Consider the following 72,089-nt stretch of genomic DNA (forward strand, 5'->3'; position numbering starts at 1 on the left):
CAAAGCGGATTACGTCCAGATCGATAAGCACCAATTCCACCACCGAAGCAGGCGACGCAGTCATCGCGCTTGCTCTCATCTGTACACCTGCCACAAAAATTATATCTGATTCCAAACCTGTCATTCTAAATTATGCCAGTGGCTATATATCCAACATCTGTGCTCCCTTATTACGCTTCTTGCAGCCTCGGTGTCCCATAAGCCTCAGCCGGATGCTAGTGCATGTAAGCCTTCCTGAAAATAGAAGGTTAATTCGCTATCCCGAGCTCTTACATTCCGGGCTAGAAGAATGGAGCCCATCTACAGACCGGGAAGCTCCAGATAGAGTCTGCCCTGGTCCATAGAGCTCGGGCAGCGGTGGCGGTCAATGGCGTCCCGAAATGGGGTCTGCCATTCAGCTCCACAACATACGCACCTCCCTTTCCCGAGTTATTTCATTGTAAATAATGTTTTCTCCTCCTGCTCCTACCACCACCACCACTTGACGAAACTTTCTTCCCACTCCTCTGGTGTCTCGATTGCTTTTTTCGCCCTCTCGCGTTCACTAAAATTTCACAGACTCTTGGCGAAATGCTCATCACACTAAGCGCCGGCTGTTTATCGTGCGCTGACACACTTTTTCAGCGCCGAACTCGATGGCTCTAGTTGTTGCGACTGCAGGAGGAAGGAAAAGTAAACGCACTGGCCTACTACTGGATCTGTAGCTAAGACACCTCCGCTGCTTTGAGTGGACAGAGGAGAAAATAGAGAAATAAGAAGAAAAAAAGGGAAAGACGCGACTCCCAACAGCTTTGGTCAGCCAGCGAAGAGGTGGTTGCCAACCCTCCCCCTATTCCTGTGACAACTAGACATCTCTACATCTGTTTTCACGTTCGCCTGAACACGTGAAATGACAACCTAGCACGAGAACACCACTTGTGGGCTTCGTGTCAGGGGCACCAGAGCTACTTCTGTTATGTGATTTAACACACTAAACTGTGGGGCCAGTCGGTCAGGCAGTTAAGCGAAAAACGTTGCGTTAAGCTATGTCGTGTACTTCGTTTTCCAGCCCTGTCTTAGCGCTACGTTTTCTGTTATGTACTTGGTTTAGAGTACCATGATGCCACAGCAGGCACGTGAATCTGCGTGTTGGCCTATTTCTAGGCGCTCCTTCATTTAGTACTCGGTCGTTGTTATGAACTTTCCCACCGATGTAGGAGGCCCCCTACTCCCTCCCCCCCGCCCCGGCACGCAGGCCGATGGGACGGAGGCCGGGGCCTCAGCAACTAAAGACAGGCAAAACGACATTGTTACTCCGCGGCTTCAGCCGCCAGGCGGATAGTTTGATGCTGGTTGGCGGGGGACTCGCTCCATAGTAGAGGATCCCAGGTTTCTCTATTTTTTATGTTTTCCTTGGCGTCATCATGCACCCCTGGCGCCAAGGAAAACATAAATAGTAGAGAAACCTGGGAACTGCTACTACGGAGCGAAACTACTCCCTCAAGACAAGACTCTATATGGGAAACAGATGACGGCATGGAGGCGCCTGCAAGCAGATGTTTGTCTAAATCCGGTATTAAATAAATATTTAGTCTCATCTTTTGAAGATGGAGGCTACAGAATTTGCTTGCAGAGGAAAACCCTCAACCTTATAATATGGGAGTGCTTGCATTCCGCAGGCAGGGCAAACAAAATTGATAATAGAGAAGACTGGGAGGTTTTGCTAGAAAGCCCAATCCCGGAACACTAGCTACCAGTGGTTCGACTGGCTAAGAAGCCGCCGAGAACCATGGGATTTTGGCCAGCATCTGAAGCGGATTCTCACCTACCTCAAGTCGCCTCTCCCTTTAGGGCAGGACGTGGGGTAAAAAATTGCCTTTTCGGTCGGATATTAAAGCTGGTCCGCTCACTCACTCTGCGTTAGGGGAATTAAGGCATTGCCAGATTATATGATCCAATGTACCCCTTTCTCCGCAGGTTTCGCATTTATCCCTTGTGAAAAATGCCGTATCGCGCCAAACGGGTTTGAATCGGTCCTGATTATCCCGTATAAATTTCATACCGGTGTGACCAGTAATGAATGAAGCTTAAACGGGTTTACACGGACAGGTCATGTCGGGTATGAATCTCAATCCAGACGGTCCGGTCCGGTATAGAGTTAATTTAGGGTGAACCATTTCCAGTATGCATCTCATACAGGACATCCCAGAACTGTATGGATATGAAACAGGGCGGACCAGTCTTGTATTGAGCTCCTATCCAGGACCGATCATATCCGGTAAACTGAAACCGGACAAACCCAACATGAATGAAACTGATACGGGACAAATTAATTCCGCTTCTCAACACAATTCGGGCGGTTCCTGAAGCTCAACCAGGATAACCACATTGGAACATGCTTTCGCGCTAAGTAAGCATGAAAGCATACATATTATACGTTAAACGTTTTGTGTATATGTGGAGTACGCGTTGTTTCGCAAATACCTAGAAGATATGAAGCCGTAGATGTGTGCTCTACCAAGTACAGAAACGCATCTCATTTTGCTTTTGCGTGTGCAACAGTCGCTGCAGCTTGTACGATCTTGCGGTGCATCTTCATATCTGCGACTAAAGATCTGCCACCTTCAACGCAAAAGTGCAAGCAAGAACGTAGCGTTTCGTTTGCGAGGATAAAATACGCTCTAGAATAAATGAAACACATCGGTGACAATCGAGATATGCACAGATCAGCCGGACATCGGGAGTCGTTTCCTGGAGATGTTTACGTATGCAAAACATTTGGTCGGAAGTAAATTCATTGACGTCGCTACTCCGCTGGCAGCAGGTGAAGCTAAAACAAGCAGTATTACAAATGTTGGTTCACCGCATATATCTATATTTAGGAAAAATTGGATGCGTTCGAAGACGATGACAAAACACATCAGCACTAGTAAATTGTGACATTTCTAGGTTCGTGTGCAAGAAAGCGATACATTGTAAAGATGCAGGACACGGATAACCCTTCGTAATGGCCAGGAAAAAGATTCAGAGTGTTTAAAGGGGCGATCGTTAAATTACGACCACAAATTCTACACCCTACAAAATACACAAAGTACGAAAAAGCAATGTTGACTGCATGAACAGAAATTTAGCCACCGCCACTGTACCGCGCCGTGGTGTAGTGTTTTTTTGCTCCTGGCGTCACTGTTTAATATGCAGGAAGCCAGGCACCATAGGCCATGTTTATTTACACTGTTCGGAAGGAGTATATTTTTGGGACGTATTGCAAAGAACGCTAATGAAAGATTTCCCGCTAGACTCGCATGGCATTCTGTACTTATGCGTTGAAAGTGAGAATAGGGTACTATTGGATTTAATTATGCCCATGGGCTTCCACTGTATATTGCGCTCAAGAATGGCCGGTTACCATGGCGAAAAAGATTTATTTTCCTGCCAGAATTTATTTTCGGGAAAGCGTGGACAAGTATTTGGCAATCCAGAAAGCTACAGTAGAACCTCCCGAGTGGCTCTCAAGGCTAGAACATTTGTTGTGTATGCGTGAATTTTATCGTGTCATATGTAAATAGCGTCTGTAATAGCATCTGAGTGATTTTTGTATATTTGGTTCTCGTGTCAAGACCAGTCAATAAAGAAAAAAAACGTGGTGTAGTGATTAAAGTGTGTGCTTGCTAGACAAGAATACCGAGGTTTGAATCACAACACATTTTTTTTTCTTTTTCAAATGCAGTCATGTTATATTATAGCTCTGCATGCTTTTTCCATCCTGGCCTCCATAGACGCGCTCGACATGGAAGCCAAGGCGAATTTAACTACTGGCGAATGGAGCAGAAGACGAGAAATTAACTGCTAGGGGTGAGGCCGCTGGAAATGTGCTGTGTGCCTACATCCCCCCAACATTAATGCTCAAAAACAAAATTCTTGTGTTCATTTACAATGTGTGTACATTAGCTTTAGTGGATACGCGTGCGACTTTGTCTGTAATGAGTAATCAGTTTAGGCGCTTGTTGAGACTAAATTGATGTTTGAATATGACCATGCTTCAACATTTTGTAGTGTGAGTAGACAGGCGTTGCTGCCTCTGGGTGTGTGTAGTGTGCAAGTGTCTGTGGGTGGTGCAAGTTTTCAAGCCGAATTGGTCGTCTTACCCCACTCTACGCATGACATCATTTTATGAATTGTCTTTTTGACGTTTTGTGGCGCTACCGTGTAGTGCCGAAGCCAATATATTCATTTTGACGTCTCACATCTTCCGACTCTTTTTGAAAGCCGCAGTGATGAAGAAACAGCTTTTAGTATTACAGAAGACACAGTAGTTCCACTCTTGCCTGCCGCGTCGTCCCCGTGTCCGCTCAACTTCTTGACCAGGTTTCAATTCAGGCCGTGGTGCACCCCATTCACTCAGCATATCCTTGAGGAAAAATGTTATTATTCCTCATTGTATGATCTGCGTGCCTCACGGTAGTGCCTCGTTATGGACAATCAATCCATCATCCAAGCCTGCAGTTTTACCAACCACATTGAAGCTTGCCTCATGTGAACCCAAAGCGCCCCACGTCGTTACTTTAGTCACAGATGATACGAATGCCACTGTACCTCCGGCCGCTCATGAAACTGCCATCTTCCACATGATCAGCGCCGATCTCAGCTAACCTCAACGCCGCACTTTTGTGGATATTTTTCTACCCTTCCCGCCTATGTTTCACTTTTCTCAAGCAGATAAACTAACCTCTCGCCCTGAACCTCGGAGCCATCATACCATCCACACTGGTTCGGCTCGTCCCATCCGTCAAAAGCCATACCGCACGTCTCTATCTCAGCAAAAAGTCATTCATGAGCAAGTGGAGGACATCCTGCGGCATAAGGTGATACAGGAGTAATCTAGCCCTTAGGCAGCCACTGTTATTCTCGCACGCAAGAAAGACGGTTCGTGGCGATTCTGCGTCGCTTACCGGCGTCTAAACTCTGCTACGAAAAAAAGTCGTCTATCCTCATCCTCGCATAGACGACGCCTTTGATTGCCTCTCTGGTGCGTCCTATTTTTCTTGTCTTGATCTCAGATCTGGCTACTAGCAAATTCCAATGGACCCTGCGGATAACAAAATAGTCTTTCTAATGTCCGGTGGCGTTTATGAGTTTAATATTTTGCAATTTGGGCTGGGTGCAATGCGCCTGAAAATGTTGAAAGATTTATGGACACAGTTTTGTGTGGCTTAGAACGGCACATTTGCCTTTGCTACCTGGATGACGTCGTCATATTCTGGAAGTCGTTCGAAGAACACAATGACCGTCCGGTACGCGTCTTGAATTGTCTGCAGAACGCCGCCCTAATTGTAAACTCGAAAAAGTGCCACTTTGGAGGGCTCCAAGCGCTGGTTCTAGGACAACTTGCCATTGGGGATGGTGTTACGCCGGATCCCCAGAAAACTGCCGCTGTTGAGTCTTTTAAACCCCCGCAGACCGTGAAGGAGTTGAGCAGCTTTCTAGGGTTGTGTTCGTATTTTAAACGCTTTATACATCGCTTTGCTGACGCTGCTTATCCATTGACTTGCCTTCTCAACAAAAACTCCACTTTGACTGGAACCAGACTGTGACACGTCATTCCGTGAATGGAAGTTTTTTTTAGTATCGAAATCCATCCTACGTCACTTCGATTCTGTTGCAGTGACAGACGTGCACACGGGACGCTAGTGGAATCGGGCTCGGAGCAGTCCAGTTCTGCGGTCTTGTAACATGGCACCTCTCGCTGTAGATTCCTGTATGTTTTTATTCGAAAATAAGCTCTCAAGTTAACGGCATGACGAACGAGAGCATGTTATCGCTTACGCAAACCAGAGCGAAACTACAGAGTCATCGAACAGGAATGCCTGGTTGTCGTTTTCGCTGTGCAGCGTTTCCACTCATATTTGTACGGACGGTCGTTTATAATCGTAACTGATCATCATTCACTCTGTTGGCAGCGGAACCTTCGCGACTCACGTGGTCGCCTCGCACGCTGAGCCCTCCGGTTATAGGAATACGACTTTGCCGCGGTGTACAAAAGCGGGAGGCGTCATGCAGATGCAGATTGTCTTTCTAGTTTACCAATGGCAACGGTCGGATCTGACAGCGACGACTTCGACAATTATATATCGACCCTCGAGTCGCGTTCACTGACATGAACGTTTTAAAAACGAACAAGAAAAAAGATAGCAGCCTGCAGCCTCTCTTCGCCGCCGCCCAAGTAAGCGCAGCTACATGCCATTGTTGTGTGCGTGATGACCTCCTATGGAAAAAGATTTATTCGCCTGTCGGCCAGCGACACTTACTCATAGTTTCCAAGGCGCTTTGCGCGGACGTATGATCCAACTTCTGGGCATTTGGGATCGGTTCGAACACTCCACCGTGCTCAAGAAAGTTTTTACTGGCCCAGAATGCGCTTGATGGTTGAACAATGCGTTGCCAGTTGCACGCAAGGACAACGTCACAAACGTCCCACTGCAACTCCATCTAGCTTGCTGCACCTTGTAAAGACCCCGAGAGCTCCGTTTTATCAAGTAGGCATCGCCCTTGACGGCGCATCAAGTGTCGCTTTTCTTGCTGCACTCAGTCATCTTACGACACGGGCCGACACGAATTGCCATCACTGATCGGGGACTACAATTCACCGCTTATGTTGTTGAAGAGCTCATGCATTTATGCGCTGTAACTTCAGGACACTCGATGTCATACCATCCCCAGAGTAATGAACGCGTCAACAGAACACTTATAATTATGCTTGCCATGTATGGGGATGCAGGGCATAAGAACTGGGAGACCATACAACCTTTTATCACGTATGTATTTATTACCGCCACGCATGAGTCGACAGGGTAAAGCCCATTCTTTCTGCTCTATGCCAGACCATGCTACTCCCTGGATGCCATCCTGCCCTTCTCAAGCAGTGAAGGTTCCTGCCTGGCTGAGACCCTCTGTCTCACCGAAGAAGCTCGGAGAATAGCCCGCTTGTGGTCTGGTGCTTGACAAGAACGTTCCAAAGTACGATACGATGCCAGTCACCGGCGTGGCACGTACGCTATGGGCGATTTACTCGGGCTGTGGCGTCCAATTCGGCGCCGCGGCCTACATCAAAAACTTTTGGCCCACTAAGACGGCCCATATGTGGTTGTCAAACGCATCAAATATTTAATTTAAGCAATCGCCCGCCTGACAACATCGGGTCGTCAGTCTGCCAAACCCGAACTATGCCATGTTGCCCACTTGAAGCCGTGTCAGCCTTGAACGACTCACGAACACGCCCAAAGGGCTTGAGCTGAGTAGCGGGGAAATGTCACGCTACTCACGACGATGAAGGATTGTGATGGTGTGGCATAAGAGGAGGAAGAGGCAATGTTTTTCTGATGGCTAGTAGGCTTCACCTTGTCGCACTGTCACAGCACTGTAAATAAACCACCCCCTTTCTTATTTCACCGCAACAATATAGTGGACCCTTATATATATATATATATATATATATATATATATATATATATATATATATATATATATATATATATATATATATATATATATATATATATATATATATTGTCACCAACACACGTAGCAAGCAGCACAACAAACGAGCTGGCCCTTTTTAATCAAGCGAAAACTCGAGAGAGACGAAGATGACGCTTAGCCACGTGCCAAGACATTCGGCCACTTGGTGGCGCCAGAAGATGGTCAGCGGTGTGGCAATGCCCCCCTTCCGAGGGGCGTCGACCCGATGCCGCAAGCGTAGGGGAATAGTAGAAAAGCGGGGCAAGTTATACGGGAAAGTCTCTGGCTCGGGTTTGGACCCTGAAATGGTTTAACGATTGTAATATGGCTTCATTCTGGCAACGTGAACTATTTCAGATTTCGGCTGCCGAGAGGAGCGTACAGTGCCTTGTGGTAGCACATCGTAGTTCACCGCGCTAAGGAGGCGGAGTACCTCATAAGGTCCAAAGTATCGCCGCAGAAGCTTTTCAGAGCGCCCTCGCAACCGTACTGGGCTCCATACCCAGACTTGGTCGCCGGGCGTGTAAGTCACCTCTTGGTGTCGCAGATTGTAGTGCTGGGCATCGTGTACTTGTTGGTGCCGAGTTCGCTGTCGGACAAGCTGGCGTGCAGCTTCTGCGTCACGAATAAATTGGTCAGCCCCCACGACAGTGGAGGGAGCAGAATCTGGAAGAAGCATGGCATCCAGCATAGTCAAGGGTTCGCGTCCATGAACCAAATGAAATGGAGTGAAGCGTGTTGTTTCCTGGAGTGCAGTGTTGTATGCGAACGTGATGTACGGCAAAATTCTGTCCCAGTTCCCATGATCGTCATCTACATACATAGACATCATATCGGCAATTTTCTTGTTAAGCCGCTCAGTCATTATATTAGTTTGAGGATGATAGGCTGTTGTCTTGCGGTGGGTGGTGCCACTGAGTCGAAGTACCTCACTCATCAGTGCCGACGTAAACGAGGTTCCTCTGTCAGTTAAGACGACTGTTGGCGCACCATGACGGAGTACAATGTTGTGAATGAAGAAATGCGCAACTTCATCTGCGGTACCACGGGGAATGGCCTTGGTCTCACAGTAGCGGCTAAGGTAGTCAGTGGCAACCGCTATATACCTGTTACCCATGGAGGACTTCGGAAATGGGCCCAGTAAGTCCATGCCGACCTGTTGAAATGGGAATTTCGGGGGATCGATAGGCTATAAGAGCCCAGCTGGTTTAATGGGTGGTGTTTTCCTCCGCTGACACTCACGGCAGGTACGGACGTAGCGGTGCATAACAGCAGCTAGCCTGGGCCAGTAGTACTTTCGGCGTATCCGTGCCAATGTGCGAGAAAACCCGAGATGGCCGGAAGAAAAGTCATCTTGGCACGCGCGAAGAACTTCGTCATGTAGCGTTGTGGGTACTACAAGCAGATAAGCAGTTTCTGTTGGACCGTAGTTCTTCTTGTAGAGCACACCATTGCGCAGGCAAAATGACGACAGTCCGCGCCTGAAGAGCTGAGGAGATGACACGGTTCCTTCGAGGTATTCAATGAGGGGCAAAAGTTCAGAGTCAGCCCGCTGCTTTCGGGATAAGGTGGACGTCGCGATAACACCAAGGAAAGCGGAATCATCGTCGGAGCCGTCCGCGTGGCAGGGAGTAGGGGCGCGGGACAGAGAGTCAGCATCACTGTGTTTCTTGCCGAACTTGTGCACGATTGTAACGTCAAATTCTTGCAACCGAAGGCTCCATCGAGCAAGCCGACCCGATGGAACTTTCAGGTTTGCCAGCCAACACAGAGAGTGATAGTCGCTCACGACACGAAACGGACGACCGTACAAGTACGGACGAAATTTCATGACTGCCCACACAACAGCGCACTCCTTTTTCGGTAGTTGAATAGTTAACTTCGGAACGGCACAAAGTGCGACTGGCGTAAGCAATGACACGTTCTGCACCGTCCTTCCACTGAACAAGGACCGCACCGAGGCCAACGTTACTGGCATCCGTGTGCAGTTCCGTGTCGGCCTCTTCGTCGAAGTGGCCAAGTATTGGCGTACATTGGAGACGGGACTTGAGTTCTTTGAAAGCGTTTCCCTGGTAGGGGCCCCAAAAGAACGGCTCGGCGTCTTTTGTCAGGCGGATCAGAGGCTCAGCGATCTTGGAGAAATTGTTAACAAAGCGACGATAGTACGCGCAGAGGCCGAGAGATCGACGCAAGCTTTTTTTATCCGCTGGTTTGAGGAATGAAAAGACAGCGGCCGTCTTCACTGGGTCTGGGCTAACACATCGAGCGCTGACAATGTGGCAGTGAAATTTCAGCTCGTTAAAAGCAAAGTGGCATTTTTCGGGTTTTAGAGAGAGACCGGCAGATCACATGGCCTCGAAGACAGCGCGCAAACGTTTCAGATGCTCGTCGAACGTGTCCGAGAAACTCACAACGTCGTCGAGATGTACGAGGCATGACTGCCACTTCAGACCAGATAGTACAGTGTCCATCATTCATTGAAATGTGGCAGGGGCCGAACACAGGCCAAACGGGAGCACTTTTAACTCGTACAAGCTGTCCGGCGTAATAAAAGTGGTCTTCTCACGGCCTCGCTTGTCAACCGCTATTTGCCAATATCCACTGCGGAGGTCAAGTGATGAAAAGTAAGTGGCATGGCGAAGGCGATCGATGGAATCGTCAATGCGCGGCAGGGGGTACACATCCTTTTTCGTGATGTTGTTGAGGCGTCTGTAATCCGCGCAAAACCTCAAGGTTCCATCCTTCTTTGCGACGAGGACAACAGGCGAAGACCAGGGGCTCGTCGCCAGTTGGATAACGTCGTCCTGGAGCATTTCTGTTACTTGGCGGCGGATGGCATCACGTTCTTTTGAAGACACCCGGTAAGGACGCTGACATAGTGGACGTTGGTCATCGGTAACTATAATTCGGCGCTTCGTTAGTGGCGTTTGTCGGACCTTGAAGGTTGATGCAAAACAATCGCGGAACAAATTGACAAGATTATGCAGCGTTTCTTACTGGGCAAGAGGTGCGGGTTCACGTCAGTCTGAATTGCTGTAGGCATCGCATTGTCGAGGCCTGACGTGTTGGATAAAGCGTACTGGCCTGTACATTCTCCAAGTTCTTCAAAATAAGCGACCGTCGTGTTCGCCCTCAAATGTCGGGATTCACATGTGGAGTTTGTCACCAGCACTTTGGCTTGGCCACGGACAAGTTCGACAAGGCCCCGAGCTACACAAACTTGTCGAGTTAGAAGCAGTGACTTGTTAGCTTCAGCAGTGCCACGCGTGCCGGTGCTGTGATCACATTCGACTGTGACGAACTTGCTCGCACGCGGAGGGATCGTTATGTGGTCGTCACAGACGCGCAACATCGTTTTCCGGAAGTCCGTGTTGCTATCAACGGCTCGCTTGATTGAAAACGATACCATGAGCTGCTCCCGAACGTCTATAACAGCACCATACTCTTGAAGAAAATTCATGCCGAGAGCGTGATCTTCTCAGCACTCTTGTAATACGGCAAATGTGCCAGTGAAAGTAAAACCGCATATCTCTATGCGGCAAGTGCACATGCCAAACGGCGTCATTACATGACCACCGGAGGTACGCATCATTGGCCTAGACCAAGGCGTCAGAACCTTACGTAGTGCCGTGGCTAGCTGGCTGCTCATGACGGAGAAATCGGCGCCGGTATACACAAGTGCGGTCACATCACAACTGTCGGCGGTTACAAAAATTTCTCCGGAAACAATGCGTTCGCAGCACGTCGGTAAGTTCATCGGATCGGGTCGTCGCCGCTCGGGCTGTCGCGTCAAATCGTCGGGTGGAGGCTGTTTAATCTTAAACGTACCGTCGGCCCCACCCCCGGAGGTCTCCGTGTTTAGTTTTTCCGGTGAGGGGACGTGCCACTGAATTGCCCAGAGGAAGAGTACCGACTGGGCGAAGCAAAACGCTTCGGAGATGTCGATCGCGACCGCCTTTGTGGTGACGTTGGCTGCATCTCGTTAGCAGCCAGGTACTGATCAATCTCCTGCTGTCTTTCGCCATAGCGGGGTCGAGGCGCGTTTGGTGGAAATCCTCTCAAGCCTATTCTCCGGTATGGGCAATTGCGAAGAATGTGACCAGGTTCGCCGCAGTGATAACAGAGCGGCCGTCTGGTGGGCTTGCGCCACAAGTGCGCCTTGCTGATAGCGAGACGCTGGTATTGCTGCGGCTCGACGGGGCGCAGATCTTGTTGCTGCTCGACGGGGCGCATGTAGCGAGGCGGTGGTCCGACAACGGGACGGATTGGAAGACCCGGTCTTTCAATGTCTTGAGCACTTCCAGGTAAAATCATGGGTTGGCAGCTTTTCCTTGCGACATAAAATCAAAATGGACGATTCCTCGAACGTCAAGAAGATAATGAGCATGTTTGTTGTGAGGCTTGCTAGTTCGCTTTAACTTGGGGCGGGGGGATAATTTTGTGCGCTACTCGCTGCTCTGCTTTTTGATTCTGGGTCGTACTTGAACATCCAGGATTTGCCTCCGGTTACGACAAAGTTAAGAACATCCGTCTCCTTTTGAATCAAATCAAACAATTCTTGACAGCGCAAAGCTCGAAGTTCTTTCTGATACTTCGGCACAAACTTCGCACAGACCCTGAACATTTGCAGATCTTCGGTCACTATGACATTAACCGTAAATGTAGACATGTGTAGGGTATTGACAGGGTAGAACCCTCGCCACATTTCCCAACTGGTTTTGTCGCGCTGGTTTCGATAGTCGGGTGATCATAACAAAATCATGAGCATTATTTTGATATTGGAAACTGTAAACACACACACACCGACACACATCTCTCTCTATATATATAATTGTTTATATATATACATACATATATATATATATATATATATATATATATATATATATATATATATATATATATATATATATATATATGGGCGAAAAGGACAACTGGGATAAGAGTTTAAGCGAGTCAACCCAGTTCTTGTGACATCGCAAGCATATTGGTCAGTGATCGGTTTGCACTCCCAACGAGGCTATTTGCCTGGTGGTGATAGAATTGAAAGAGATGCAGTTTGCAAGTACAAAAGCGCAGCTGTTCCACAACATCTGCCGTAAACTGGCATGATCACTAATAATAACGCGGGGAGGCCCATGACGGGGGACGATAGAGTGAAGAAAGAAAGAGGCGTCAGTGGCGGTGGCGGGAGATGGCGGCAGTTTCACAATGACGTGTGAGATCGTCATCGCATACGATTACCCACCCATTGCGTTTGGACGAGAACGAAAACAGACCTATGAGGTCAATACCCACTTTCTCATATGGTGTGGTCGGTGGTGTCACTGGATATAAGCGGCCTGGAAGAGAAGTCATAGTGAGCTTGAACACCTTGCACTGCATACAGGTTGTCACGTAACCCTGAAACGATCAGCGCATATTTCGCCAGTAAAACGTTCCTTAAGGCAGGTGAGGGTCCTGGCAAGCACAAAGTGCCCAGCTGGGACGTCATCGTGCATTGCGTGCAGAAGAGAGGAGTAGGATAGGATAGAAAATATGGTATTTTCTCTAGGAAGGTCTTGTGTTAGTAGAAGAAGAGGTCCATATTTCTTCTCAGAGGGTCGGTTCCCCTATTCCAGGGCTCCGCTGAGCTTCCCTGCTCGCTGGGCGTGCTGGTCAGACCTGTCTTGGCAACCCAGATCGCCGCTGGAGGGCCAGCTCTTCCACTGTTCTGCACTCGGGTCTTCACGAAAGCTATCGTTATTTCTACATTCTCACGTGATGTGGCATAACGCTGGTTTGCTACCACACCATGGGCAGGTGTCCCGATAATGCGACGGGTAAATCTTGCTAAGGATAAGCATGTTTAGGAATCTTCCTGTCTGCAGTCTTCGCCAGTACACTGCCTCTTGCTGTTTTAGATCCCGGTGAGGCGGCGGATCCGTACCCCCTTATAGTAGTTCAGAATGTCTGAGTACGTAGGGCCGACTCGCTCGGGTAGATCGTCCGATTGGGAGGAAGCTCGGCTCGTGTACCCTCGAGCTCCTCGTCGGCGCGGTCGTTCGCGGCTATGTAGGTGTGTCCTGGCACCCAGTAGATGTGTGTGACTTTTGATGGGGTCGCGCTCTGGAGGAGCCTGAGCGCGGCGCGACCTATGCGGCCGTTCATGTAGTAACGGCACGCTTCTCTCCAATCTGTAAGAATGGTAAGGAGCGTGTTGCTTCCATACCCGGCTACCACTGCTAGAGCAACGGCCAGCTCCTTCCCTTCGGTTAACGTGCAATCCCTGACTGAGATGCTAGCTAATTCCTTTAGGTTCGAATCAATAGCTACCGCCACTGCTCTGTTATGTGAGCTTCCTGAATACGGAGCCGCGTCCGTGTATACCATTGTGAATTTTGCAGCTAGATTTTGTTGTACATACTTCGCCGGGGCTGCCCTACGGGCCATATACAAGTTGGGGTCCATGTTCCGGAGAAGGAAGCTAACCTTTAGTGTCTGGCGAATTGCGTCCGGCATGCTCGCAGTACAATTCTCGATTTCCGCGGTTCCATCTAGCCCCAGTCGCCTAAGAAGCGAGCGCCCCGTAGGAGTCTGCTGGAGCCTGGCTATCTGCGTGACTAGTTGGGCTTCTTTGATCTCTTCGAAGCTGTTGTGAATGCCATGAGCTAGTAGTTTTGCGTTGGAGGTGTTCATTGGTAGGTGCAGGGCTGCCTTGTAAGCTGTGCGGGTGATTATATCCGAAATTTCCACTTCTCCTTTGTTGAGGTTGAAATACGGGAGGGCGTAGCCCACGCGAATGAGCACCAGGCTCGGAACCAGGCGCAGGGTATCCCCCTCTCGCATACCGCTACGCTTCTGCGACACGCGCGTGATCATCCTGGCGACCTAAGTGGTTGTTAGCTTGAGAAGGCCGAGCGTATGGCCACATCGCTGGTTGTTCTGGAGCCGCACTCTCAAGACCAGTATCTTGTCTCGTTCGGGACGTCGCTGTCCTTCGAGACAGACATTGAGGGTCCCTTCCTTGTGTTTCCCTTTGTGAACTCGCAGGAGTTCAGATTTTTCTGTGGAACAGGTGAGGCCTCGTGCACGGACATATTCTTCCACGCAGGTAGCCACTGCTCGCAGTCGTTCTTCTTTCTGGCCGAGCGACTCGGAGGTAACCCCTACCGTGAAGTCGTCATCGTACATGGCGTTGTGTATGCCTTCGATCTTCTCGAGTTGTCTCGCGAGTCCGATCATAGCCACGTTGAAAAGTGGTGGTGAGATGACGGACCCTTGAGGTGTGCCTTTGTTGGGGGTCGAACATTTATCGCTGCGAAGGTCTCCGAGCCCAACTGTTGCAGTTCGGTAGGAGAGAAAGGCCTTCACATAGCTGTGAATCTTCTTGCAACACTAGAGGTTTTCTAGTTCTTCCATTACAGCCGCGTGGCTAACCTTGTCGAAGGCTCCTTTAATATCGAGGGCTATGACCGCGTTCTCACCACCACTCGGGACATTGGTAAGGACTTCCTATTTGAGTTGTATGAGGACGCCCTGAGTGGAGAGGTGGACGCGTAAGCAGAACATGCTGTGGGGGTACAGCTCTTCGTCCTCCATGTAATTTTCGAGCCTCCGAGTAACGACACGCTCGTAGAGCTTGCCTAAGCAGGAGGTGAGTGAGATAGGTCGGAGGTTTTTGATCTGGACTTTCTTACCCTGTTTTGCGATCATTACAATCTCTGCATGCTTCCACTCTTCAGGAACCGTTCCTGCGGCTCAGCGCCCGTTGAGGAAGGTGGCCAATTGGTCGACTGCCTTGTCGCTGAAGTTGCGTATAAATGCGTCCTGGATCTTGTCTGCACCCGCCGCAGTTTTGCGCGTGCATACCTTTATGGCAGCGAACACTTCTTCCCTGGTGATCAGGCTGTTCAGGTGGGTGTTCGGTCTCCCCATGTATGGTTTCGCGTATGCTGCAGGCAAGGGCCTGCCGTAGCATTTCCCTTTTATTTTATCTAGTAGTTCCTCCGCCGTACCCTCGAAGGTCTGGATGAGTCTGCGGATAGCTTTCCCGCTTTCGGCGCTGGTTTGGATAGGGTCGAGGAGGGTTTGAGTATACGCCACGTTTTGGCCGTGCTGAGAGCAGCCGTCTAGTGTGCTACTGAACTGCTGCCAGCTCTGCCTGGCCAGTTGGGCTGCGTACTCCTCCGCCGTCTTGGTGAATTCTGCCATCTTGAACTTGAGTTTCCTGTTAAAGCGCTGCTTCTTCCAGCGCTTGGTGAGCCCTCGGCTTGCCTCCCATAGCCTGAGGAGCCGAGGATCCACCTCTGGTGTTTGGTCGGTGCGATCCACTTCCTGTGTGTACTGCTCCTTGATGTCTTTGAGTTGTTGTCACCAATCATCTATGGTAGTAATCCCCCCATTCCAGGTCCGTGCACACCTTGCGAAAGGCCGGTCAGTTGGTGAACTTGGCCGTGCCGAGCTTGCGCTTGATGTTGGTGGCTGATATCGTGATCTTCAAGATGTAGTGGTCACTGCCTAGATTCTCCAGCAGATTCTCTCACGTTGCGTGTTTCGCCCCCCTGGCAAACGTTAGGTCCGGACACGTATCCTGGCAGACAGAATTGCCAAGGCGCTTCTGGAACAATCGCAGTTTGTTCCAGAAGCTGTTGTCGCACTACATTGGCCCACTTACTGTGCTCACATGCATAACTGACGAATTACTTGGTTTCTCGCCAATGTTCCCAAGTCTACCGTTCTCGAAAAGCACATGTTCTCGATGTAGCAACAATGAATACCTGTCACACTCTGGACTCTGACTGACAGCCCAGGGGGATTCGTCAGCGAAGGGCGAAAGGTCAGGAAGCGCTGAGGAGAGATAAAGGATGTCTGAGAAAGAAGCTCGCCATCTATTAGTGGATGTATCCGACCAAGGTCAATATACCTCTGTAAACAAACTTAGCAATATATAACTATATACGTAACAATTCCTTCTAGGCATGTTGTATTTGGTTTTGTTTGTGCATATACTGGAATACCTTGGCATCGTAGTTATGTTGTGGCTTTTCCTGGTATACATAGCGCAGACAGCTCTTGAAGCTTCGTGTCAAAGCTACAAATATAAGCACTGTGTTTTCAAAACGTATCTTTGCGAGAAACCGAAACCTGCAAATGTATCAAATTGCTTAATGAAAAAGTACTCAGCGCCACATTTCACTTCGGCTAGTTGCGGTGGAGGCCGACTTTTTTGTGAAAACAAGAAGCAAGAATTCCAGATTTCAAGATTTCGGGATCCCTCTTTTATTTCCCTATGATAGCATGAGCCTCTTTAATACCGTAAACCACATAAATAAAAAAAAATATTTTAACTCGACTTTGAACATAAATTGTGTTTATTCAGTTTTCATTCTATTTCACAAAGGGTGAGATATCTAACAACGCATTTCCTTTCAATTCTAATGTTGCTTGGCCAGTAATGGACAATAGTGAGCATCAGTTTCGTAAGCCTTGTACGCCTGATTATAACACAAGGCAAAAAAGGAAAATTTGCAACAACTTGGAAGAGTTTTGATAGCTGACTCCACGGCCCATAATGTGCATGAGTACCTTCCTGCAATGGAAAGTTGAAACGCACAAATAATTCAGTTGTAATGTATTGCTCCCACTTTTTTCAGTAACCAATAGTCAAGTAGTACTTTTAATGCTGACGTGCTTCACGTGTTTGTTTAAATAGACGTGAATGCGATTAATCATTCGGCAAAAAAGTTTGGTGGTCGCAATATTAGGATATAGAAAGAAAACTCGCTGGTGTGGAATGTATAATTTCGCCTTGAGGAAGATTGCTATTGTGCTATTGGGGTCGCAAGACTATGCTGCCCACGAGTGTACAAAATGATCCTGCCTTAGGAATTGAAGTCAGTTATATTGCGTCTATATTAATGAAGCCCTCGTTTGTAACAATAGAAGGTATTTTGAGGATTCGATTGTTTTGTAACTCAAACTCATTCAGATATCTGACCTGCGAATAGCTGTTATGCATTATATTTCTTTCAGCACGAATGAATAAATTTTCCCTGTTTCTAACAAAAATTGTACCACACTTTTTTATTTACATGCATACATAAAAACGAAATGAAACAAAAAAATTTGTATTTTTCGAAAGATTATAGCGATTTGGAGTTCATTGTAAAATATCCTTTCATTTAGGAAACAACATAGTTGCATATGCAAGGGTAAAAAGCACCGTCATCAAATGAAATAAAGATTGCTTTCGACGACAGCTGCATAAAAAACCGCTTAACAAAAATAAAGCTCCGCCTTGAGAGGATTGCGTGATGCTTTCCTTGGCTGCTTATTCAGTTTGGCATCCTTATTCTCGAATGCTTGCATGCAGTTCGCAACTCGCAGTATTGCCTTTACTACTCCTCACATGATTTTTCCTTCATTCGTAAGCTACCAAATTACCTCGGCGGCGAGCCATCATAAACATAACACCCCGCTTTAAGTAAGCAAAACAAACGTTAATATATGGCTTACGAGCTTTGTGTCTGCAGTGATCGGACGTCCAGAGGGCTGCAGTCTTATCTGACTCTCCTATATCAGAAAAACTACCGCATGAAATGCCTACTACTTGGATGTGTAATTCCATGCAGCGTGAACCATGGGGCCAATATCGGAGCATGTTGGTAATGTATTGGTCTTATGTAAGGCCGTACATTGCCAACACACTGCATTTATTGGCCGAATGGTTTGTGCTGCCTGGAATATCTCGTGGCACTGCACATTGCAGCGGCAAGTAAATACTAATAAAGTTAGATTGCAACTACTAAACGCCATAACTATGCCCGCATATTTTCGCTCGGAATGTGGACATCATAACACCCAGAGAAACAGGCATTTCACGAAGCACTTTACAAGTCATTACTCCTTTCTTTTTATTAAAAGTAAATCTGTAAAAAACGCTCCCAGTATTTTCAGCCTTTAGATTTTTGGTTGGCAGTGCATTCTTGATCACTAGTGCCTGCCAATAAAACAGCGAGCTCATCGCTAAAGTGTCAATGCCTGAGCATCGAGCATTGGCCATTTTGTGCAATATGTGGTCGGGTGGTTATCCAGGGTGAAAACTTAATTACCATCTATTGGGTGTGCAATGCTAAGATGAACATAATGAGTATTCATTATTGAGAAAAACAGCAAAGAGTTTGTTGGAAGCTCTTAGATAAGAAGTGTAATTAAGTCTTTCTCTTCTAGTGGACGTAGTGGGAAGGCAGAAAAGGAAAATGGTGTCAATTTTTCAAGCCAAACTCATCTACATTTAAAGAAGTGACAGAGATGCTAAATTGTGTGCGTGTTCTACCTCTCCAGGGTTGCTAAAAAGGTACTTTCTTTCTTCTGACTAAGCGATCAACAATGCCAAACGCCCTTATGCACACTGAGAGCGTTTTTTAGAATAGACGTGATAATCCAAGTAAACATAAAAAAAAGACAAACTACCTTCCCCAACGCTTTCCTTGGCCTCGCCGACAGTTGGCTTCTTTCCTTCATGTATTATACCGAGCACCCTCATATCCTCTAAATTGATCTGCTTGTAGATTACAGGGGTCTCGGTTCTGGCATTCTTGAAGCCATAGGTAGCGTAAGAGGATTCTAGCCCAGCTTTCGCCCTCGCTCTTGATCACGTTCTACGTGACGCTGGCGGTAACCAAGAACGGTCTACGTCCACCGCCATGGTTGAGGGTGGCGCTGGTGAACACTCTCAAGGTTCGTATACAGACAACATAAACACCCAAGCAAGTAGCAGGGGGGACAGCGGCCGATATAGCTCAGTTAGAAGAGCACCGGACGCGATATTCGGAGGTCGTGGGTTCGGTTCCCACCATCGGCACGTTGTTTTTTTCTTCTACTTTGTGTTTAATTATCTGTCCCCTAAACAGATTACATTATTAATTTCTATGATAATCCAAAGTAAACATAAAACAAAACACGAAGTACCGTCCCCAACGCTTTCCTTGGCCTCGCCGACTGTTGGTTTCTTTCCGTCATGTATTATAACGCGCACCCTCATTTCCCCTATATATATATATATATATATATATATATATATATATATATATATATATATATATATATATATATATATATATATGCTGCCACCTAGCATTGCCAGGTGGCGCATGACTGAGGTGTGAAAGGAGGCCGAAGTTGAAAGAACGACAAAGTGTCGCTTGCGCGTTTGCGTCTGTTCTGCTGTGTTGTGTCTGGGCTACCCCCTGCTATTATTGGTATCCCTAAACACCGTGTACGTGACATTCTGGTGTAGGTGCCGGTTAAAACGATCGCCTATGCAAGCGTCCCCATCTGCAAAACGTCGCGCAAGCCCAGTGCTATTGAACACTCCAGTGCATCGCGCCAGTCGGCGGCTCCAGGGACTGTTTCCGACTGTTTCAGCCATTAGCAGCCGCCATGACATCCAGTGCTTCTGCTCAGCACGTCACGGGCGTCGCACCAACGTGGAACTACACCTTGCAGGCCCCTCGGGTACCGAAGTCTTTCCATGGAGACCTCTTTGAGGATGTGGAGGACTGGTTCCTTTAGTTTGAACGTGTCGCTGCTTTCAACCAGTGGGACGATGCTGCCAAACCAAGGAACGTCTACTTCAGCCTTGAGGACGGCGCCCGTATCTGGTTTTGATAACCGAGAGCAAGTGTTAACATCGTGGCGGGAATTCCGTCGTCAACTACTCGAGCTTACACTAGCGCGGATCGTCGCGAGCATGCAGAACGTGCCATTCACTCTCGCATCCGAATGCCCAACGAGATTGTCCAAGCGTACGTCCAGGACATGATGCGCCTCTTCAGGCGAGCCAATCCCGCCATGTCCGAGGACAAAAAGGTCAGGCACTTGATGCGGGGTTTGAAAGAGCAGCTGTTCGCAGGCCTTGTGCGAAACCCACCGTCGACTGTAAACGGATTCTTTGCGGAGGCCATCACAATAGAAAGGGTGCTACAACAACGTGCCGTGGCTTATGACCGACCTTTTCATACAGGCACAATCGCGGAATCATTTGCATCTTCCGAACGGCATACCGATGCATTGCGCGAACTGATTCACAGCGTCGTGCGCGTATAACTAAGCACGTTCTGGAGCCCTCTGCAGCAATCGCCAGCTTCCGTTTCTGCTATAGTGCGGGAGGAGGTGCGACAGGCGCTCAAGAGCCCTCTTTCGCCTCTAGTTACGAGCCCGCCATTGCTGTCGGGGACCGACAACCGTCCCACATATGCGGAAGTTCTGCAGAGTCAGGCTCCACCTTCACCACCGCCCATTCTCGCGCCACCTACAGTTCCGCTGCCCTCGGTGCAGCCAGTGCAGAACTTCGACAATAGTCCGCTGCCCCGAGGCAAAGCCGACATTTGGCGCACGCCTGACCGCCGTCCGCTTGCTTCCACTGCGGTGAACGAGGACATCTCTACCGGGATTGTTCGTATCGACGCCTCGGTCTTCACGGCCTCAGCATCGACTCGCCGCCTCCCCGGTTTGGTCAACGACCCCGAGTTATCGAGGAGTACCTGGCGGAGCAGCGTTCTTCATCTCGTTCGCAGCATCAGCCCCGCTCCCCTTCACCAAGGCGCTCCTCGACGTTCACCCACGGTTCCTCGCGAGAGGACAAAGGCCGCTCGTCTAGCTATCATCGGGAAAACTGAAAACAGCGACCTTCGGGGGCGAGGCCGCTGGTAGTCGCTGCGTTGAAGACCTCCAGTCGTCGCCGCTTCGATCTGACCGCGAACTGCTGGTACCGTCACCTAGGTAAGCAAAAAGCGTTTTTCTGGACATTCCGGTTATTTTAGACGGACGCACTACGGTCAATGCATTAGTGGGCACCGGTGCCGATTACTCAATTTTGAGTGGTCCCATGGCGACTGTTTTGAGGAGGGTGCTCACTGCTTGGCCAGGTGTGTAACTTCGAACCGCCGGCAGTCATATAGTTACTCCAAAGGGGATGTGCACGGCTCGCATTCAGATTAACGGACGTACGTTCGTCGTTAGTTGCGTTGTTATATGTGACTGCTCCCGTGACCTTATCCTCGGCATTGACTTTCTGCGGGAGTACGGAGCAGTTATCGACCTGCGAAATAGACTGGTCACATTTTCAATGGGACAATCTGCAGAACAAGGTAGTAGCAATTCTTGCAATGCCGCACTTCGTGTTTCCGCCGAGAGCGTCTAGCTGCTGCCGCGAAGCAGTGCTGTTGTGGGAGTTACCTGTGACGATTTTTGTACCGGTGGTGCTGTAGCGGAGGCGAACAATTCACTCCTGCTTGCTCAAGGCATTTGCGCTGCTCGAAGTTTATTGTCGCTTCACAATGGCCGGGCTGCACTCTTTCCCACAAATTTTTCTAATGAGCACCGACACTTGTTTCCGGGGACTGCTACCGCTTTCGCTGACCATGTGCTCACGATCCGGTCTGTTTTGCAGCCACGGTAGTGGAAACTCTTGACAACATCGACATTAACTGCCACTTGTCAAAGGAGAAACGCCGGGCCTTAGAGCAACTGCTGCTGGACTTCAAGCAGTGTTTTGCTTCTTCTTCGAAGGTTCGTCAAACGCCCATCACACAACATCGCATCATTACTTATGACGACGCTCGCCCTATAAGACAGCAGCCTTTATGTGTGTCTGCCAAAGAGCGGGAAATGATCCAGACGCAAGTTCAGGAGATGCTGAATGATGGTGTTGTGCAGCCTTCGAAACGTCCATGGTCTTCACCAGTAGTCCTGGTCAAGAAGAAGGACGGCACTCTCCGATTTTGCGTCGACTATCGAAAATTGAATGATGTGACAAAGAAAGATGTATACCCGTTGCCGTGCATCGATGACTCACTGGACAGATTGCAACGTTCTAAGTATTTTTCATCTATTGATTTAAAAGCGGCTATTGGCAAATCGAGGTAGACAAAACAGACAGAGAAAAAACTGCATTTTTCACTCCAGATGGCCTATATGAATTCAAAGTACTCGCATTTGGATTGTGCTCTGCCCCAGCTACATTCCAAAGGATGATGGAAACCATCCTCACTGGCCTCACGTGGCAGATCTGTCTTGTGTACTTGGACGACGTAGTTGTTTTTTCCGAAACATTTGACCAACACCTCGAACGCCTTCGTGCTGTCCTGGAAGCCCTCCGTTCTGCTGATCTCACGCTGAAGCCCCAGAAATGCCACTTCGGGTATACAGAGCTCAAGTTCCTCGGCCATGTTGTAAGCGCTGATGGGGTGCGCCCGGATCCCGATAACACTGCTGCCGTCGCACGGTTTCCCGTTCCAGCTAATAAGAGGGCTGTTCAGCGCTTCCTCGGCCTGTGCGCATATTATCGGCGTTTCATTGCCGATTTTTCTCGGCTCGCAGAACCTCTGACGCGCCTTACAAAGAAGGACACCTCATTTGTGTGGAACTCTGAGCAGCAAATGGCCTTCTCTTTGCTTCGTGAGCGCCTTCAAACATCCCCTGTTCTGGCGCACTTCGATGAAGCGGCTGATACTGAGGTGCTCACTGACGCCAGTAGTATCGGTCTTGGCGCGGTCCTCGTTCAGTATCAAGACGGGTTTGAGCGAGTAACAGCCTATGCTAGCCGCACTCTCTCTCGTGCCGAAATGAACTACTCCACCTCAGAAAAGGAATGCCTGGCGGTCGTGTGGGCTACTATGAAGTTTCGCCCCTATCTTTAAGGCCGACCATTTAAAGTCGTCACGGACCATCATTGTTTGCGCTGGCTGGCAAATTTGCGAGACCCATCTGGACGACTTGCACGCTGGTGTTTACAGCTTCAGGAGTATGACATAACTATTGTGTATAGGTCCGGCCGCAAACACGAAGACGCTGACACGTTGTCACAGGCACCCGTTGACACTGGCGATACTACAGCCGATGACAGCGGTTTCCTAGGAGCCCTGAGCGCATCTGAGCTCAGGGATCGACAAAGAGCTGATCCAGACATCCTTCCACTTATCGATTATCTGGAACGGCGTGATACGACCCTGCCTCGACACCTATCTCGGCACCTTGGTTCCTTCTGCATGCGGCAAAGGGTCTTGTATAAAAGAAACTCCCAGGGTCAAGACAGAACTTACCTTCCGGTGGTGCCATGCGAGCTCCGTGAGGATATTCTCCTTGCTTGCCACGATGAACCGACGTCTGGTCATTTGGGTTGCTCACGCACGCTTGCTCGAGTGCGCAACATGTATTACTGGCCAGGGCTCTCCGCAACTGAAACGCTATGTACGAAGCTGTCGCGAATGCCAGCGCCGTAAAACACAGCCCCAGAAGCCTGCCGGATTTATCAAGCCCGTTAAAGCACCCTGCATTCCGTTCGGCCAAATTGGAATGGATCTCCTTGGCCTTTTTCCTTTGTCGCAGGCGGGAAACATATGGATAGTAGTCGCTACTGACTACCTGACTCGATACGCTGAGACGCAATCCCTCATGCCACAGCTTCCGAAGTAGCAGAGTTTTTCATGCACAACATAGTGTTGCGGCATGGCGCCCCTTCATACATCATTACCGACAGAGGGACAGCTTTCACGTAGCAGCTGCTCGACCGCATATTTGAGCTGAGTTACACGACCCATCACAAAACCACAGCGTACCATCCAGAAATCAATGGTCTTACAGAAAGATTGAATAAGACGATTGCGGATATGTTGTCAATGTACGTCGATGTGCAACACAAGACCTGGGACGAGGTGCTGCCGTACGTCACATTTGCCTGTAATACAGCCTTACAAGAGACAACGCGCTTCACACCATTTCGACTTGCTTACGGACGCGAAGTTCAGATCATGCTCGATTCCATGCTTCCGTGCCCAGATGACGACCAGCTTTTCTCAGATGCCCAGCAATATGCCATCCACGCTGAGGAAGCCCGCCAGCTCGCCCTTGTGCACATAGGCGGTAGCAGACCACTGACGCGCACCGTTACAACCTCCGACACCGCCAGGTTGACTACAAACCTGGAGACCAAGTGTGGGTGTGGACATCAGTTCGCCGTCCAGGCTTGACAGAGAAACTCCTTTCCCGCTACTTCAGGCCGTACAAAGTGTTGCGTCGTGTAAGTGACCTCAGTTATGAAGTTGTTCCAGACGGTGCCACACAACCAAAACGTCGAAAGCCTAGCTGGGACATTGTGCACATTGTGCGACTGAAGCCGTACTACCACCGATAGCGTATGGCCCCCCGCTGTCACCACTCTCTTGCTTTTTACACCAATTTTACCGGCCGCCCTCATTTTTTCTCGGAAGGGGGGGCAATGCCACCTAGCGTTGCCAGGTGGCGCATGACTAAGGTGTGAAAGGAGGACGAAGTTGAAAGGACGACAAAGTGTCGCTTGCGCGTTTGCTTCTGTGCTTCTGTGTTGTGTCTGGGCTACCCCCTGCTATCGTTGGTATCCTTATTCACCGTGTACGTGACAATATATATATATATATATATATATATATATATATATATATATATATATATATATATATATATATATATATATATATATATATATATATATATATATATATATATATATATATATATTATATATAGTGGAAGAAGAGGCAAATGTTTGATATAATTATATACAAATAGTCGAAGACCATGTATATATACATAGTGGAAGAACAGGCAAATGTTTGATATAATTACATATAAATAGCTGAAGACCATATAAATCTCCTGTACTTCAACAACCGCCTCCGGCGCGCTTTCTCATGACAGTGATTTTAGCGCACTAATAAGTTTTGTGTTCTTGGTTTCTGAATGCTCGTTAGCGGGAAACTTCATCGCTACGTTTTTTTCATGAGATGCTCACGAATTAGTTATCGTAGGCAGTCAGAACCATATGGTACTATTCCAGACTGTTCCACATCATTTGCCAAATTCATGCCAGTGTTTTAGCGCCGACTGTAAATTGAGCACTGCCAAGTGTAACAGGCATACGTAGTCCGACGACCGCTTAGTACGCTTGCTGTTATTGATGAGCCCGATTTCTCCGTTCTTTCGCGGTGCAGAAGTCGGTGCAATAAAATGTTTATTTTAGCGAAATACAATTCTCTTCGATTGCCGCCCACTGCCTTGTCACTATCACGTGGCAAATATTTGATGACAACCGTGACGGCGATTCAAACGGCGACGCCTAAGCTAACGTCAAATTTTCGTGAGAAATGAGCCTTACACATGTGTGTTATAAGCTGGTTTCTTGCCTCATGAGTGGAGACTGCTGTTTCGATATTAGAAACCTAATAGAGAGCCTACATTTAAGTTTAAGCGTTCCTCTGCTACCCCGAATTTCAACAGAATGTCCCATCAAGCCAATTTGGTAGGACGAAGTGTTTTGTTGCCCTGCGATTGTTCCCCGGCACTAATCACGCAACCTAGTTCTCATCGCAGTGCCGTACTTTTGGTTTTGATCTTTAGCCGCTCAGAGCTTTTGAGAGCGGTGTTGTGGGCTTAAAGCTATTGGAGAAATTTCTTTTCTAAAGTTTTTTTCTGTTTATAGCTTGACAAAACTTACCCACTTATAGAGGAAAAACACGTAGTAGAAACTGTAACAGAATTTTAACGCCTCTTAATACGTAGCCATGATTTATACGGCGCTATATTTGACACACTCTGGCATGCGCGCTTTTCATATATGACGTAGGTTTAAAGAATATATAAGGTAACGGCACACAAACAGATTTGAAGAGATTATGAAATCTGTAGTTACCATTATCTCGTGGTTCTCCCAAAAGGATGCAAGAGGGATGTGCAAATAGGACTTGGAAAACGTTAACCCCTTCATGGTACAGGATACCTGTTGACAATACGGAGGAAACATAGATAAATTACTTGAATATGTCTCAGTTGCCGCATTTTTGCCGAAAACTCTATACTTCTAAAAGCCGAAGTACAAACTAAAAGCGCCTGAAAGCTTTTGATATGTTTGTGTTCTGTGGATTCTCGGGTTTCGCGGTGTCATGCACAACACACAAACATCGTTCTTGCAGATTCACCATCTAGGGAAACATACATTTTTACTACCATCACATATTTAGCCTTGTCATTATGGCCTTGAGACCAGTAGATTTACCGCCTAAATTAATGTGGCACCGCAATAAAGGTTTAAACGTAAACGATATGAAATTGTTTCTTACCTGCACCCTGTATACTTCGGGGTACAACTCTTGCCGGCCTACTTGGTTTAGACGGCCTTTGTTCAGGAGTCTGCTCCTCAACCAGTGGAAAAACTTCGGGCTCTGTAAGCAGTGCATTTTCTCAACCGACGTTTTACAAAACTAATATATGTTTGAAGACCTATATGAGCCCTGCGACTTAATAATATGTTATTGTTCCTCCTTGCACATTAAAAAATTGATACTTCTAAAGGTACCAAAGCATCTTTATACCATAAATATAATTTCACAGGACCATACTCCAGTTGCGGCATCTAGTAGGTTCAGAATATCTAAGAAACCAAACTTCTCAAAAGTAAAATCGGAAACAACATTTAAAAAACAGATTTTTCGAGAGCAGTTCTACTAAAGCTCTAAGATAAAAACCCACATGCTTGTCTCAGTGCTGTCCCATTGGTTTTATTTTTCTAGTGGTAGTATTTGTGCTTGGTTACCAGCCATTTTCTTCGTGATGAAACGATCGCTTGTCATGAAGCTTGCAACGAGTCTGCTTCATGCAGATTGTTAATGGTCAATAACTAAACCACTGTACTCATCACACGCATTTTGTTTGCGCGACTGCCCGCAACCGACTTCTCAAACATCATATTAGTAAAAACAATACATATATGTATGAAAACGAAATAACATTGCGATCCAATTGGTTAGCAAGACCTGCCTGAGAGTTCAAGAGATGTATTCAGTATGGTATAAGGCGAAAAAATTCACTTGCGAGGCATAAACATTTCAATTGCGATAATAAAAGCAGTGGCAATAAATGAACGTTGAGCGAAGAGCCACAAGAACGGATTATCATTAATAATTACCGGTAGTATCGGTGACGAGGCTTAACACCAGCCTATCTTCCCTGAAGGACGAAGGCATTTCCAATTTTCCTCCAATTATCGGGCATCTATGCTAACTCCATCCAATTGGCCCTTGCAAACTTTTTAAACCTATTTACCCACCAAATTTTCGGCCGCCCCCTACTACACTTTCCTTCCCTCGGCACTGAACTGGTTAGTCTTAGTGACCGTACTAGAAGCCCACCCCTCATGTAATACACCTTAAATGGGGCCTTTGAGGATTCAATAAATAAATAAATAAGAATAAATAAATAAATTAGTTATCCTGTATTCGCACTACGCGCCCTGCCCATGCTCATGTCTTCTTGACTCGACTAGAATATCAGCAGCGCGAGTTATTTCCGTGGCTCCCTCTAAGCTTGATCCTAACGGAATATTGAAACCATCTTCATTTTATTCACTTTGCCTGGTCATCATCTGATGATTGTAATTTGGTAATTTATTGTAATTATGCTTTAGAAGAGTTTTAAATGAGCTAAAAACAAATTCCAAATTATGTGTAGATCTGCCCATTAGGTACAGATCTGTTTCGTTTCTTAATATTTTATTGCGGAATCATTTCATGCGCCTTAAGTAGCATCATTAGAGCCTATAGCAAATCATCTCGACAAAGCTTGCTAGAACAGCATGTCCTAAAGGCTTACATTTATACGCAAACTATCTTGTCCACGCCACGAATCGAATCACCATCCTATCGTGTGCCTGCCTAACGCGCTAACCACTACTCTACGCCAACTTTTTCTTTTTTGCCTGCCAACAAAGTACACATTTGCATAAAAGTTACTAGCCTACATTAGCTAAAGCGATGTATCAAAACTTTTTCATTTTGATCAGTCCGTCGACCACATCTATCCACTGAGGCTGCTTTAACTGAATTCCGATAACATCTCTAAGAAATGTTATAATTTCAATGAAGTTGTCCCTCACCGATCGTACATTCTATTCTGCGTGCCTAAATGTCATTCGCATTTTCCATGCGCCATGGAGGTTCAGCATCGTAATTACGGCGTACGGCACCTCGTCACTTTGTGCGGGTAGAAGCCAGATGCCGTAAGGAATAATAGGTAGTTGCTTATCATGCTTTATAACCTTTATTATTCAGCCACATTTTTACTTAAACGGTATAAGTGTGAAGCTTGAAGAAAACTATTCGACAGTCTACTTAACCCTCTTCCTAACTGTCTTTAAGACATCGTATCCTGGGCGTCCACAATATATGTATTGGTATAGGGGCACAGGTACAGAGAGGTTGGCCAAATCCTCATACAAATATTTCCTCTGTACGATACTAAAATATTCCACCAAAAATGGACACCCAAAAATTGTAAAGCAAAAACTATTTCTCTTAGAAATTCAGTGACAGCGCGGTTTCTAGCCGGATAACTAGCCACAACAAAGTCCGGAATCGCATTACTCAAGCGCAACTGCAGCATTGTGCGCAACACAGGGTCTGTCTTATCACGCAAAAGAAATCGTAACACAAGTTGCCCCAGAAAAAAGTTCGTAAGGCCAAGGCCACCACTTTTCATAGGAAAAAAAATTTAGTCCGGCAAATTCGCTACCAATTTGAGGTCCAAATAAAAACTGCAAATATTCTGTGCAGTTTCTGCACAATCGAGCGGCAGATGCATAAAAAGTGCAGAATTACTGAAAAGAAAATTGCACAAACTTGCACATGCGAACACTGAGAGGTCGTGCCCTTTCCACCCATCCGCTTTACGCTTAGTCGTTTGCGTTGTGTTCAAAAACTCTCTCCTGCTCTTATAATGCTTTAAGTGCTTCCCCAGAACCGTCGTCCACCGGATATTCACTGTGCCAACAACCCGTGCTCTTCTCCCGATAGATTTCGTACCCTGTCTTTTTGCAGCAGTCGTCCGCAGCTCGAACGACGTTTTTTAGCGCTTTCCAGATCAGTGCTATAAACGGCGTTACCGTCTACGTAAGCAATAGAGAGTTTTAGATTAGGGGGCCCCACGCTTTGGTGTCCCCAAGGAGCTTGGGGCGTCGATATGCGCATGCGGAGAACGTAAAGTACGCTTGGACTCGGGTTAACGCTTGGGGCGGCCTCTATTTCTCGAAAATAGCGTTCGCCCCAAGCCGCCGTTCGGTGCCTTGGGTTACGGCAACATGGCGGCATTCGGCCAATCGACGGCCGCTCGCCACGGCACACATTCGTCGTCGCCGCTCCATGGTGTCGTGCGTTCATGGTAAGCGAAAGACCAGCTAAGCTTGTGCTATGTATCATGATGCCCGCATGACCAAATTTTAGCGATAAAACGCACCATATTATCTTATTGCCTCAGTATTTACCGAGAAGCTAGGCTTAGTGAGTTCACCTCGTTTGGTTGCCGTGGGGACTAGACGTCCTAAAGTGTGGGAAGTTCAATGTGGTTTCCCGGCTCAGCCTGCGTTAACTATGTGTCGATTTGTCTTGTCTGACGAAAACGGTTTATATAATTGGTAGCTTTAATATAGCATTGTACAATAATAGCACTTTTTAATGAATAAAATAGCGTTGTTGACTTTTATACATTTAAATACTTTTTCTTGGTTTACCATCGGGCGCTGGAATCGACGAACGCAAGCCTGGCTCCACTGCGTCGGGAAGACCCCTATTCTAAAACTCGCTGTCAGCTAGCTCGTTGCGCCGCCTCACACTATTTTCTTGGCAGTCTCAATCCTTGGGACCCCTATTCTAAAACTTCTAATTACTTTTACATGCGTAGACTGGAGAGTGAAACCGCAGACACGCTCATTAGGGGTCAAAGATAACAGAAGCGGCTCAAGATAAATAGAAAAACGCAGATGTGAGGAAAGACAACCGTGCCTAACTTAAGAACAAACAGGCAGGCATTCTGATAACCGCTTATTCACGATGATACGTGCAACACAGTTTTCATACACCATCCGCAAATCTTGTGATATCACCGAGCCAACATTTACATGCTGCAACATTGCGAAAGGACTTTTATGCGACACTCTATTGAACGCCTTCCCAAGATCAAGCTGCGTCATAGCAACTTGTTCTACGAAGGCGTCACATCATTCAAGAACAGTTCTTGCAATGTGCATATTTTTTCCGATGGTGCGGCTTTTAATACCGCACGTTTGATGTGGCCCTACAAGGTTGTTTCATAATATTTGCACTCTTATGGCAAGAATCCTAATGAAAACTTTATAATCAACCTTTGTAACGCTTATCCAGCGATAAGGCGAGTTCCAACGAACGTGTTTATAAATCTGGTTGCACAAAGTAATGGAGCTGGAGTTCATTAAGATAAATATGCAAATGAACTAATACAAATCAATAGAAAAATAAAACAATCACTAAAGATTACATAAATAAAGGAAAAGTAGACAATGATGTCGTAAAAGAACATCGACGACGATAGCGTTTTCGCATTTCTACAGTGCAGAATATGCAGTGCTCTGCCATGCACACAATGTAGCGTTCAATACACACCAAGAAGTACGTAACACAAAGCGTTTATTCGGGAACAGTTTTAACGTTGCTGCTCCGTTCAGTAGTCCTTTTTCTGCATATTGTTGGAAATGTTTACTCGCAAAAGCAGCTTTATTTTTTATCTGTGCATTCTGTAATATATTCGCGGATTACATCTATATGTTTCACATTTATATTCGAGAAAAGTGCTTAGTATTAAAAATAAAAACTAACAACGAAATTACTTAATATCAGAGCATGGAAGCTCTTTCAGACCGCTTCGAAAGATTTCGAGCCGGCATTCTGGTGGTGGCCCGCACGAAAGCTTCTGTTATTCGCAAGTTGAGGATTACAAATGATATTGTGTAATCCTAGGTTATACTTTTAGAATACAAAAGTTTTTGTTCTGATAACTCACCTGCTGGAATCAACGTTCATTACATTTCCGCTTTATTATGCAAAACATTTCTTCAAATTCAGACATCATGAATTTTCAAAATAATATAATCATCACCAGCCTGACGACACCACTGCAGGGCGAAGGTCTCTCCCATATTTCTCCAATTAACCCGGTTCTGTGCTAGCTGCCTCCACTTGATCCCTGCGAACTTCTTAACCTCATCCGCCCACTTAAGTTTCTGCCGCCCCCTGCTACGATTTCCTTCCCTTGGAATCCAATTTGTTACCCTAAGCGACCATCGTTATCCTCTCTTCGCACTACATGTCCTGCTCATGCCCATTTCTTTTTCTTGATTTTCGCTAGAATGTCAGCAACATGAGTTATTTCTCTAACTCACTCTGCACGCTTTCTATTTCTAAATGTTACCCCTACCATTTTTCGTTCCATAGCCCTCTGCGTTGTCCTCAACTTAAGTAGAACTCTCTTTGTTAGCCTCCACGTTTCAGACCCATAGGTGAGTACAGGTAAGATGCAACTGTTGTATACGTTCCTCTTCAGCGATACCGGTAAGCTGCCAGTCATAATCTGCGAGTGCTTGCCAAATGCGCTCCATCCCAATCTTATCCCTCTTATTTCCTTTTCATGGTCCGGATCTGCGGTTACTACCTGTCCTAAGTAGACATATTCGCCTACTACTTCCAGTGCTTCGCTAAATAACTTACTGCTGTTCCTTCCCGATGCTATTGAATATTACCTTAGTCTTCTGCATATTGATTTTCAAGCCTACCTTTCTACTTTTCCTGTCTGGGTCATCAATCATTATTTGCAGTTCATCCCCTGACTTGCTTAGCAAGGCAATATCATCAGAAAATCTCAGATTACTGAGGTATTCTCCATCTACCCTTATCCCTAACTCCTCCCATTCCAAGTCTCTGAATACATCCTCTAAACAAGCTGTGAATAGTACTGGGGAGATTGTGTCTCCTTGCCTAACACCTTTCTTTATGGGAATTTTGTTACTTTCTTTATGCAGAACTATGGTTGCTATGCAGCCACTATAGGTATATATCTTCCAGCACTTCCATGTATGGCTCGTCTACCCCCTGATTTCGCAATGCCTGCATCACCGCCGAAGTTTCTACTTAGTCAAATGCTTTTCGTAATCAATAAATGCTATGTATAAAGGCATATGTATACGTATACTATGTATATGTATACTCCGAGCATTTTTCTACCACCCAGTTGATGGTATGGATATGATCGATAGTAGAATACTGCTTCCGAAAGCCTGCTTGATCCATTGCTTGATTGTAGTCTAAGGTTGTCCTGATTCGATTAGCGATTACCTTAGTAAATACCCTATACCTAATAGAAAGTAAGCTGATCGGTCTGATTTTTTAAGGTCCTTAGCGTCCCCTTTTTTATGAATCAGGATAATGTTTGCATTGTTCCATCGTTCCGGTACCGTCGATGACACCAGGCACTGCGTATACAGGGTGGCCAGTTTTTCTAGCACGATATCCCCCCCGTCCTTCAACAAATCTGTAGTTATCTCATCCTCTCCAGCTGGTTTCCCCCTTTACATATTTTCTAATTCTTTCTTGACCTCGTCCTTCGTCACTGGTGGAACGTTTGACTGTTTTTCCCTACCGCCAATCTTATTACGGTCCTGACTTTTTTGGCTACTGTAGATATCAGTATAGACCTCCTCAGTTACTTTGACTATCTTGTCCAAATTCGTGATGACCGTAATGAAAAATTTAGCATGCTGTGAAGAATGGGGGAAGCCTTAAATCGGTAAAGAAGAAATTGGGCATAGGGAAAAACAAGATGTATGCGCTAAGGGACAAGGCGGGCAACGTCATTACGAATATGGACAAGATAGTCAAAGTAACTTAGGAGTTCTATACTGATCTGTACAGTCTGTTCAAAACATACGAATTTTAATATAATTTACTCACCGTTGTCACTGATCTCCAGGGCGTCAAGGAAGGTTTCGTGCTGTGTATTTGTACGTACTCTCAAAAGCACTTTTAGTGTCCTGTAAAAAAAGACGTATTTCTTACGTAAGTCTTCCGAAATTGACACTACTCTTTTGCTCCATTGGAAGTTAAACGTTTCTCTAATCCACCAGCTTTCTTTGCTGAGTGCATACAACTTATCCTTGAAAAATATGTTATTCTATCTGCGTGCCTGAAACCCCAAATTGTTACACCAGCCTTCTCTTTAAGTCCAGGAAGTTTCACTTAACGACGACCGGTTATGTTGTCTTCGCATTACAAGCCCCTTATGTTTCGTGAAACTGACGAAAGTGTCAATCAGTTCAATTATTTTCATCCCCTAAATCACCCCCTTCGAGTTCCTAAAGTTTTGTATAAATATTCGTTGTGGTACAAGTTATAGAGTTTTTATTATACGTCCAGCGGCATCCAATAGGTCCCACATTTCGCTTTTAATAAATTACATCACTAAGAGGCATCTGTTATGCATTTTTTCTTGGTAATAGGGAACTCAAACACAGCTTTTGTCGCACAAGGGTACCACCCCATATCTCCCATGGTGGAGAACATTGAAACGTTGTGATATCTGCGGCGCAGGCGCTCCACTAGTTTCCATGCAAGTGCAGCGAAGTGGTGATGCGAGGCAGCTTTTTCGCAAAGCAGAAAAACCCCTGCGCCAAAACAAAGCGCTTACGAAATAGTGCTGTGTTTTTGACCACCACAATATCCCACAAAGCGCTACTATAGGACAAGTTCCTTTGTGAAGTTATACGTATTAAACTGTAAGCTTTTAATAGTAAAAATTAACAGTGGTAACAAATTCATACTCACAAATAAGCACAGAGGACAGGCACTGACAATCCAACTTCCTTTTCGAAACAACACCACATATAAACTTCAACAAACAAATGCTGCAAAAGCGTCACAATATATGCATAGCAGATTAGGCCTACTCTTCTTTAACAAAATTCAAAAGTCGACTTTATCTGCTAAATATCGATACAAATGATTCACTGATACATTTATAACCTAGTATGTGTATATAAGAGGCTTCTAGCAGCTCACTTCAAAGAGTGTTCCTGCTCCTGCCTGACATCTTAATTTCTTTTAACTTCTGTTCACAATTTGCCTTGAGATTGCACGGTTGGCAATGGACAGGTAGATGCAATTTCTGACTGTTTTTCAGAGAACGAGTATGTTCTATAGCCCTATCGTTCGGACATCGGCCAGTCTGCCCGATGTATACCTTTCCACGTGTTACGGTGATTTGATAAATAACCCCTGTGGCGCATTTGTCGTAGGGATTTACATGCGTTTTGTGCCGCCTTGTTGTTTACTGACATTGCCCGTGACTCATCCGCACATGCCAGCCAAATTTTATGGGGCGGGGAGACCAACCTGACACTGTGTTTGAAGCGACGTTCTCTAATTTATCATCTGTCCGCACGAGGCCGAGGATGTGGCTAAGCTGCAGAGAAAGTAACAGACCTTGTGCTTTTTTTTCCTTCTTCCTAAAGTCGCCACAAGAACAGCTTTCGCTTCAAACGACGAGCACAGGGGAACAGAGAGGCTAACATGAAACAGGCTGGGCTACCAAGTCAGTTGGAAATCATTTGTAGCACAGCATCCTTCCTGTCTGCTGCTCTAATTTTCTGTGTGCGTCGTGTTGGCTTGTTAGTCCTTCCTTCATACAATGCACAAACTAGCCCAAAAACATAGTCTGATGAAGTCCTATCTGCGTTTTTGTACACACGTTTGCAGGCGAAGAATGCTATGCTCATCAATGCTGAATACTTTCGCAGCCGCTATTTTCACACCAGCAAACTTATTACTCAGTCAATTACGCTGTGCCGCAAATAAGTGAAAATCCACTTACACAAGGCCATAGTTTTCTCTGTATCTGAAAGTAAAGATGCAACAGTAAAATTTAACATATATAAATATAAATTCAAAATTTCTTGTCCCATCCTTTCTGATTTTGAACCGTGAGGTCCCTAAATATTTTAAAATATGGGATGTAAGATTTATAACTAGCTGTCTAAACTGCCCCTACGTGGATAGTATATGATTAACCCTATTTGTTACGTTTCTAACTCTGGCGGAAGGTTATTCTTGGTATCGCTTGAGTACCAAGTATTCAGTCTCACCCGTCACTTAATTTTGATAGTTTCATTCAAAACATTATAAACAGCTATAAAGCGAAGGGTTAGAATTTATAGACTTATGCCTACTTCGGGTAAGCGTAAAATTATGTGGTCATATTCCCAGTATTTACCTCAATATAAATAGTGTAAAATTTATTTAACTTTTTGAGGATACAATGGTGGCAGCATACAAGGTGCACCTTATTGCAAATCACATTTAAAAGCCCAGAGAGTCGAGTTTCGCACCTCTTAATATGTTCTAACGATGTCGTCGTGTTTGGAGTTCTGCCACAACCTAACCATCCAACGCACAAACCGTGTTTGTATTCAGTGTGTAAAACTTGAATAAACGGTGCTTTCTGAATACGAATTGCTAGACAGCACACCTAATAAGCTTTTAAATAAGTATTTTCAAATACGTTTGAATATATGTGCACCATACGCTTAACAGGTAGATACAGAAAAAGGAACCACAGTAAGCGCAGCTAACAAAAACAAGGCATGGCTTTGTGCATTTGCCGAATAAATTATGAGAGTATCGATGTAGAAAAGATATCAAATTGGCCTCGGTTCAGCTCAGCTAGGCAAGAATATATTTAGTGAAAGCATGTGTGCGTGATGCTGGGCTGCCTACTCCTTTCTAATCTAATCTAATGACATTCAATCCTGTGTCATGCAACCCAATTCAGTCAAATTTAATCTTAGAGAAAAACAGTGTAGTCTAATCAAAATTAGTTCAATCAAGCACAGATCACTCCATAAAGATACAATCCAACCAATCCTGTCCTGTTCAAACCAAAACTGTTCAACTGAGTCCAATCCAATGCAGGTCCATCTAATCTAGTTCAATGCAATCCTGTTCAATGCTGAGTACACGCTCACCCGAAATGCGCCGCTGACTAGCCTATCATCACCACGACTATCATCCTCGCAGTATAAAAGTAAATTTAAGAGGCGTTACTCACGATCTCACGCTGCGGTTACCGTTCAGTGCGGACGCAGAATTATGACCTCCAATAGAACGGCGGTAGCGGCCGTTGCTGTCCACGCAAACAGAATCAACGCCAACGATGAAGGATTACGAGAGTGTGCTACCTACGCTGCCCATCAGACGTGTTATTTCAAACACGATTTTTGTGCACGGGGACGTGTATATGAGGCCCTACAGGGTCGAGGACTTCAGAGACGCCCTCGCTGGTGCTGGTGCGTTCCCCGATATTGTGGTTTAGGGGGCGTACCAAATCAACCACATGTGGGTGGTAACCTTGGGCAGCGCGGAAGCCACAAATAATCTGGCCGCTCTGAAGGAGCTTCACGTCAAAGGGTGCCACTGCGTCATTTTTGATCCCGATGACCAGCAGGTGAAGCTGCGTCTGCATTGAATGTTGCACGGCGTCGCTGAAGACAGCATTCCCGCTGCTTTCGTGGTGTTCGGGAACTTGACTTAGGAGAAGCAGAAGCGCTTCCCCTCGGTCAAGCGCTTCACCTCGGTCTTCACGTCTACGTATTTTGCTGTGATTAGTGACGCTTCAGGCTTTTCGGCTGGTTGTATTCTTTTTCTTAGGACTTTGCCTCGTCTGTAGCTTCAGGCTCATCATCCCAGTTGTGCTTGGACGTTGTGCGGTTGTCGACTGTAAGCTGAATTGCATTGAGCGGTGGTTGTCTGTGTGTAAGGACCTAATGTGGTTGAAGACCGAGCAGTTTTCTTTCAATATATTGAAGAGCGAACCTGCACAAACAGACAGCTTGTAGCCATTTGTGATTATAACTGTAACTTCAAAGGGACAACGCAAGAGAATTGGGACCTTAGAAAGTATTCTGTATGGTTAGGCCATTCCTGGGGGCTCGTGACGTGAGAAAACCTAAAGAGCAGTATTTGCCCGAAAGTTTCATCTACTAGCTTCGAAATGTCAACAGAAAGATTGTGATTTATACTTCACTTTATCACGATAAAACGCTGCGATGGGCGCAAATGACAAATCTAAAAATTAATAAAGAATAAAAAGTTTCCTCGAATTCATTGCATTTTTCGCCTGGGTGATGCGTAATTACATGTTTACTTACATGCCTTGACCATAAAAGGAAATTGTTCGTATCACTGTTCCGTCTTTTCGAACTTTCATAAAATCTGACGTCATACACCGTGTGTAGCTTTGTTCCCAGCCACTTGGAGGTGCTCTAAAGAGGACAACTCTTTCTTGGGAACAAAGAATCTAGAAAAATGAGTACATTGATATAAATTCATAAAGCCTCAAACGGAAGAAAATATTGCCTTTGGCGTATCCACAATACCTCATTTCGTTTCAAAGGTATAATTTATAGCACAATTTATACAGCCCAATCATATAACAAGCGCGACGGTAAATTGTCTATGGTCCAAGAAAAACCTGCACAGGGCTTTCCTGAACCGTATACAATTTACCATCGCGCACTAAATCCCTCCAATATAGAACTAATATTGATTATACCCAAAGCTGAAACAAACCTCTTAATGTTTCCTTCTGGAAGGTTTGCTGCCTACGTTAGTACGTGATGAAATTATACTAGTTATTGAAACAGAGAGTAGCGCACATGAAACCGGCTGAATGATTTATGACCAGGCTGCGGCGAAAATTCAGATCTTCATGAAGCAAATTATTTGGTTCGGTTCATACATTCAATGTTCAAAAGAACCTAACGCTATCAGAGATGCCCTAGCAGAGGGCGTCTGTGATTTGATCCCATCTTTCGGTGCAGCTATCAAGAAATAAATAATTGGTGCTCTCGGTTACAAACTGCATTATCTTTGCTACAATAAAACGATGATGTAGAATAAATTTGAATATATAATCACAATTATCCTTTGCAATAAAATGAATGAAACTAGAATTATACTGTGCATAAGCTGCATCAATATTTTTTTCATTGTGAGGTAAAGTTGAAATATAAAACAATAAAAACTAATTACCTATCCTCAATTACTGCAAAATATTAGTCGGTAAGCTTGACGTGTTTTACAAAAGCTCTAGTTGAGACATATGATGGTTCAGCATTTCACCATTGCACACTGTACTGAGGAAGACTTTATGCTATGCAGTATAATTCTCATTTTGATCTTGGCTGAGATTGAAGGCTCATTCGAAGATAGCGAAGCAGTTCTGGTCTTTACACTTGAACTATTAGAGCTTCCGCTCTAAACCGCTAGGGTTTATTGGAGTTAAAACCATCAATGCGTAGACAGCTTCTCCGCAGATGCCGAAGTAAGCACAGACGACGACGGGTAATGCACACGGCGAAACTTTGTGGCAGTCTGTGCACGCGGTGAACCCCTGCGTCATATCTAGAACAGTCCATATTACGTCCCAAAAGAAATTAACCGGCTTGAAATCGATCCGCTTTTACTGTGTTCTTCCTTCTAAGATTCGTTTATGTCAGCTAAGACGCAACCGCTCTTTGTGAAACGTTCACAGTGATTGCCTTTCCATTTCTCTTCTATCTTGTTATCTATCTACCTGCTGGTCTAGTGGAAGGCGAGTTTGCGATAGGGATTCAACCCGATGACCTATACCTTCATACGTGTGCTGGTAATTAAATTTGTGTATTTGTGCAGTGGAAACCAAGGCATCCAATTTGGCTACCCTTCCTTAAGACCACCGTAAAGAAATGTTTCCTTTTTATTTTGCATTCATTATAATTTGATCTTTTTAAAAACTTAAGATTTTATTCGTGGAATAAAAAGACGGTAATAAAGGAACTTTTTGGTACACTCCTAGCGAAAAGTGAGAGCTTCTCCTTCATTTTAAAAGCAAAATATTTTACTAGTGCGAAGAGAGGATAACCGATGGTCGCTGAGGGTAACAAACTGGATTCCAAGGGAAGGAAAGTGTAGCAGGGGGCGGCAGAAAGTTAGGTGGACGGATGAGATTAAGAAGTTCGCAGGGGTCAAGTGGATGCAGTTAGCACTGAACCGGGTTAAGTGGAGAAATATGGGAGAGGCCTTCGCCCTGCAGTGGGTATGATCAGGCTGCTGCTGCTGCTGCTGCTGATGACGATGATGATGATGATGATGATTTTACTAGTTCTCTCTGTAGCGCCTTCGCTATGTGTGCCGCGCTCGCATGTTGGCCTTGAAACAAGGAGAAACTACGTGGCAGCTATGATGTAACACAGCCGTTGCCGCCGGAACCGAGTACCCACGCACTCGCTTGTGCCTAAGCCCGTGATAACCACGTCGTCACAGAACAGCAGCTACGCTGGAGCCTTGCAACTTGCTCTGTCCGATAGCCTCCGTTCCTCTTCGCAAGTTCCAAAGCATCGCAACACCTCTTGACAATTCAACGGCCGCAGTCGTCATGGATCATCAACGCGAGAGGCCTCGTGAACTGTCCGAATCTCAGAGGTTTTTGTGGACGTAGCTTGCAGAGAGGCTGCCGCATAGACAAAAAGGGGCGAGTCTAGGGAAACTGTCGTCCATTTTCTTTTGGTTATTTAGGTTTAGCAAGGTTAATCGTTTTGCCTTAAATAAATAAAGAATGCATTTCAGGTCTGACTTGCCAGCCCCCATTGTCTGTTATGGGTGAGTCCCAAGAGCCAGATCGACCTCACCACGCCGACCGGTTACTGAAACATGATATCTAGAAACCGTGTGTGTGATTCTAGTAGTTTTATTTCGAAGTTATGTCAGTTCAATGAGTTTTAATTTTGAATAATCTTTTTATTTATTACCTTCAATAGTACATTGCGAAGGTGCAAGATTTTAGTGTCGGAAAGATAGAAGCCCGGGGCCAAGGATAATTTAGTGGCGCCAACTGGTGCAGTTAACGTGCCACACAATTTTCTTTCAATTGCATTAGCGCCCCCGTATGGTGCCACGTGATTACAAAATAGTCCCATACTCGTGCATAAACGATCACGATCAATTTGCCTGTTGCAGATCCTACTAGTAAACTGTTATCTTTTTTCCTACGACACTATGAGCTCACATAATGGATTCTCCAGCGGTGGAACCCGACACGAGCGCAGCTACCGATCGTTGAGAAAGCTTTCGGAGAGAACGCGACCATCTTCAGAAGCAAAAGGGGAGAACACTAATGTCAGAGGAAGACCAAACGCTCCCTTTATCACTGGCGGCGACTTTACTAAAGGCGCTCAGAAATGGCAGTCGTTTCCATTCTTCCAGCGTAAACTTCTTTGTGTCACAAATGGTGAAATCTCACTTGAAGTCCCTAGCAGAAGTATATCTTCTATTGATAATATATTTGCGCCAGGCGATGTAACCAGCATCACTTATTTGTATACTACAGTTATCACATGCTGCTACTCGCCGTCCTGCGAGATAGCACAGCAGCAGCACACACGATTAGATATAAGTTTGCTCACAATCTAGACGTTTTTGTGTCCATAGAATACGGGACATTACGCAGCATTAACGCAGGTAAACACAAGGTGTTCTAACTGTTTATGCTGTAATGTAGACGGATGCACACCAAGAGTGGATGTATTTAGATATTTACAGAGGCGTAACTGACAACAGCGCAGACGAACAACCTCAGGCCAGCGGCGCCCTGGATGAACCGTACATACTTCATCGTCCTCGCGTTCGACACTCGCCGCACACGAGCACAGCACTTTGTCCTCGTCGTTGTCCCTTAGCATGGCTGCCGGTCGAGAAAGCACCGTCCCGGTACTAAGTGGAAGACGGAGCAGGTTATAAACGAACAACTCAGATTTATGCGGGGAGTTTATAACCCAAAGTACCTCCGCTGCAAGGATAGCGGGGAGTTTCATATTCAGGTTGAGGGCAAACCGGTGCCAAAAGTAGATCAATCAGGATTTTGGGGATGGTCATTCAATCCCACGGTCATAACGGAGAGGTCCTGAAAAAATTAGAAAGTTACGCGATGCAAACCCTCGGGCTCTTGAGGAGGGTCGCCACTAAGGGAAGAGGCCTCAAGGAGAGAAATTTACTAAAACTAATCCAGGCATACGTAATAAGCAGAATCAGTTACGCCACGCCCTACCTGGACATCAAGGCCGGCGAAAAAGAGAAGTTAGACTGCCTGATTCGAAGATGCGTTAAGAAGGCGCTAGGACTGCCCATGGGTACCTCGAGCGAACGACTTCTCGAACTCGGGGTGCATAACACGTGGGCAGAATTGGCGGAGGCAGTGCGAGTCTCCCAATTAGAGAGACTAAGCACGGCCGAGACGGGCAGGGTAATCCTTGCAAAAGTAGGCCTCAACCCAGACAGGGGAGTTCAAAAAAAAGTCGCAATTAATAGTGAAATCAGGAATGCCTTGGTAGTCCCCCCCTTCCCTAGGAATATGCATCCAGAATTTAATGTCGAAAGAAGGGCCAGACGAGCTGAAGCTCTAGAGTGACGGTTCAAGAACATGGGAGCAAAGGAAGTAGTCTATGTTGATGCGGCAAATGGCAGAACAGGGGCGGCGGTAGCTTCGGTAACCGATGGCCGAGGGGCACCGGTATCCGCGGCAGCCATCAAAGGCCGCAACATAGAGACTGTGGAGGAAGTTGCGATAGCGCTAGCTTGCGTAGGAACAGAAGCCAAGTTCATAATTAGCGACAGCAAAACTGCCATTCAAAATTTTGGGAAGGGGAGGATATCGCCGGAGGCGGCCAAAATCCTCACCCAAAGAACATTAAATAGGAAACTTCAGTTAATTTGGACACCCGCTCACGCTGCCGTCCCTGGTAACGAGGCGGCTCACGAGCTAGCCCGAGCTCTCTACTTCCGGGTAGCCGTCGAGCCCCCCGAATACTGGGCATACGACGAGCGTCTGCAAAATTACGGGGAAATCATCGACCATTATAAATTGGGACGTAGACTCGTACCCCCGCCAGATGTTAGACTAAATAATAGAGAAGCTGTCGCATGGAAGCGACTACAAACTAATACGTTCATGAACCCGGTCTGGGCGTTTAACGCGCTACCAGATTTTAGGGACAATGATCTCTGCAAACACTGTGGGGCGAGAGGGACCCTCGACCACATAATTTGGGAGTGCCCACAATCTCCAGGCATAGGGCAAAATATTACAAGTAGAGAAGCCTGGGATACCCTGCTGCGAAGCGCGGACCCTGCGATCCAGCACCGCACCGTCCATCTGGCGGAAGAGGCCGCAAGAAGCCAAGGGCTACCTGCCAGCCTCTAATCCGCGGGCGCACGACTCCCCGTTTCCAATGGAATTAAAAGTTGTACAACCAACGGAGCAGGTGCACGGTATAGAAGAAGCAGGGAAGACACCAGGCCGCCTCTCACTTAATTTAATCCCGGCTCTCCCCACTACTGTCAATATGCCAACATAGCACTTAATCTCTGACGTGCGCGCCCCGTCGTTCTGTTGCAGATTCTTGCCTGAATCTGCAACATGCTCCATGACCCGAGGTGAGAGGGAGCTCGAAGCTTGAACTGTGTCACCACAATGGCCTCAGATAACCACCATACGACTGATGCGATGACGCAACGTATGGATGGGGTCCAAAGATGCTGTCGTAAGAGCTGCATATACCGGTTGTTCATTGTGCTCGTCCAGTGTCTTCTTCAGCTTCGCGTCGTGGTTCCATTGGTGATTCTAACGGCTCAAGATATTACATTCATTGCTGATCTTCTGAGCGTCATTGTAGCCAAGGGTCTTCTTTATTACTGTACGATGTCCAGGGAGTTCCCTTCTGTTAGATGCAGACCAGTGCATCAGCTGTGACAACACTAACACTGTTTCTAGGGAAGGTTAATTCACTTATCGGTTCGGTGTTTTCTGGAAGCGTGATAGTATCGATGCCCAAAGCACTGATGGTTTCTTGCAGCACGTGCTGTGCGCCTAGCTTGAGGCTCGCTTTGAAAAACTCCTGCTCGCTCTCCGTCATCTTGGTTCCGGTCGTGTAGGGCGTGCTATACTGAATGTGGAACAACTGCCGCAATACAGACGGGGCGCAGGACATGGACGTTATCTTCTGGTTGGAGCCCTTCTCCCTGGCATGAAGGTTCTATTATGGTTTCGTCCCATTACACTCCTGCATAATTGTCATTCATCTTGTTCATCTCAACACTCACGCATCTCACAAGTGTGACACAAAACATTATTCTAACACAACACATGTGTATCAGCTGTGTTCTTTTTTTGCGCACTGGACGTTCTTTTTCCTATGCTTGTGAAAAAGTGGCCGCCAATATTTCAGGCTGTTCGAAGATTCGTAGCCTGTCTTCATCAACTCTGCGCACTGTAGAAGTGCTTGCAGCATTGCAAGGCTCAGTTCTTGCGCTTGTGTAATAACATCGTATACCATCTGTTCGAATTTCAACTCGGCATCTATCGTGGGATCTACAGAGGTCGGAATGCCAAATAGAATCACTGCTGTGTGGTCCTCCTCTCGCACATGCTTTATAGAAGCCGCACTGCAAAGCTCATTGACAGAGGCGGAGTTTCTAGGCTGTTCACTGCTTTTATATTTTTCTCGGTCTACTGTATGCGCTTCCATCGTTTTCTTTTGGCGGCTTCTAAGGGCCTCGAATCAGGTCGCTATATTCCATAAGCTCCTCCTTGTAAGTCTCGTAGCACCACAGGCTGATAAAGTCAATTCACTTTGATGGTGTCTCCGTGTGCATTTTGTCAGGCACACAATCCACATGTCGCGCTCGTTCGTAACCTTCATTCGTTGGAGGCCCGAAAAGAGACACTTTCAAACAGCACAGAAGCATCTGCTCGCCTTTGAACGTTCGTAATTAGCTCGATGCATTCTTTACTGTCGGTGAGCCCCGTCTGGTAGGTTCATGATTGTAATACGTCTCACACAAAGGTCTTTCTCACCGCGCAACAGGCACTCCTGGGTGAGTGGTGACATCCCTCGTTGAAAAATCACCACTCCTATGGATTAATTCCAGCGATTCTTCTCTGTACTGTACTTCCACCATAGGTTCCTTTCAGCTTGATTGGAATAAACGTAAATTGCGCACCACTGTTAAAATGGTAGCACTTATGACTTTCCTCTCTTTAAGCTCAATGGTAGGATCAGCGGTTAAGTCGAAAGGTGGTTCGGTACAAATTTGAGGTAAAGCTGCATTCGCAGCCAATGTAACTGCTGCAGGTAGCTCATCTGCTGGCTTCGCAAAACGGCTGCTGTCGTCAACGGAAGTAGGCGCCTCAAGGCGAGGTAATAGCCTCGTACTCCTGTACAGTTGTGATGTGTTCTTCACAGACTGCAACTTTGAAAGCATGCATTTTCTCATTCAGAGCGCGCAGTCCGTCGTTGTAGCTTTTTACTCTGGCGTGAATATGTTTTTCGTCAAGAATAGTCCATTAGGTCGGTTTTAGTAGATTACTTGCCTGATGGCAGAGCCGGGACTGAAAATCCTTGAATCACGCGCTTCGCTATGGTGCGGTCCATGGCGTATCGCTGAAGCCCTCTTTCCTCTGTCCGGCATGGTTCGATGGTGGAGCTCCTGGCATCTTTCTGCAGAATCGGCGTTTCTTTAGCAAACTCCAGGAAGGATCGTTGGAGAAGCTCACAATAGCCTCCCGAGTTTCGGCGCCATAAATTGTAGAAGGAAGGTCCACCAGCCGATGATAGCCGTTCATTACTGAGGTCCCATAATGGTGCTCACACAGCTCCTCGAGCCCCATGCCCTCGAGCTTCCCCCCCAGTCCCAATCCTCGCCTTCCTTCTCGTCCTTCTGTTTGCAGATTCTGGCCTGAATCTTCAATCCATAGTATGGCTTGAGGCGGACTACGTGAACAGCGGCAGTGGCAGGGCGGGTGGATGACGTCGAAGAAACGAGAGGACAACCTTATATGTCACATCGGTCACCTTACGGAGCACACGATAAGGGTCGTTGTACTGACGAAATAGTTTCTCGGAAAGACCGACACGCCAAGGAGACCAAACTAGCACGACTGACCCTGGCTACTAGGCAATGCTGGCGGTCGTACACAGACGTCTGCTAGGTTGGGGGGCGGTGACACTGTCGCAAACCATTTCGCGGGCCATAGTGTGCTTTGGCGATGGCGTCACGTGCGTATTCCGTGGTAGAGGTAAAAGATAGCGGCAACAGTGTATCCAATGGCAATGCAGCATGTCGACCAAATAGAAGATAGATATGCGAATAGCCTGTGGTTTCATGCCACGACGAATTATAAGCAAATGTTGTATAGGGCAAGACTATCTCCCAATCAAGATGTTCTTATGCGACGTACATAGATAGCATGTCAGTCAGGGTCCTGCTCAGCTGCTCGGTAAGCCCGTTTGTATGAGGGTTTTGCGCTGTAGTGAGCTTATGCTGTGTGGAATAGGACCAGAGTATGTCGTAAATTATCCGGGACGAAAAGTAGAGGCCGCGGTCCGCCAGGAATTGGCGTAGAGAACCGTGGTGAAGGATGACATTTTGTAACATGAAATTGGCGACATCGGTGGCGCAACAGCCATCAAGCACTTGACAGAACTGTACTTTGGAAAAGGTTCGAGGAGGTCTAGTCTTACACGATGGGTAGGTTGCAGGGGTACGTCTATATGCTGCAGAAGTCCAGTAGGTAAAATGAATGGGTGCTTCCGGCGTTGACAGAGGTCACAGCTGCCAACGTAACCCCGAACACTACGGTATAGACCGGGCCATAAGAAGCGGCGTCGGACCCTATCGCATTCTTGTGAGACACCAAAGAGCGCCGCGGTGGGCATGTCATCTAATTTTTAATGGACAGACGAGCGGAAATGCTGGATTACGACGAGAAGGATCTCAGGTCCATCAGGGCGAAGGTTTCGGCGGTATAGGATGTCATCGCGAAGAACACGGAGAGCAAAGAGTTGGAGTGAAGGGACTGTGGTGGCACTGTTGAGGAGATCGATTGGTGGACGCGTGTAGGAGGATTGCCGCTGCTCGTCCGCGATGTTAAGCATATCAGAGATAGCGACCAAGCATGGGCCGAAGTCATCTCCAGGTTCTGGCGGCTCCACAGCGTGACGAGACAGGCAGTCAGCGTCTTGATGTAGACTCCCTGACTGGTAAATAACTGTGTAAGAATACTCTTGGAGGTGCAATGCCCAATGACCAAGCTGGCCTGTGGGGCCCTTCATTGAAGACAGCCAGCCAAGAGCGCGGTGGTCCGTCACAACCGAGAAAAACGGCCAAAGAGATGAGGTCGAAATGTCGACATGCTAAACACTAAACAAGTGCTAACCACTTGCGCTCTCTGATGGAGTAATTGCGCTCGGCGGTGGAAAGAACGTGGCTAGCAAACGTTTTAATGAAACCTTGGAAATCGTAGTACAAGTTGAAAAAGCTTCGCACATCCCTAGATGATCAGGGAAGAGGGAAGACCTTGAAAGCTTGAAGTTTGGAAGGATTCGAAGGGCACGAGAACATTTAAAGCCTCGAATCAAGGAGTACATCATTCCCTTGAAGGTAGCTTGCGCATTGTAGAGACCGAGCGGCATGACTTTAAATTGATATTATCCGTCCGTTCTGATTAATGCGGTCGATTTGCGATTTGCAACTCCCCGGATCAAAGGTCGATACAAGTGAAAAATTCGGCTCCTTGAAGGCAATGCAAAGCGTCATCGATACATGTCCTGTATTTTTGATGGCATTGAGGGGCAGATAATTAATGCAGAAGAGCCAATTCCCATCCTTTTTTTAGCAGTGGCAACTGGTGAGCGCCAACGGCGCAACAAGGGCTCCATGATGTCTTTAGCAAGCGTCTTGTCTACCTCCTGCTGAGTGATGTTGCGTTCTGTACTGGACACTCTCTACGCACGTCTGTGAGTAGGAGCGGCGTAACCGGTGTTTATATGATGCATACCCAGCGATTTCCGTGTCAAAGGGCGGTTATCGATGTCAAAGATGTTACGACAAGAGGAAAGAAGACACCTGAGGTTGTGAGTTTATGCTGGTAAAAGATCTAAAGCAATCAGTTTTGTGTATTCGTCACATGGTTGGACGTCTGACATGTGGCGATGCGCAGAGGGTTGTACACAACCTATAACAGCTAATGAAACGCATTCGGAAGCAGGACACAGCGTGGAGAGCGACATGCCTTGGCGAAGCGGCTGAACGTGTGATTCAAAGTTCAGGACCGGAAGGGATACATGATTGGCAAACATAGTGAAAATTGTAACCGCAAAGGCAACGTTCCCTGTGAGAGGTACAGGGTGATCCACTCTAGCTACAACACGGTCACTGCTTTCAAAGCAGCATTGCATCGGATGCAGATGCGTATCGAAGCAAAGCGATATATGCACAGTGTGACGCGGAGGTGATGCTTCGCATGGCCTGCCGGCTAGCTTCATGGAATGGCCGGGTCAGTCGCAATGATGCTTTGAGAGCAGTGGCCGTGTTATAGCTAGAAGTGGATCGCCCTGTACATCAAGGGCTGGGGTAACGATGTACTCACCATCGTGGACTGGTGAGGCAGCCGAGAACAATACACAGGTTAAATATTTTTGCGGGTTACACAGGTGATAACTTCGGGGCCCAGGCAGAGAAAAGCGACTGTAGATACGCGCTGAACACCTGGAACCGGTGGATTCTCCGTAAATGGTAGGTCGAATTGAACAACACTTGTGACACAATCCACGAGGGTATAATGTTCAGAGAAAGCCAAGGCCAAGGATTACGACATGAGCGCATTGTTCAAGGACAGTGAAGAGAATAGAAGTATGGCGGCTGGCATTTGCACGCGAGCTGTACACATCCTAACTACAGCAGAAGTACCTCCATCAGCAAGACCGACAGCAGCTGAGGGGGCAGGATTGAGCATCTTCCTTAGGTGACGGCGGAGAGGGCCTTCATTAAAGAAACGTTGCGCTCCCCTATTGAGCAGAGCTGTAACAAGGATCCCGTCCGCTTCAATGCTCAGCATGGGCAGTAGGGCCTAGAGAGTTGGAGAGTTTTCCGGTCGGATCATCAGAGCAGCCTCACCTAATGACGCGGTAACTATCAGTTTTTCATCGACATCTAGCATACGGGTCAGGAATTGATGTGCGGCGATAATGGGATGACAGCGAACGTTTGATAGGCATGATATAAGCGTCGGAGCTTGTGAATTGCGGTTCAAAGTGCCATAAAAAGGAGCTGGGTTAGGCAGCGTTTGGGCAGCGGTGGTCGGCCGATGACGGGCGAGTTCGGTAAAATTGAGAAATCTGGCCAAATCTGGAGAACTCAAAGGCGGTAGGCTTGCTGTAAAGTGTTTTCCACTCATCTGGGCTGCGGCTGCAACGAAAACAGTACGGATGTCCAAAACCAACTGCCGGAGACACACTGGGCAACTGGAGACCTAATGGTGCATATAGGTTGTATCCCGAGGTAGGCGAGTTTGTGCCGGACAACAGCCTGTATAAGGGATACTGTAGGTCTCCTGTCCGGTGCCGGTAGTTGGGAAACTGTTGGAGAGACTGCTTCTAGTTCCGGCGCACAAGTCGTGTCAGGCTGTCGGATGTTGGCAGAGGGCAAGTTGAAATTGAGTTCGAGCAGGACGATGTCGCAGCCGTGGTCGGTAGCTGCGTGGACTTAGAGAAAATACGGCGACTTTTCTCTTGTTCAAACCGGCGGCATTCGTTTAGAATCTCGTCACCCGTTCCGAAATTTTTGTACACGAGTAAATGAAGACGTAGTCTGCTATTCATTTTAGCACGTGACCAACTTTATCGCTCTCAGACATAGCGGGGTCAACTTTCATGCAGAGGGCCAAATTGTCCAGAATAAATGACATACGACTATGTGAACGACTGTGCTAGGGACGCAAGCTTCTTCGCTTGCAGCTGATGTCCGACTGGCTTACCAAACGAGTCATAAACCTTCTGTTTACAAAGGTCCAAACTGGTTAGAAACTGTTAGTTCATCCTCGTGAGTCTCTAACCAGACCCTTGCAGTGACATACAGTTAGAAAATGACGTTAGCCAACTTCATGGTCGGGTCCCAACTTTTGTGCGCGCTCACGCCATCGTACATAGCGAGCCAGTCCTCCACACCAGCACCATCCACTCCATTGAAGGTTCAGGGATCACGCGGTTGGGAAATGCCGATAACCGGGAATAATACCTTAATAAATGTTAAACATTAAGAAATAGTGTTTTAGTTCTCAGCCTTTAAACATCAAATAAATATAAAAATTGTATCAATGTTTCATGGCATGGCCGAACAAGGTGATATAATTTATTTTGCTCTAAATAGCAAAACTGAGGGTTATCAGTTCCTGGGATTCCCAAAATGCTGAAGGGGGGGAGCGTGGGCGCCGCTGCTAAATTTTTTGATTGAAGTTTGTTTCTAATAAACAAGCGTTTCATAATTGTGGAATGGGCATCTATATTTCTCGTTGGTCTAGTCTAAATAAGACGACAGATGCTTCAGTGGGAGCAGCGCAAAAGCATTTTATTCCAGACAGCTGTAAAATATTAACACATAACAATGCACGGCGGGTAAGTGCACGATACCACATCACATGGCTGATATAAAACATGGCGTTCTTCCTAATTCAAAGCTACACGCGTTTTGTTATGCTATCGTAATTGGATTCTTCATGTCGACGTACTGCGTTATCTATGTGATTCGACGGCTGAAGTGGGGGTGGTACGGCTGAACTGCTTTTTCAGCACTCCAAACATACGGAGAGGCTTACGACAAAATTAGATTTTAGATATCCCGCCGTCAAGCATGAAGTACAAATTGTTCGACAACGCAAAATTTAGTATTTCGTTTTTCAAACCAGCATTAACTTTGACCCAGCAGTTGCCACATATGCTATTTATGATTCGCCGCTGTCTTTGCCGCTACCACCAGAGGCGCTGCCCAGCCACTTTGTCCTAATTCTCTTCAGTATTCCGCCTTATTCGATCATTTCCACCTGCTTTGACGCCTCTCTTTATTATAGCAAATAGTGCTGGTAGCGCTTAGGAACAATTAATCTTCGTAATTTCAGAGCGAAAGCTTTACTAGACACATCTAGCCGAGGTCACCTGCCTTGCAAATACGACCATCCAGTGGATGTCTGGAGAAGTGTCTCCCACGTGATATACTGCGCGCCTCAGCGCCACAGCTGAGATTCGCGTGGCCGGCAGCGCTCGATGAGCTCGTATCTATGCTGCATCTCGTGTTTTGTGACTTACCTAAATAAAACCTCAAGGCGTTTTCCTGACGTTCTGTTAGAGGTACAGAGCAGCCACATCTCGTAACCACTACTTCGACTGCATTGTGGACGCCACGAAGAATCTTATGATTCTTAAGACACAGAGTGCAATATATATTATTATAGCGTTCAGGCGCACTGCCGCCTCACAGTTTTAGCTATGGAAGAAGCGAATCGACCGTCTGTGGATCCGGGATGGTGTCGCAAATGATGGGAACTCTAATCATACGGATTATGTTGCCAATACTGCTAAGTATTAGCTTGCTTCCATATAACCAAACCGGAAATGAACGACGAAACACACGGGGTTGCCTATCAGTGCAACCTGGATTATCGACAGAGCATTACTAAGGATAACCAAGCTTTCAATTGCACGACCGGGCTTACTCGAGTGAAGCCGCAACCTTTCTTTTTTGCTGCCTTAGATACGCTGAATCACTCGGGATATATCTATTGTCGTGTTTCTAGGCTACGCTGCAGAGATCTAACCTAAGACCTGCTCTACAGTGCTTTTCAATTTTTTTTTTTCTGTTTTTAATAGCCAGTCTCGTAGTAGGAGAGGGGCCATCGACGCTCTTCCCTCTTGCTTTATCATGGCCAGGCAAATGATTTCGCTTCAGATATTTGCATTTGCAAGTTCTTCCAGCTTTTTCATCACATTTCTCATATACTGCTTGCAGGAGCGCTCTAGTACTGTCATAAACTCTGCACATGTCTCATTAGTAATGGAAAAAGCTTTCCATTCGATGGTAAGTTCTAAGCTATAGAAATCTGAACACTTGTACAAGCTGAACAGTTTGACCGTTTAGCATTGTTAGCAGTAATCGTCCATAGTGTTGTCATATCCGACAGGCTTTGTTTGGCTCTTTTGGTGCAGACTCTGAGGTTGCCCCTTATAAAAAATGCGGCTGGCGTGTTTCCGATATCAAACATTTCTGCATCATGACGCTTTCCGCAATGTCAGCAAGTACTTTGCCGTTCTTTATCTCACCAATTCACTTTTCTTTCTCTTGTAATGGTATATTTTACCACAATTGACAATGACGCTGAGTAGTTTTGCGTCAAACGTTAGTGTTTTCTTCGCTGCGATAAAGCTCACTCTGTTTGGAGCGGCTTTACATAGCAGCTTGAGCATCAGGACTGACTGCGCAAAAAAAGGCTGCTGCGTTTAATCGCAATGCAAACACGCCGCCAGTCGGTCCCTAAGGGCGTCATTTTGAACAGGCCGGAACGGCAATATTTTGCGAGATGCTTTTGTTCATTGGAGAAATGCCTTATCACTTCATTTTCATGTTTCATTCGTCGATTAAGCCAACAAAGCTCTGCGATGAATATGTCAGCGGGATAAACAAGCTTTAGAAGCAGTTTAGCAGAACGATTATATACTTTAGATCTTCAAAAGCTAGCGCACCCTGTATATTGACAAAAATCAGTTTCTTGTCTTTAGAGAGGTCATTTTTCCACGAACTCCTCAGTGCATTGAAGATGCGATAGTAGTTAGCAATTCTCGATTTCAACTTTGCCATTGCACAGGCAAAGTTGCTTATTATGGACTAGTTCGGCCATAATAAGCAAAGGTCAATGCCTCCAATAGCTCTTTTCTTTAATGCGCTTTCTTCGTACTGCTGGTTCTCGTTCGCTTGCTCTAGGCACCAGATCAAATTGATTCAAAGACTTCATGATGACTTGCAACCTAGACACGTTCTTAGGCCCCTGGCTTTAATGGTTCCGTGTTGCCTTGAATCATTACCCGTACAGCCTAGTGACTTCCACCGGCCTGGAGCAGTTAACTACGCGCCGATTCCCAGCCTGGTAGCCAGATATACTGCTCCAAAGCAGCACACAAACGATTCAATAGCAGCAATCCATAAGACGTCTTTTGTGTTACATTCCCGAAGACGTGGCAGGTGTGATTCACTTTACCTTTTAATTCAGTTTCTTTCTCCTTCTCCCCACCTTGTTGACATCTTTTGAGATCTGATCCTCTGCAGATTAATCCTTTATCAGGACCCTTTGGAATGCCTGTCCCCTTTCAGGAAAAGTGCGCAGGCATCGAGCCTGCTTTAGCTGCGAACTTATCATGCACGCCATCATTGCAGTTTTCCTGCTGCTGCCACTTTTTATTTTCATTTTCAGGCAACATGATCACCGGTTCTAGGCTGCAAAATACATATCAAAGAAACATTTTTTACTCCTAGACCTACTTTCTTCTCCGCCACCCTCCTCGCTCACCATTCCTAGTTTTTCTTATTTGAAAACAAAATTGTATTTCAACCGCTGCCAGTGTTAATTGTGGTGGACAGACGAAGAGAAGTCCCCTTGTCAAAACGTTGACTCGACTATATAACTGAGGCTCGCCCTCCACCATTCCATAATCTTACTCTCGTTGTACCTTGTAGTCCCGAGGAGTGTAGCACATTTTATAGGCAAGGCTGCAATCAGGGTAGCACATGGCATGGGTGATACAGTTTTATTAGAGCACGTGACCGACACTGAACACTATGTTTGGTGTTTTTCAATATTTGTGGAGCATTCGTTTACTACACAATCGTTTTCTGCTTTAAAGCAAATGCTATTTCTATTTCTCTGTGGCGAATACAATCTTTCATCTCAGAAACCTTTACCCAATATATTGAGCCATCTAGCCCTGAAATGGATCCATTTCAAGGCTGTTATTATAAGTATGATAAGCAGAACCATACTTGTATAACTATTTTGACATCTGAACATTGCATATTAACTCTTAATTTAATGAAGTCGCTTTAATTGATCTCGCCTGACATGCAGCTCAAATGTTATACCTAACGGACACAGGCTCTGTTCCGCATGTGGCAAATTAAAGAAAGACATATTATCCTCTACCCTCGTATGAAGAGGAGGAAAAAGTGGGAAGATTTTCCGAAGATCCGAACCTGATAGATAAGATGACGATCTGTGGTTTATCGATAATGGCTTGCCAATCGATGTGAGGCGTGATGGGTTATTGATGGTTGATAAAAAATTAATTGATCAGATATTTGTAAATAACTAAAATATAAAAAGCAAAATGCGTACCAACCCGAACAAAAAAAACTAATCATAACAAGGTAAGAAGATTGCTTAGTCACTGTGTGGTAGTTCATGCAGTTAAAAAGCGTTGGGGACTTGCGCCGCTAAAATTTTAACCACACGAAAGCATTGACAACGTATACAAAGCAGATGTAGTAGAACATAGCCAGCATCCACGAACATATATCAGTAAGCAGTACTCATGCTTAAAGCAGACTACACATTCAGACGAGAGCTCATGTGTGAAAGTATAGCGAAAAATTAGTGCGAAACCAACGGTAGAGTCCAAGGTTTCAATAGATTTCTGCGGTCGTTCACTGGCCACGGGCTCGCATATGTAATGTCAAGCACTTTTAAAGACATGAAAAGCGTGAAACAATGGCATAACAAGAAAGTGCTGGCCGAAGTAAAACGAAAAACAACGGATTTACAAAACACGGAAACGCGTCTCTAATTAGCCGCGAGTCAGCGGCAACTTGAACGCTGGCGAAAAGTTCACAAAAGACATATTTGAGAAAAGCAAGCTAACTTCATATCGTTACCGGAACTTCAACGCCTACAGCGAGACGGTGGCGATAGCTTTCTTCTCTGCCTGCTTCGTAAACATGGTAGCACTGAAAAGTCACAATAAGGCCAATAGATCATATGCATAAGTAGGTGGATCAAGAAGAGTGTCACTGCATTAAGTTTGACGTGACTGTAGTTCAATAAAATTGCGCACCCCTTTTTAAATATATCATATTTTTAAATAGTAAATATTTGATATAAATATTTATTATTTACTTTGTGATACATCGAATTCAGAAATGTGACGCAACAAACACAAACACAAGAGGATATACACAGCACACGCGCACACAGCACACGTGCACATTTCTGAATACGATGCAGCACCAACTAGCCCCTCAAGCCATGACTTTGTGATACGTATCATAGGTTTGTGTTGTTTTATAATATCTGTATGTGTTTCTCTCCGGATTGTTGCTATACGGCAGTCACAATAAACTGCTTTTGAGTCAGTCCGTTAAGCACTAGTTTACTTCCGCCACGGTAAGACTGCGATTAGGCAGTGTGTCTGGCTTCGTTTTCGTCTGGGCTCAGACGAAGACAAGTCTCTTATCCACCTACGTTTTCCTTCTCGCGTGCTGTCGAGATACTCTTTTTAGGCTAGGCGCGCTTACCGGTCATGGTCGCTTGGCGCGCGCTTTCTCTCTGATTTGTAGCACACCAGTTGTGCACTACAGTTCTAGCACAGATAGCCAACCCCAGACTAGCGGCAGGCAGTCTGAAGGATATATAAAAAATTCTTACCCTATACACTTATCTCAACCGAAGTGATCAGCAAAGCCTGTGATCGCAAACAAATCCTCACCTGATCATCTGATTAAAGAGCCATGATCAACGAGTCACTTTAAACATGCACAAGGTCGCCACTTTCCGGCCGAGAGATTTCACGTTGAAAAACGTCGTCACTCGAAGCCGTCCTTAGTTTACCATGGGGTACTGATAGGAAACGGGCGAATCCCTCTTGCGCCACCAATGAGTTAGGCAGTACTCCCTCGCTACATTGCACGGGCGACGACATCGACGCGGCTAAACCACCAGCAGACACAAAACGGAACTCTAAAATACTATCAGTGTTAACAGATGATTTCATAAAAATCTACGGACTTAATTAATGGCTCTTAGGAATTGGTGAGTGTTAGACACGGAAGCGAGCTATATTACACGAAGCAGGACGAGGTAGTGAACTCTGTGGCAATGACTGCCGTTGTTGCAAAGCTGCGAAACAATACCTCAGAAATTGTGACTCTAGTATATGCCGGTAGAGTTCAGGCTCCCTTAGCGTTTGCACTATATGCACTTTCTATTGGAGCTGTCTTTTCTTTGCTTAAAAAAAACGAATCTACAGTGTAGATATGACTTGGTCTATCCCAAATCCGATTTCTCGCATTGCGGCAAAGCATAGATAGCGGAATGATCGTCTGCATAAATATCTCCCGAGCGCGGTGCTTGTTTACTAGTAGCGATATCATCTACGTGAATAAGTGCTAAACGCCTTTCCATCAGTATGTCCATCTTTTCAATGCGAAATGATTTCATGACTCATTAGCTGCAATATTATGATTTGTAGGTAATGCGTCCGCACGAATTCCCAAAGAAGATTATGCCTCAACTGAGTTCCATACTCATGCCATAATGAACAAATCAGCTTCCACTCAAGATTATAGCATTATCGCCGCTACCAAATACCCCTCTTGATAAGCTGCAACACACCATCACGCTGAGCAGTGAACGTCTTTTTTTTTTTATTGAGCTTCCATCTGTGGCGCTCTTTTATTCTAGGAAAATGCGTCATACGCATACGACATCTAACCGAGTGCGGCCGAGGTCCGCTACCGTAGTCTCGGACGAATCCATCTGATGGTGTGAGCAAACTAGGAGTGCTTTCATTGTCTGAAATGTCTTAGGGCTTCACTGAATTCGAAACTCGGTTAGTGCACGACCATACAATCCGCCCACTTCCATAAGGCAGTGCCATGGGTCACAACTCCAACAGTCCATCTTCCGAATATTTGGTTCATTTCTGTCGCAATAATGAAAAAGCAAAATCTTCAAGTGTTGTAAACATACAAGCTATAGACAGAAACTGAAGTTTGTATCACGTATCGGAAACACCAGAATTCTACATACCGGCGACGCTTTATAGTACTTTTCGAAGTCACTGTCGCTGGTCAAGTGGGATTTGTCGTGGTAATTATCCGCACCTACCATGACCGCATGCACAAATATAAGCAGTTCCAACAACATAGTGATTTATTCTGACGCTTTAGTTTCAGCAGCGTTTTATAGAGTAGTATAAGTCATTTAAATAATATTTTCTGACATTAATGTTCGTCAGGAGTTAAGGTACTGCATGTGGCAGCTGATTTATTAAAGCATACACAATTCATAATCTCATTTTATAGAAGGCGATAGAAACACCATTGGACCCGGAACTTGTTCTGAGGTGGGCGAAATGACAAGCAATTAGAACTACACGAGGTGTGCAAATGTCTATTCAGAGAAAAAATAAAGAGGGGTTTGACATTTGCCAAGTCTGCTGGAAAGGTTATTGGTCGCCTACAAAACATAATAACGATTTCAATGCCTGACAGGACTGCGAAAAAAGGCGAGAGTATCTCATCGGAAACCTTCAAATTCTACCATTTTACCAAAAAACTACCCTATTAGTGTTTTAGGATCCATATTTTTTTATTTAACTGCAAACGACTGGAACCTTCTGATCGAAAGAGCAGGAAATTTTCCATCAATCATGTCTTGCTCATCCTCATTTACGCCTATCGTCTGGGAAGTTTATACTGAATTCGGCTTGCGATTCTTTCTATAATTTTCAAATATTTTTATAGTTCTTTAGGAGTTTCATAATATTGTTTTATTTTAGTTTATTTCCTGCCATGGCATAGAACAATATTACTCCCACTACAGCAGTGCTTCTCAGGGCTGATTACATCTATACCACGATCTATAGCAAAAGCTAGATTGCCATACTTATGGCAATTGCTATTTTAGCCAAATACATATAGCAGGTCATGAAAACAAATTTTTTTTCAGCTGTCCCTAAGAAATGTTTAGAGATGGCAATTTGAAAACATTAGGTATGCCGTCATAAGCAAACACAAGCCCATAAAATATGTTAAAACCTTTTATAGCATGGATGGTGCCAAAAATGAATAGCTTCATAAAAACGGTATAGCGATTGGTAGAATCGCTTACAGCCGGGAATACAAACAATGTTCTATAGCAGTGCATAAGAAATGTCTTCATTAGATTTTCAGGGACCCGCAAACAAGTAGTCTGTGATAAGGTTGATATTTAACGCAGCGCTAGACACAAGCTCTTAGTATTTTACCCTAAAAGTGTCACAATGATATCCGTACACAGAAACCAATACTGTATGTCAAAGGACTTTACAAACTAAATCTTGGGTTAGTGTTTTATCTTCTTTATTGATGCCTAATACATTAATGTAGACAGATCACCTCCTCATGTTCGCCTAAGATTGCTGAATAATTGTTTAATAGAATTTCATTTATTGCCTGCTACTGCTTGAACAGTCAGCCGATGGCTGTGACGTCAAAATGAGGTCTAGGTCTCGTGAAGTATGAAAATACAGCAATATAATCATTCCAGTGCCGTTTGCTTTCAATACATTGATAAAGCCAGCCTGCTTCAACCACAAGAATTGCTGCCAGCGAAGAATAAGCTACTATGTCTCCGTTTTTTTATGCCACGCGTCAAGACTTCATTGCGACGTCAAAACCATCTCTCGGCTGCTGAAACCGAAACGGAAGAGAAAGTAAAATTCAATTACAGACTATTTAGCGGTCGTAGGCGCAAACTGCGTCCAGATCGATATAGAAGAATGGGTTGCGCATCATTAATAAGAAGAAAAATGCCACCAAAACTTGGTGTCTACAGTACTTTAAATTAGGTAAGATGCAGGGAAACAAACTTACTGCTTGTTCTGAATTGGCCAAAGAAACGACATGAAATGATTGCTTGCGGTAAGTGCGCCTGGAGGTTAAGTACGCGACTCACCGCTTATCAGCGGAGACACTGGGGGAATTTGGTTTAAAACGCCTTCAAACTAAAAAATTACTATACATCGTAAGTAAAATGCTGCTATAGAATTTTGGTGGAAAACTATATAAGTTTCATGTTTTAAATATGGAACCAAAATCTGATCTTATATTTTTAGTTAGCTTCATTATTACATTTTGTGTTCCTATGTAGTGCAAAGTAATGGGACATGTGGAGGGAGATCTACAAATTAATCTCTCCCCTCGGAATCTGAAGGTGCGCGATGCTATTGTGCCAGGTCAGGGAGTGCCAGGTCTATAGGCTTCGTTATGCCTCCAGAAGGAGCCGCTTTTCACCCTCTGCGTACATGGGCTCTTTTGCGCTCAGTTTGTGTAAATATGCACGTTTACGGTAAACATACTCAATGGCACGGTAACTATTCTTCATGTTTTTTTCACAGGCAACTGAATCAAACTAAGCGGTGTTCGATCAGCTAGTCGGAATGTCTGCTGCACAAGGCAACGCTATCTTTACAGCTGCAAATAATCAACGCCACAGATTACTGAAGCCATAGAACGTGTGGAACAACGTGGGAGCTGCAAAATATGGAGCTGCAAAAAGCCCTAACAATGAAAAAAGCTTAACACCAGAACAGTGATAGATACTATTGATCAGCGAGTTTCTCCACAGCTACCAAAAATAGTTTGCGATAATATATTGCAAGCCACGCAGACGTTTATACCTTAAAATGGTGAACAAAATATTCTTATTCCTCCACAATGTCAGTCAGTGCACGTTAAAGAACCCCAGGTGGTCGAAATTTCCGGGGTCCTCCACTACGGCGTCTCTCATAGCCTGAGTCGCTTTGGGACGTTAAACCCCGCAAACCAAACAAACCTTCCTGAATGAATTTGTCAGTACATACATTCCTAACCAGTCGTTGTCGCCTGCAGCCTGAAGAATAGATATTAGATTATAAATTCAGGATGCAGGGAATTAATTATATGTCCTCCTGAATTAATGTCAACATTGATTGTAAAATGCTTATATATGTATATATATATATATATATATATATATATATATATATGAAGGAAAGAAGCCAACAGTCGGCGAGGCCAAGGAAAGCGTTGGGGATGCTACTTTGTCTTTTTTTTAATGTTTACTTGGATATCACAAAGATAAGTAATGTAATCTGTTTAGGGGAAAGATAATTAAACACAAAGTAGAAGAAAAAGCAACGTGCCGATGGTGGGAACCGAACCCACGACCTCCGAATAACGCGTCCGGTGCTCTTCCAACTGAGCTACATCGGCCGCTGTCCCCGTTGCTACTTTCTTGGGTATTTATGTTGTCTGTATACGAACCTTGAGAGTGTTCACCAGCGCCACCCTCAGCCAAGGCGGCGGACGTGGAACGTCCTTTGTTACCGCCAGCGTCACGTAGAACGTGATCAAGAGCGAGGGCGAAACGTATGCCAGAACCCTCTTACGCTACCTATGGCTTCAAGACTGCCAGAACCGAGACCCCCGTTAGCTACAAGCAGATCAATTAAGGGGAAATGAGGGTGCTCGTTATAATACATGAAGGAAAGAAGCCAACAGTCGGCGAGGCCAAGGAAAGCTTTGGGGATGGTACTTTGTCTTTTTTTTAATGTTTACTTGGATATCACAGAGATAAGTAATGTAATCTGTTTAGGGGAAAGATAATTAAACACAAAGTAGAAGAAAAAACAACGTGCCGATGGTGGGAACCGAGCCCACGACCTCCGAATAACGCGTCCGGTGCTCTTCACTCTCAAGGTTCGTATACAGACAACATAAATATCCAAGAAAGTAGCAGGGGGGACAGCGGCTGATGTAGCTCAGTTGGAAGAGTACCGGACGCGTTTATTGGTCGATACTATAGCTGATTATTCAAATACTGACGAGACGTCAGCGGCCGTCGTTGAAAAGTGATAGGACCATAGTTTAGTATGCAAATTCACACACCTTACGGACGTGAGGCAAATTGGTTGTCACAATAAGTTTCGAACACTGCCTTCTTGTGGGCAGCAGTGACTGCTTGCTAAGTATTATATTTCCTTAGTGTACAGTGGTATTGTTGACCTCGAGAAGGTAGCGGCACTATCGAAAACCGCTTGTCCCTGCGCTCTTTGAAATGTCATCTAGGAGCTTTACATAATGCAACGAAGCAGTGTTGTGCTGGAGCGCTAAGCCCAATTAACCACGTGACTGAACAGCGACCATAGCAGTCTCGAACGACAACGCTCATTGAACTCCGCAGTGGCCAGTCTATGATATTCAAGCTTTGCAGGATGCCTGCATGGATTCTCGCCGGGAACATAGGCAACCATTTTGCTGAAAGCTAACGATGAAACTTAGGCAGAACTAGCGGACCACGTGACATGTCTTCTTTCCTGCTCGACGTTATCTGTTCTGACATCTTAAAATAATTTGAATGCATCCTTGCAGACACACTTCGCATAGTAAGGAATGCGGGACCACTGGAGGCCGCTAATGACATATACTTTGCTTGGGCTCTGCGTTGTCCACTTAGTTCACCCCAAATTATTTAGTTCGACACGCCCTTGGGGTGATTGCTCTTTTAATATGCAATACATACTTTAATGAAAGCGCCAAATACACAGAGAGACAAGGTTGGAATACAGAACTGCGTGCCACTTGCAGCGTTATTTCAAGAAAAAAGAACAACAAAAAGAGGAGTCACACGCAAAGAACTATTGCTTCAGTATATCTGGTGAATAGATATTTTATGCCTTCTATAGATTTTTGAATTTGTTATTAATGCATCTATTTCCTTCCGTTCGATGAAAACGTCTTCGAAAATGTTTCCGGATTTGTTATTTTTGAGTACAGACATATCCACACACGAGTAAACAGGCTCACCAGAGCGTGATCAGCAGCACAGTAAATCTTTGGATACATTTGTTGTGGTGCTCAGTATATTCTTCAAGATCCCTTTCTCTATCAATAATGCTGCGCCCGGTATATCCTGCACAGGAGCGGCTACAAAAGAATGAATTTGCTGTATAAATTTTTTAGTGCAATTCATTCCTCACTCGTGCCTTGTGCCGTAACCACTTTCATTCTTTTATCTTTATATACAAGAACAAATTCACGCCATTTAAAAATCATGTGTCAAATTCACAGCGGATTAGGTATGCTAATTTATTGTATAGGCTGAAACGGTATGAAATCGCGCTTTCCTGTCATTTGGAATCTCCACTGAATGGTACGTGACCTTCGCTTCTGGACAAAACAGCGACCCTTCTCTGAAAGAAAAAAACATCCAATTCTAAAGAATAATGCTTCTCTATATTTTAAAACACAAAACATAAACCTCGAAAAATAAAAACCAATTGTGGGCTTAATCTTTATTTGGTACTCATAATTATGTGGGTATTTTATTTTACTTGCACTTGGTTGTATTCTTGCAGATGTATGCAATTGTAGCAGTAATGTTGTGTTTATATCATCATTGTTGCTTTCAATCCTTGATCCTCAATGGCTGAACCTGAGAATAATATTTGCATTGGGACCGGTCACTAACCTACTCAGCTATCGGTCCATACAGTGTTTGCCCATATTATTTGGTTTTGAGAATAAAGTTTCTAGAAAAAAGTTCTCGAAATTCGAACTAGTCTTTCCACACCCCCCCAAAGGCCAATGTCCTCACTATTTTTTTCAGGATGCTTTGCATTTCACACAAACACGGAAATAAAGAGGAAAAACTATTCCATAACGAGTTCATGTTACAGAGATCATATCTTTTCTTATGTAGCGCAACTTTGAGGTTTCTTACTTTATATCTTTTCTTCCAAATGTAGAATTTTTTTTTTGCCTTTACCGATCGCTCTTTACGGACATTTTTTTTTCTTAATTAGCGCCTTTCGCATGGGACAGGTACAAGACCTAATGGCAAAACACTACAGCAACACTCTTACCGACGTGATATGCATAAATGTTTTCAACAGCACCATTTAATCTAGCACTGCAAATCGTTTTGTCAGGTCAGTAAATAGTCGATGCTCTTTGAACCATTTGACACTTTCAATGAAGTGCTCACGTACAGATCGCACTTCGATACCTGAGTTGTTGTACTGCATCCTCGTCATCCCCGCCGGAGTGGCGCAGTAGTTGCAGCGCTCGACTACTGTTCCCAAGGACGCGGGATCGAATCCCGGCCTCGGCGGCAGCTTTTCGATGGAGGCGAAAAGCAAGGCGCCCGTGTGCTGTGCGATGTCAGTGCACGTTAAAGAACCCCGGGTGGTCGAAATTACCGGAGTCCTCCACTACGGCCTCTCTCATAGCCTGAGCTGCTTTCGGACGTTAGATCCCATAAACCAACCTACTGCCATTCTCGTTGTACTGCATCCTGCCTAAGAGAATCAAAAGAAGTTTCGTCTGTATTGGTAAGAACCTTATTCTATAGATATATAATGAAAACCCTTTGTTATTATTCTTATAAATATGCCCCAGAAAAAAACTCGCTTCCAAAAAATAAAAAAATGCGTGCTCTAAAGTTTTCGTTTTTTTTTGGCTGAATAAACAGTTAGTTGACCAAGGAACAAAATGATCTTTGTCATGCATTCACGTTTTTACTGATAATATATTAAAGCGAAGCTTGAAAACAAAGGGCTTTACTGATGGCAAGAATGGCATTCGTTTAACCCTCTTTGCAACGCCTTAACCTGGGCCTCTGCAGTGCGGCAAATGGCACGGTGATGCCGGCGCATTATCTCGGCTAAGTCTTGCTAGGCATTTTTCCTCATGGCATTACTCAGGTAATCCCCGGAGATCCACACGTGCAACATCATATAAGAGAGCACTACGTCTCGCATATATCTTCTCACTGCATCACTCATAAGTTCAGACGAGTAAACTAATTAGGGCAGCAGACGGCACAACCGTACCTGAAAGGCTGTCTTTAAAAATACATGCTTTTCATCCCAAGGGAGCATAAAGCGCAATACAACCTCTCGCAGATATAAATGCATTAGACCTATAGCTCCCCTTATCTCACATTTATAAACAAGTTTGTTCGAATTAACTGTTTCAAAGTAGAGGCCTATATGAAGAAGACAACACTAGATGAATGTTGGATACTGCCTCGTGGATATTGCCTTGGATATTGGATATTGCCTCGTGGTGCTCACAACACAGTCATCACATACCATATTTTAAACAAAATAAGAATGTTGCAGTTGATGGCACTCGAGAACATTGACAGCTGCCGCCTCTGACATGCTGCGGCCTTTTGCTTGTGGCCTGCTCTTTCCAGTAGGAGTCTGGATTCCGATAACACTCAAGTGGCAAATCAATGTACATTGCAAGAATGGTCGACCCCTCAAGTTGGCAATAGTAATCTGGTGTTGCAGCCCTGTCACCTGCAAAAGTGGATTTGCAGTAGCTCTGAACAACAGCTGCATTAAATTTACATTTTATTTCTGCCAATTAGAGCAATATCATCTGCATAAGCTAAGACAGATATGTGCAGCCTGCTACATGAAACCTGTCATGCGTTAGCTTTTGGAAGATTGCTAAGCAAAGCGGTTCGAGTTAGGCAGCGAACAGCAGATGCGACAAAGGGAATCCCTGTCTCTCTGACGATCTTGCGTAATTCTTCAGTGAGGTCTCCATTTACATTGATTCTTGCAGTGAAATTAGAATATGCAATTCTAACTCCCTCCTCTATTAAGCAGCCCATATCGAAATGGCATAGAATAGAAAAATGAACGTCGTGTGACACGCGAATTAATGCCTTCAGACACTGCTTTTTGACTAAATTGAAATGTATAGAAAGTGTGATAGGATTTGTTTTTTTTTTTTTTTGATAATTTCAACTGTGTAGGTCACGCTGTCAATCGTGCACATTACTAACAAATCGCGAGACAAAAGTGCTCAGCTCTTGAATGAAATACTTCAGGAGCACCGATTGAGAGACAGTTAGGGTTGTCAGAATGGGCACCTGCTTGCAATACACGCGGTTACAAGGCGACGTCATACCGTTAGGACAGAATATATATTTCACTCGAACTCGGGCCCCTATGCGCCCTGTACGATGTTAAACCTGTGCAGTTCAATGGCCATTGCTTAGTTGTAGCAATCATTGGTAGAAATCGGGAGGAAAAGCGGTTTATTTGGAACTTATGGTAAGTTAATGTGAAACTGACAGAGGATGATAGCTTCATTAGTTATGTGCAGGAAGCCATAGAAAAACTTTTGATACCGTAAACACCACACCTTGCTCTCGCGTAGGAAGAATATAAACAGTTGGTAAGGGTGAAAGCCTTCGAGAAAAACAGTATTTCGAGATACAAAGAAAAGAAAAGCGAAATACGGCTTAAGGAGGAGCTGGAGTTTCTTACCACAATTAAAAACACCCAACGAGGCCTTTACTCGATAAAAATCAAATACAAAAAAATCCAGCTTGAAAGATTGGACACAGGTACAAAGCAGCTGTTGTTCTTGCACGAGACGAGACGTTCTTGGCAGGCGAATCGCAATCAATAACTCCGGCAGATAAAAAAAATGATGTTCTGGCTGACAAGCTTGTTATCAAGAGCGTCATCACCGACCACTTCAAAGAACTGCTAGGACACGCGAGAGGAAGCAATAGATCAATTGTAGTCAGATAAAGCACTGGCCCCGAAGGTCTACGGGTAAGCGTATACAAAGAATTTAAGTCTATTTTAGTCCAGATATTTTTTAAGGTTTTTGTGGAAGCATAGGAGAAAAACCAGTTCCATTGTAGTGTACAACGTCGCATTTAATTTTCGTGTCAAAAACTGAGGAACTAGAAAAACATCTCTTGGTAGCGCTCTTATCTACGGATAAGTGTCAGCAACGCAGATTACAAGATATTTATGAAAGTTCTTGCCAAGGGAATGCATAGTGTTATGACCATGCTGGTAGGGCCACATCAAACTTGTGGTATCAAAGGCCGTTTCACCGTACTAACACACACATAGCGAGGAATATTTTAAAATGTTCTAGCATGCTGGGAGAAAAAGTGACGCTGATAGAGCCAGATCTTGCCTTTTAAAGATGCTGAAGCTTTTACTCTCTAAGACGGGAGTTGCCAATGCCTTGCGTATTTTATGCATCGGTTATTAGCAGGCAAATCCCAATATGTTCAAATATATTAGTGCTATGTATTTTATAAACAGGTTCGAAAGCATGCAGTCTTTACTAAATAAAAAGATATTACGGGCAATATTTCGTGTCAAATTATATTTTTAATATTCATATGCTGCCAGCGGAGCATCGACAATGAATACACTTCTTACTAAGCGTTTGCAGATACAAACGCTCAAAGAAGCGCCGATCGTTATGGTGATATCGGTGCATACTGCAATGGTAGGCGATGAGGTTCATTTACTTTTTAACCTAATTTTGTTCGCTAAGGAAACGCTGTGGTTTTCCTCCACATTCACGTAGAAGGTGTCCGTAAGTCGCACATATGATGTAACAGCACACGGTCGGGTGAGCTGAAGTGATCATTGCTTCAGAGAAACACTCGCGCTCGCGGGGAAAAACGCGCAAATGCTATGCAATACGATTATTCACTTGCTAGTGTACACTTTGATGGCTTCATAGCTTAGAGGGTGTTATGTAACAATGCGTATTTCAAATGTGCTGAAAAGTTGTATTGAGTATTATGTACGTTTTTATTAATATTAGCACGTTTACATGCTCGAGCATAGTCATTCTGGACGAGCCCTTCGACCTGTCTGGGTTGAGTAAAGAAACGGAAGTATACTCCGTCCGGTAAACTTTTTATAAAGCGCGAATTCGCCCGGTTTGAGTTTAGCCCGATATCGTATGCTCTGCATTGTTACGACCAAGCATCCGCATTTGCGCGCTCTATTGTTCGCCTGTGGGCATGGAAAAGTATTGTGAAAATGTGGTGATGGTCCAATGGCTCTAAGTGAGCCTGTTTCCAGGAATCCTGTTTTGTAAGCCTGTTTTGCTTTGTGGACAACCTGCAAATGCCAAATTGACCCTGTCAAGAGAACGTCTGGAAAAACACAAAGAAACGTCCCCCTGCGGGAAATGCAGGAAGTGCTTTCTTTCTTTTGTTCACCCTTCCAGTCGATAAGCCCTATCGTCCAGTGAGGAATGCCTACTTTCCAAAGGAGACGACAGAGTGACATGTCCGCTGACGTGCAGGACAAGAAAGGAGCATGACTCATACGGCCATTAAGTGATTTCCCGGGAATGCAGGAAAGATTTGCAATTGTCGAAAAGGGACAATGTTGGGAGCCCTATGCGGCGCCACGTGCACTCGGGTTTCTGAGAAGTAAAACCCCTTGTCAGAACCAGCCTGTGGTTTCTTTGCTGAAGAATAGAAATGTACCTCCTCTCCTCGCCGTTCCCAAGCTTTTCCCGCCAACAAGTGATCACGCCCAACGAATGAATGCCGGACCAGTCAGTGCTTCAGACCATCAGTGCAGTGATGTGTTCGATTGGATGCCGATACCTGAGGGGCGTGCCCTGGATTTGGTTGGTCAACATCTTCAGAGAGGGGCTGGACATAGGGGGGTTTTAAGGACGCTGCAGAGCACGAAATGTCGCTCTGGGCCCTGGGTAAACGGCTCATCCAGTCGCTTCTCGCTATGAACTCTTAACGCTTGTCATTTTGCTGATGTACCCTTCTTCTTCATGTAAATATTCTTGTAAATACGTTTTCTCAAAGTGCCAGTAAACCTGCTTGTACATATTTTACCAACTTCGAAGATTCAATCCTACTTCAACCCCGAGTCTCTGCACGCTACCAAGTGAAGGCCGGGTCGACGTAGCCCCAGCGTCACGACAGCATATAGGATCGATACCTGATCGTTCCACCCAGATTCAGACACATACCGAAAATGGTTGTACGGCCTAAGGTGCATACCAGATCTCTCCGCCAATTTAAAAATGATACCGGACACGGCCTGTAAGGTTCGATGTGCATACCGGGCATACGTGTCCAGCATATGCTCCATACCGTATGGTCTGGCCGGTTCAATCATTATACCGATCCGATTAAAACCTGTTTATACTTTATACATGAAGGGTAATAGCGGTATGACATTTATACTGGACAATACAGGCCCGAAAAAAAAACGGTTTGGCACGATAGGGGATTTTTCAATAGGGTTGGTAATGAACTTTTTCGGAAACAGGTGCTGCTCTGGGAATGTCAACAATACACATTGTAAGATGTATAATAAATGCCAAAAACCAATTTTGTGTCTTCTAAAATCAGCTGACAGATATATTTAACTTTAATAATTTTTATTATTTTCCTGCCTTTTGCGCAATTAAACATGGTGGATGTGGAGCAGCGCCTCAGAAGGCTTCCGCACATAATGCCTTTGATTTATTTTAAGCCAACTGTAAATATCCCGCTATTCACACTGTTTAGCTTCATTCACATATTCCGATGGGGAAGGAAAAACATCCCGCTAATTGTACCCATGTGCTGACCAGATACAATTTGATCTTCTAAGGAATATGCTTTTTGTTTGTATCATATAATTCACAATGTTTCATAAGTATTGATTTAATTTCCTCGGGATAACAACAATTCTTAAGCGAGAGCCAACCCGGATAAAAAGCATCACACTTTTCTCTTGTGATGCCCAATAAAAAGACAAGCCAAAGGACGAGACACAGGGACGAAGAGGGCATGACAAGGCTGGACTAGCAACTGAATGTTTTTTGAACGGAAGAAAACAACGAAGACTCTTTCCGAAAAGCACGCGCACAACCCAACTCGTGGAATGGCAGGAAATTGTCTTCTTCCATGTGTCTCGTCCTTTTGCTGGTTAAATATGAACCCTTACCAACTTGCCCAGTCGTCAATCTTGTTGAAAAAAACCAGGTATTTCCTTTTAGTGAAAGAACCTGCTGTTACCTCGCATTTAGCGGATCGCAAACAGCCCCTACTGTAGATAACCAAAACGTTGTGACAACCACGCCGACAGGAAAATGGCTGCAGGTTCCATAGATGGCTGTAATGTTTGTCTTGTAAAAAGGATTGCACTAAATAATTGGCAAAGGTTCGATATTTGTGTCTTAAATAAAGCGGAGTTCCTTAATGTCTCATTATACCCATAGTATGTAGCATGCTTTCTACGATTTTCATAAGTTGATGCTCTACGCCTAAAGCTCTGTATGGTGCGATGTGCCAGCAAGAGGTATATTTTGGCTTCACTTTCAGAAAATTGTTCTTGGACTCGTCGCAGCTCTTGTTTTTCAGTGTCTACGGTATTTAACAAACAAGTCTCCGCCTGCAATGCCCAATACTGTTATATTCGCAATCTTATAATATATTCCAGAGTGAAACATTCTTCACCAACATTGATGGGCCTTAAAAAATTATAAAATCTTCCGCAATCATGCAGCATTGCACAGTGTAACGTCCCTACCAGGAGACTTCTCACGCATCAGAAGATAATTATGCTTTCACATTTAATATATGATTTAATGATGTTAATCTGAGAAACTGCAGCAGGAAAACAAAGAAGCTCGAAAAGGACTTCAGTGTATAAATAAAGACCGTGAGGGAAATCAAATCCTAAAGGTACAGACTGAACTAAGTGTCATTTCTTTTGTGAACATAAACGTATATGTCATTTCTAAGTTTCTTTTGGAATAAGAATTAATCCCGATGCTTCTTTTGGATTACAAGCCCACTAACGTTACTGCCCAATCGAAAGCAATGACGCCAAATAACTGAGGGGCTATTAAAAACTAGGACAATGTAAAGCCCTGCCATTTAGGAGCTTGTTAAATTGAGAAACACGTTCGTGTACTTTAGGTCTTCTGCTGCTCTAAACAGAGAATTTTATCTGCTCTTTTGAAAAGATTGTGGTTTAAACTCCGCAAGATTTCCAAATAATGTGCCTATCGGTTCCTCACTAAAATTGAAATTCTGACATATGCATGGGTGCCTCAAATCTATGCGGTCAAATCTGGCATTGTGCAGTTCGCAGAGCTTCGCATTAAGTGGAAGTCCTGAGAGGAGCACAACATTTACAAAGGTTTGCTTTCGAATACCGACGCCCTTCCTTCATGTCCACAATTTGCAGAAACACCAGCATACATAAGAAGCAGACATCGGCATCATTGCTAGAAGCGGCTAGCCGCAGGTTTTCACATTTTATAATTTCAGACCAGAAATATTCGCAAGTAAGGATACATGAACATGAGTAGTTCAACGGATCCTCTAAACAAGCATACGTTGTATACATAAGAATGTTAATACCAGAACACAGTTATACACAGTCTGCACATCCAAACATAGGTGTATACATTACCTATGTGTGATTGCCAATTGTCGTAATCTTCGTCGTTATACCTACTGGCATGCATCGCGTGCTGGCGCACACCAGTTGGTCTCCGTCTTCGTGTTTCGCTACGCCTAGGGTTCTGCTGCAAGTTCTTTCTGAGCAGTTAATTCCATATGATTAGCCCCAATAAACAGACCCCTACAAATGGGGGAGGTGCGTCGGGATACGTTCCCATCCGCCCTGAAACTAAGCAGCACTTTGCCGTCTGCGTCCACCGTGCTTGACGAGACCACTTAGACATCGCCGCCCGTCCCAACCCCGGTTCTGTGTTCTGGCGTTCTACGACAGCGTGATCCATGCCGCTTCAGTGCAGGGCCGACCAGGGCGTCGACAATTGGCCTCGAGATCGAGCAGAGTCGCCACCTTGCGGATCAGCGGCGAAACCTACTCAGTGTGGATGCGTTTTCGCGTCGCGTGCCAGCCCGCAGTGATTTACGCGCGCGCATGCGGCGTGTACAAGAGTGTTTTTGTTTGTTTCGCAGTTACTGTGAGCTTTTGCTTACCTATATGCCTCTTGCAGAATAAATATGAACGGTCTATAACCCCACGCTTCATTAAAAAATATATATACTTGTCCGTATCGAGCATGTCATGCTTGGATAAGGACATCATCCATCACGGTCTTCGGCGCTTGAGATCCTTTGACATGCAATGTCTCAAACGAAGTGGTACTGTCATTACCGCCGTGTCAAAGCAAAACAGGTCGTTGCCGTCAATAAAAGTTATAGCAAATGCTCAGAAATCGCAGAGTATTCCCGTTTCTGTTTGGAATACCGCAGCTACTAAAGCATATGCCACCGCAGACTGCTTCATATAGCAGAATGCAGTTTGAACAGACCACTTTATGCCTACTATGCCGTCTGTATGCACGATAGAGTTGTGTGAGTACTTTTTTTTCTTTCTGCTTTTAAACCTCTGTCGCGGTATCTCAATGGTAATGGCGCTCGACTGCTGATTTCGAGGACGGGGGATTCAATCACAACCGTTTCGAAAGGCGTTCCCCTGCTGTGGGATTTGACTGCACAATAAACGATCCCACGTGGTAAATGTGGTGTTAATAATGAAAAAAAAAAAACGATACCAAAACCAGCCTCTGCAATCATCCGTCATAGCCGATGCCGTTTTGATGCGTTATACCCGGGCCAATATGCATTTCTTTTCTTTTCTTTCTTTTTTTTGTTGTTGAAGGCTTCTGTGCATCCGTAAAAGTTTTAGTGAGCACATATTGCTTTAGAGAAATGCTCGAATGTTTGGGAAACATATTCCCTGCATCTAATTGTTACCCTAAATATTAAAATAAATATAATACACCTAGATCAATGTACTTAACGGGTAGCCTGTTATAATCATTATAATCCCTTTTCGTCCAAGTGCTGTCTTCCGACAAAACTCGTCATTTCTGACAAGGGGAGTAAAACAGCTTCATGCGGGCTTAAATATCAGTGTTTAGTTGGGGAACAAATACATTTTTATTGTCGCATATGATAAGATGACCTCCATTTCTTTCGGAATAGTTTTATATCCGGCATCTGTTTTGGAAGCAACCCTAATATTTTTTACTTCGCATAAGATTTAGTCACTGCTATAGTGATAAAGAAATTTTCAGCCTGTAAAATTGCTTCCCAGAACGTCACAGTGCCCATGCACAGTTAATAACGACGTCTTCGCAGCGAGTAATTCGTAGCTTGCACTTTACCGTTACTGAAAATTAATCGCTGATCATTGTAAATTCTGTCAAGTGTGTAAAAGTTTTCTCAGACGGTTAAATTTATTCGCATTGCAAAACAAAATAATTACACTACTAATTTAACCGTTATATATTAACATCACACACATCAGAAATCCCTTATATTTTCCTCGGCTTCAGGAAATCATTTACAGTTAGTGACGCATGCATTATACACTATCACATTCTATCACAGTGGCCGCAAAAGGCATCTCGGGAAATTCAATCCACTCAGCGTTTTACACGTGAACAATCAGCTTTCCTGTGCGGTGAGGTTTCCTGTATAGTGTCGGCGTGATCTCATTTTTGGAGAATACTTGTGCGTGGTTGCCTGAGCCAGAGTTGATGTGCACTCAGTCTAAAGCAACTCGCCATGCAGTGCGCTGCCAATGCTACATTTAACCTGCTTAATCATCGAGTCAAGTACGATATAGTGAACGAGGCTTTCTCGATTCAATCTAAATTACTGCAGGTAAGAGCACGAACCTTGTATCTGCGTGGGCTTGACATTACATTGGCCGGTCTCACTCGCATAAGACACGTGCAAACTGTTTAAAAGTCGATAAGAAAAATAAAGCTGTCATTAGGCAGGCCCAAGCATTAGGCGCGTGAGCGCGGTACAGCGCAAGAAACGTGCGAAGTAAATCTAGAAGACTGGTGGTTGCGTGCTTTGTTTTCCTAAAATCCGCTCTTCTTCTGCTGCATTGGGAAAATCCTTCGATTTTTTTTCTGCAATATTGCAGAAATACTGCAGAAGACACG

At 45.2% G+C, this 72,089-nt stretch overlaps 1 protein-coding gene across 1 annotated transcript; it reads right to left on the minus strand.

Moving 5' to 3' along the window:
• Positions 1 to 16,829: 16,829 nt before the first annotated feature.
• Positions 16,830 to 56,494, minus strand: LOC146170901 (uncharacterized). The gene is made up of 7 exons (XM_084586713.1): positions 56,350 to 56,494; positions 37,565 to 37,713; positions 35,233 to 35,256; positions 33,318 to 33,397; positions 26,631 to 26,732; positions 26,204 to 26,290; positions 16,830 to 17,065 (listed from the first exon to the last, which is right to left on the minus strand). Exons 1-7 carry the CDS (start codon positions 56,464 to 56,466, stop codon positions 16,911 to 16,913), a joined length of 714 nt encoding a protein of 237 aa, XP_084442839.1. The 5' UTR covers positions 56,467 to 56,494; the 3' UTR covers positions 16,830 to 16,910.
• Between the last annotated feature and the right edge of the window lie 15,595 nt (positions 56,495 to 72,089).

The sequence above is a fragment of the Amblyomma maculatum genome, unplaced genomic scaffold (assembly GCF_055883805.1).
Source record: "Amblyomma maculatum isolate TAMU_Amacu unplaced genomic scaffold, ASM5588380v1 scaffold_28, whole genome shotgun sequence".
Taxonomy (NCBI): Eukaryota; Metazoa; Arthropoda; class Arachnida; order Ixodida; family Ixodidae; genus Amblyomma; species Amblyomma maculatum.

Coding starts and splice junctions, on each gene's coding strand:
- LOC146170901 (XM_084586713.1), bottom strand. CDS start 56,466: ATGTTGTTGGAACTGCTTATATTTGTGCATGCGGTCATGGTAGGTGCG. Junction 37,714..56,349: donor AGTACTATAAAGCGTCGCCG/GTATGTAGAATT, acceptor TCATTTTTCTAG/ATTCTTTGTTCCCAAGAAAG. Junction 17,066..26,203: donor GGGAGAACCACGAGATAATG/GTAACTACAGAT, acceptor TTTCCATTGCAG/GAAGGTACTCATGCACATTA.